Below are 72,089 nucleotides of genomic sequence, written 5' to 3'. Positions count from 1 at the left end.
TCATTGGCTGTGGCATTTCCAGGGTCCCCTATATGGCCCAGAACCCAGGAGGTCACCAGGTGAGTCACCCAGACACTACACTGAATCCAGACCTGCCTTAAAATACTACCTACAGAGTTACAGAGAGCAGTATATGCTTACAGTACTTAAATCTCACAAGATACATGGGGGAAATAAACATAAGGTGCCTTAAGATCTGAGAGCCCGGACACTGAGGTCTAGCTCCGAGGGCCTTCTGGCAGTTCTCTCACTGTGAGGTTACAAGGAACCAGGCAGAGGGCCTTCTTGGTAGTGGCACCTGCCCTGTGGAACACCCTCCCATTAGATGTCAAAGAAATAAACAACTATCTGACTTTTAGAAGACATATGAAGGCAACCCTGTTTAGGGAAGTTTTTAATGTTTGAAATTTTATTCTGTTTTTAAGTGTTCGGTTGGGAGCCGCACAGAGTGGCTGGGAAAACCCAGGCAGATGGGTGGGGTATAAATAATAAAATTATTATTATTATTAGTTGAGCAAGTGAGCCAAGGCAGAAAGGGGGAGTAAAAAAAAATAAAAAAGGCAACTCCAGCCCTCCATTTATAATGGCTTGCTTGTTTCCTGCAGAGAATGAGTACACAGGACATTATTATAGACATGATCTGATGCGCAAATTTAATAAAGTAAGTTGCCTGGCACCTTGAAGGCTTAAAGGTTGGATTACAACTGCCCTCTTGCTGTCATGTTTATCAGAGTGTAAAATGAGCATATCTGCAGCAATTTCCATATTTAATATTGATTGACCATGAAGCAGAAAGCCCATCGTGCAACTTCCTGGGAACCTCAACATCAGCAGGACTGAGTATGTAGTTCTGTAATCTCTTTCCCCATCAAAATAACCACCTTAGTTTTACCATAGGTAGATCTATGAGGGAAAAATGGAAATGTAAAACATTCCTGTCTGGTATTTACCAGTCTCTTGCTGCTGATACCCATCATCGGCAACCACAGTCTCTCTGCTATTCTGTGCTGCACAATTTAACATTTTCTTCTCTGCTGTACTGTGACTCAGTGCCACCCTCCTTGCCGCCTTAAATTCACCAGATACCATTGGCCAACCCAGTTTTCACACCACAAAAGATTTATCACAAAACTTTGCAGCAGCTATTCATATATATATATATTGTTTTCTGGGCCAGTGAAACACAGATGTGACATTTTGTGCAAATAGATAAATACAATTTGTGAACATTCCCAGTGTATACACCTTAACCATACCTGTTTTTATTTTGCTGGTAAGAGTTGTTATAAAAATGTTTTGCCCCCTGTAGAGCTTTGGAATGGTGTGGGGAGTATGGAATTAAATTAATTAAATTAGGCCTGCACATAAAACATTTTCCAGTCCATTACCAAGAATTGTATAATTCATAGGACTTCTAAAGGAGAAATATATATCACAGAGAAGATAAGAATTCCTATAGGATTCATTACAGTGATAGCTCTCCTTTATTGGTTTTAAATGCAACAGTTGTGTGAATGCCAACACATAATGCATCTCTGTTGTTAAAAATACTCTTGAGATTTTCTATGGATGGTAATAATTGTTCTGGGATAATTTGCTATGTATATGATAATATAAAGCAAGTCTCATCTATGCAGACTCATTCCCTGATAAACGGAGTCAAAATAGTTATATTTTATGCAGTTTTATGATGCTGTGTTTAATATTAATTTGAGATTTGAGATTCATAGCTTAGCAAATGTTTTGTGGCCTCTGGATGACCTAAGTATTTCATAAAATGATGTAACAAAAAGTCATAAATTTAATACCAATATAGTTCTGGAGAATTGTATACTCAGAAATTATTGTAATGAGCTGCTGCATAATGTTACGTTGCAATTTTGCAAACACTTGCACATTAAATTCCATCAAAACGAGGTTTATCTTGAAAGCAGAAGTGGCGTTCAAAAATATTTCAAAGTGTTCAAGCCAGATTGCAATGTCCAATCCCTCTTTCGTGATCACTCACACTTATGAGTAAACCTGTTACTTTTTAAAGAAATAGCTCAACAAAAGTTGTTATATAAATCCATGCATACCATCAGTCTGGTACTATTCAATCACAGCTGGAGAGAATTCTAAATGGACTTAGCAAGCAGAGCACTGAATTTGCATAAATAAGCTGGTCATATAGTTAAGTGTGGAAAACAAGTTTGCCATTTGTATGGGTCTACATTTGCTGAGATGTTGGGAATTTGTAAAAAAGGAACTGAGAATTTAAGACTGACTGGATAGATAAACATAACGGAGTGGAAACAGGAGATATTGGAGATATTGGAAGCATATCTTCCTTCAGAATTAAATGGAAATAAGGCTTCTATTTTGTTGTTGTTGTTTAGTCGTTTAGTCGTGTACGACTCTTCGTGACCCCATGGACCAGAGCATGCCCCACACTCCTGTCTTCCACTGCCTTCTGCAGTTTGGTCAAACTCATGTTGGTAGCTTCAAGAACACTGTCCAACCATCTCGTCCTCTGTCGTTCCCTTCTCCTTGTGCCCTCCATCTTTCCCAACTTCAGGGTCTTTTCCAGGGAGTCTTCTCTTCTCATGAGGTGGCCAAAGTATTGGAGTCTCAGCTTCAGGATCTGTCCTTCCAGTGAGCACTCAGGGCTGATTTCCTTAAGAATGGATAGGTTTGATCTTCTTGCAGTCCATGGGACTCTCAAGAGTCTCCTCCAGCACCATAATTCAAAAGCATCAATTCTTCGGTGATCAGCTCTCACTATTTTTTAGGTGCTGTTAATAAGCAGGAAGCAAAGTGATGAGGCCAGGAGTGGGAAATAGGGTAATTGTATCAGTACCTATAAAAAGTGAATCATTCAACATAAATGGGATAATTTGGAGGTCGTGTATGGTGAACTGGCAAACGGTAAAGCAATCTGACATCTCCCAGTTCGAACTAAATTGAACTGTAGAACTGCAGTCAACTCACCAAGTTTGACAGGTCATGTTCAGTCTTCAGCCAACTGATATAAGGGAGCAAGAAGGAAAGCTTTCTTACTTCCCCATAGGCCAAAATCAAAGGCTATAGGTTTGCAGAAGTCCTATTTGGATACAAGACTAAATCCACAACCATTTAAAAATACTTACTTCATAACTATTAAGAACGAATTATTTTTCAACAAATAGAAGGCTGAAGTGAAGGTTATCAAGTCTTATGGCTTTTGCCAAATCCTAGCATCAGTGCAGTGTTCAGAATCATAACTGTTGAGTCTCAGGATGACTTGCGTTCAGCTCCAGAGTTCAGACTTTTCAACCTCCATGAGAAAGGTAACTGCATTGTGCAAGCCCTGTACTGGTACCTGGGATGTAGTGGTAGACTGGATGAGAGTCAATAAAATGAGCTTGAATCTTGGGAGTTTAAAGGCCTTGTGGGTGGCCTGGGATATATGTCAATTGCTTGTTCTGGGCAAGGTTGCATTCCCTCTGGAGAAGTGCATCCTCAGTCTGGGGGATTCCTCCTTGATCCATCTAGAGGCCCAAGTGACCTCTGTAGTCAGGATTGCTTTTGACCACCTCCTGCTTGTGATCTTTCCTTAACCTCTACAGCCTCATCACAGCTAGTACAGAATGCAGTGACCAGACTGCTCATAGAAGTAGATTACTGGCAACTGCTGTGAGAACTATTCTGGTTGTGACTTGCTATCAATCCAGGTTCCAGGTACATGTATTCATTCACAAAACTGTAAAGAACTTGGGTCCAAAGGACTCCTTAAGGTCTGCCTGACTTCTTCTTCGCCACCTCAGCCACTGCTACCCTATGATGCCACAGCTCTGCTGGTTCCTTGTTCCCCTGAGGTTCAGCTGGCCTTCTCTAGGGATCAAGCCTTTAATGAGAGCCAATCAGAATAGGGTTGCCATATTAAAAGTGAAATGGCTCTTTCAATGTAGGCATAATTTATGCCACATTTCTTTGATCAAGAACTCCTATCTAGACACTGAGCAGACTCTGGCATGTTTTGCTTCAGCCAATAAAGCACTACTCCATTTTTTGACACTTTCATAATGCCAGATACCCACAACCCTTGGACTTGTGCTCTTACCAACAGCTCCCTACATTAGGGGTAGCAAACCTCACATCTAGGGGCCAAGTGAACACTCTGGATTTCTCTGCCTGGCCCTTGGGACTCACTGCAGCCCAACCCTCTCCCAATGTCACACTCCCTCAAGTGCTTTTGCCTGGCTGAAAGATTCTGACCATGCATTTTACTTGCCTGGATGGAGAGGTGTGTATGAACAAACCTCTAAATGGCATGGCTTGAATGTAGCCTACTGTATAAAGGCAAGAGTCAAGTCTGTCGTCCCACCCACTTTTTGCCTCTGGCCAGGCCAATCAATAGTATAAAGCCCCAGGAAGTTTGGTCTCAGACGTTCTCCACCCCTTCTCTACCGTTTTCCTCCTGAGTACAATCTATTGTTTCGCTCTTTCAGACCATATCATTTGCTGTGATTTGGGGAGGTTCTGGAATCATTTCCCCTGGTTATTGCGTTTCCAAGTGATGACAAATGTGAAGGTTTAGTGAGAGAAAAAACCCTTGATAAAAATAGTTAGAGAAAACAAGGACACCTTGAGAAAAAAGTCCATCATCTGGAGAGGTGGCTGTCTGAATGTTGTCAGGGCAGTTGTGATTGATTGTCCAAAGCCTATGTATACTGAGTTTAGCAGGTGCAGTTGACAGCCTACACAACCAGCTCAGCTCAGCATGGCTGAAAGACACTGCGGCTGACCAAAAAAACAACAGCAGCAAACCTCTCACAAGCTGACAACAGTTGTGTGAATAAAGCATTAGCGATAACACAATTGTTCATTTAAGGGATTTATACCCTTCAGCTGATTCTCAGGGCCGTTTACAAAAAAAAAAAAAAGTTTAAAAGATAATGAAGCAAATTTAAACAAACATTAAAATGTCGCAAAATAAAAGAGAAGCATAAAAGCAGCAGAGATAAATGCAAACACAAAGCAGAAGGAAAACCAGCCCACAGATGATCCTGGGAAAATAAAATTTCAAAGTATTAGCTTGGAATTAAAGCTTAATGTTTAGGATTCATTATTGTGCTTTGTTGTTAAGCTGCAGTAGTAATAGTGTTCTTTGGACACCATGCCTTGTACCAAACAGTGTCAGTCAACAGGCAATAAGACTTCTCTTAGCAGAACTAGAAGGGATTTTCATCTGGGAGCTGTCCACAGCAGATTTACATAGGCAGTGTGGATAGCTACAGATGACAATGGTCGCCAGGCCTATCCATTTTCATGTAAAAAATAATGTATTTTCTTATTCAGTACATTTATAAATTGCTAACTAGCCAAAGATCTTGAAGTAGTTTACAATATGGGAAACTGAAATACATTATACACATTCACAATAAATCTGTTATATATTTTGGAAAGTTGCTTGCCCATTATGCATAGGGGCACCTCTTAAGATATTGCAACCAAATTATGCATGATTGTTCCTGAGTTCAAGAAGCATGTTTTAATCTATGTTTCAATGAAAAGAATGCCATTTGGAATCATGTTGATGGACTGAACCTTACATAACTGCACTTATTTTAAGTACTGCTCTGATTTTTTGTGGGGGTTTTTCCCCAGAAATCCTGAGCAATGCCAGGTGCAAGATGGCTAGAATACTCTTGAGCACAATTTCAAATGATTTACATTAACAACAGCCAAGTTAAAGTATCCATGTAGAGATGGACTGAAAAAACAATCCACGGGGAGTCCAAAATCTACAACTTAAGAGTGGTGGCATAAAAAGTGCTTTAGCCCTCCTAATATGGTGGTCATCTTGACTAACCAAAACAGGTAACTTAGAGGAAATGTAAGGGTAGTTTTCCAGGGAATAAAATTACTTAGGGAACTGATTTGTTTGCCAACACTCTTGTATGCTGCAGTAACTACTTTATTATTATTATTATTATTATTATTATTATTATTATTATTATTATTTTGTATACTGCCCTATATCCAAAGGTCTCAGGGCAGTTCACAACATCAAAAAACAGTTTTTGCCCATAAGCTTTCCAATAAAGTTTCTATGTGTGTTTGCTTTCACAAAGGGCTACACTTTAAGAAGACAAAGTCAACTTTGTCTTTGCGTTTCTCCCACCCAGGGTGTTCATAGATTAACATTCTACTTGACACAAACATTCCCTGCAGTTCATCAATAACAAGGTCAAATGGGATAGGCTGATACATTGGGCAGTGATGCAAGTTAATTTTATGCCTTCCATCCAGCAGAGCAAATTGCCTTCCAACACTACTAGCATAAATTAATTGTACCCACAACAGATTTAATTTACACTTTACAACCTAAGGCCTGACCTTTATTCTGCATCCTCAATTTTTCTGGCCAATCTCTTTAAAGTTTAAGAGCTTGTTTAAAAATGGATTGGGGGTAAGAGGGGTGGGGTTAGTCTTAAATCTTATCATTAACCCATTTCTCTCTCTCGTTGCACTTCAGGAAAGGGATTTGGTGGGAGGAGAAGGTTTGCTTTTTATGTTACAAGTGTTCACAGAGAATCTGGAGGAAAAGGATGGCGGACCCTTTATGTTGAAGACTGCGCTACTTCAGGGATGCCCAAGATGGTGGCCTACAGATGTTGTTGAACTACAAGTGTTATACCCCACTTTCCTTACTGCACTCAAATGCTCTACCACTGAGCTGCCCACTTTCCTTACTGCAAGATGTCTGATCTTTTAAGGAAGCAGGTTTGTTTCTCAGGAGCTCCAAATCAGCTTTAATTTTTTCAGTCTGAATTTGACAGGATGCTATTGAATCCCACATGGAAATGGTCAAACAGTGACAGTCTGGAAGTGCCCTCTAAGATAGTTCTACTTCTGGAGGGCATTCTGGAATACAGTGGTGCCTCGCAAGACGAAATTAATCCCTTCCGTGAGGCTCTTCGTATAGCGGTATTTTCGTCTTGCGAAGCAAGCCCATTGACAGTTTAGCGGATTAGCGCTATTAGCGGTTTAGCAGCTTTTAGTGGATCCGCTGATAAGCAGCTTATCAGCGGATCCGCTGATAAGCAGCTTATCAGCGGATCAGCTGATAAGCGGCTTAGGGCTTAGGAAAAGGGGGGGGGAAACCCCGCAGGAACTTGCAAGACATTTTCGTCTTGCGAAGCAAGCTCATAGGGAAATTCGTTTTGCGAAGCGCCTCCAAAATGGAAAACCCTTTCGTCCAGCAGGTTTTCCATCTTGCGAGGCGTTCGTCTTGCGGGGCACCACTGTACACAGTCACCTCAACTCACATTCTGCAAATAATATCTTCCCCTATTTTTCGTTGTATTGTGTGATCAGTTGTGAACAGTGTACCAAGGGCATGACAGTTTGTTGGAGATCAATTGGTAGAGATCAACTAAGCAAACTTTCTTTTCAGCTAGCTCTTCACCAAAAAATGGTGACCCGCCTAAATCTATCCATCTGAATAGAGATTTGAACCCAGGTTGTCCGTGTCAAAATGTATCACCTTATCTGTGGTGCCACACTGAATTCAATTTTTGAAGTTAAATTGAACGAAAAGAAGGCCTTTGAAGTTTGTCAGACAGTCCTAGCTGCTTTGTGTTCCATATCATTTTTTGAGATAAAACGCTCTGAGGAGAAAATCCTATGTGAATTTAACAACTACAGCCATGTTACCACGCAACTATTGTAAGAAACAAGTGGGGATAAAAGAGATGGCAGGTAATTATAGCACAGTACCCGTTCCAGTGTCTGGCATAGAAAGTGCAGAACCAAATCTGTACTGATTCTTGTCCTACTTAATAATACCCAGAGTTGCTACTATGCTCTCCTCCACTTTAAATAACTTGTGAGTCTGTAGCATGGAATCAAGCATTCATTCCCCCCTCCTAAAGAACATTTGTAATTAGATTTGAAAGTTATTGAAAGAACTCAGCAGTGCTGAATCAGTTTCCAAACAGAGTACTAGAAAAGCTTAGGCTACTGTTCTACATACACTTACATAGGAGTAAGCCCACTGAACACCATGGGACTTCTTTCTGAATAAACATGTATATGATTGTGACAGCAATGAACCCATGTACCCAGAAAGTGAATCCTCTTCTTATGCTGAAATCCTATACAGTGGTACCTTGGGTTCTCAAACTTAATCCATCCGGAAGTCCATTCTGAAACCAAAGCGTTCCAAAACCAAGGCACACTTTCCCATAGAAAGTTATGCAAAATGGATTAATCCATTTCAGACTTTTAAAAACAACCCCCAAAACAGCAATTTAACATGAATTTTACTATCTAACGAGACCATTGATCCATAAAATGAAAGCAATAAACAATGTATTGCAGTCACACAATCAATCAATCAGTAGTTGAACTGGGTTCCACACAGTCACACAAAAAAACAAAAAAACAAAAAAACAAAAATGCAAAATAAATAGCAAAACCAGACAGATCTCAGTGTAACACTCAAAACAGAAGCATGGCACTCAAAATGGAAGCGTAACACTCAAAACGGAGCACATTCGGATTCCGAAAAAGGTTTGCAAACCGAAACATTTACCGTATTTTTCGCTCTATAACACTCACCCGACCATAACACGCACGTAGTTTTTAGAGGAGGAAAATCTGTAGGCATGCCACCCGTAGGCATTTCCTCCATAACACGCACAGACATTTCCCCTTACTTTCTAGGAGGAAATAAGTGAGTGTTGTGGTGCAAAAAATACAGTACTTCTGGGTTTGCAGTGTTTGGTTTCCAAGTTGTTTGAGTACCAAGGCGTTTGAGAACCAAGGTACCACTGTACACACTTCCTGGGAGTAAGCCTTAGTGAATTCATTAGGATGTACTTCTGAGTAGACATGAGTAGGATTGCACTGTCAAATACCTTTTTTCCTCCTTTAGCTGGAAAGCTGTTTTGATGGAAGCTTTACCACAATTTTATGATTAGTTTAGCTTGTGAAATTAAGTCAACTAAAAATATATTTCTGCCTTGGTTTTAAATTCTGCATCAGTGGGATGCAATTGCCTCCTGAATCCTTACTTCAAAGATCTTTCTTATGGGTACTGTTTCCGCTTGCCCAGACTTCATCGCCGAAATCTGCTTTACAAGTTGCAGCACTAATGCAGAGGCTACTAAAAGCTCTTTCCAGTTCATTTGGTGGCTGAAACCTCACCTAATTATGTACAAACTCCATGCCAAGGACACAAACATCTGATTTGATAGCTAGGCCAAGGGAATCCTAATGTGATAAGGCTGATCCATATGCAGAGGGTAGCATTCAAATACTGAGCAGAACAGCACAGAAATAATTTTTGTCAGGGTTTCCACATAGCCCTGTGTCTTTGCACTGGCTTTAAACCAAACACCAAGAATGAAAGTGACTTGGCCTCAGCAGCCATATAAAAGCACTTTCTTCATTAAGGGAAACAGGAAGACTTGCCCTCTCCTGACAATTTCCATAATCATCAAATATTCAGTTGACTCAATATGGGGCTTCTTCAGTTGGGCACCAGGTCACCCCCCCCCCTCAGAAAAACCCTGACAATAGCTTCACAATTATTTGCCAGTTACACAGAAACAATGTTTTGCATAATCTCTTCACTCATAAACACCTCACTCCCTTTTTTCAAAGGCATTATGAGAAATATATATCATTTGAATTCATAATATTCAAATCCGAAAAGTACTAAAGCAATTATCACTGGGGTTACAGATGAAGGTACTGTTGAATTTGGGCATCAGTGTCCTCCGTTTCATAAACCACCCCTCAAGTTACAGGACCACACACTTACTCAAATCTCATTACTATTACGATGGCCCACACAACCAGCATTCCCTATGCAATATCCCAATCTGCATGTTCTCTGTGGAGCAACACAAGCATAAAGGGTGTATTCAACTTCTATGAAATATAATCCTATTAGAGGAGCCAACTGAATTACAGGGGCTTTGAAGCATAAAAGCTGCTAGCTATGTAGAATTATGGCTTCTTGATTCTTAAATGAAAGAGAGCACAACACTGCTCCCTTTCTTAAAAGAGGTTCAGCTAAGTTTCCAGAACTCTGATATAATACAATCGGAATAATGTTGGACCTGGTACATTTGGGTCTAAATAGAAGGAAAAATAATAACTGAAATTTAGATAAGGAGATGGTGTGAAGAGTCTTTGCAGGATGAAGGTTAGACAAGCATTGTGCCATATGAACACCTTGTCTCCCACTTTTCTTTTAACTTGGGTGGGTGGGAATCTTCCCATCCACTTCAAGGAGCAGATAAACTGCCCTTAGCAGCCTGGCAGCTCTCCCTTCTAATTTAGGATAGAATAGCTCATAGTACCAAGAGCTGATGGATCCATGTGAGGCAGCCCCTTGTGGTAAACTAAGCTGCAGGTAGTAGCCTTCTCAGTGAACTACTATCAGGTTCTGGACTGACTCCACCCTGAGCAGAAAATTGTATCAAAGTTTTCCGATTCCAGTAGAGTACTGTTCAAACAACATGGCCTTCCTGAGCTCTGTCATGTCCCTGCCTCCTGGCTTCTCCTCTAATTCTGATTTGCACTTTGGTCTTAGCTTGTGACTCTTGCCTTGGTCCTTGGTCCTTGGTCCCTGGCTTGCCCTTTAGCCCTGACTAGTTCTTTGGCTCTGACGTCTGGCTTGTTCATTGCTCCTGGCTTTGTCCTTCAGTTCTGACTTGTTCAGGTTGAGACTTCTGACATGCTGCTTGTTTCTGACCCCTGATTTCCTCTTTAAGACCTGGATTGTTCTTAGTTGTGTCTCTCGGCTTGCTCCTTGATCCTGCCCATTGATTTGAACCTGGAGATGATGCTACATCATGGTTGAGGCTCAGTAGTAATGGCATGCTTTGTTGAAGGCCACACTTGCATTTATGGCTGAGGATCAACCCTAGGAAAACATCCGCTGCTCTGTAGAGAGTTTCAGCAAACATTTTGCTTTATAAGGACTTGAAGCAGTGTCTGGGGAATATTAATTTCTTCAGAATTTTATGAAGAACAATTTTTCTGCATTTCCCATTGGAACTTCGATTCTTCGGAATTTTTTGTTTTTTAATGACCACAGTTTTCCTGTAGAGTTGGCAGAAAGTAAATGGGTGCTCTGACTACTTTTTCTCTTTCTATTTGAAGATAAAAGGGTGGGTTTCACTGTTAGCTATATTCAAACATGGCTGCTAATGAGCACCATTGCTCAATACCATTCTTACTATAATGCCATCTTTATTTATTTATAACCTTTTCCTGAGCTAAAGCACAATAATAAATCCACTTTGTGACCAGCTCCATGTGTTTGGGCCTCTTATACGTTGACCAGCCAATGGTTGTCATGGCAGCAATGAAGAGATCGCCTGGAGGTGGAATCATTATCTTGCTGTGATCCAGGGTGGCAAATAAAGCTCAAATTAATTAGGCTGCTCACTGTCCAGGAGTCCTCCAATACAAAATGTTTTGTTATGGAAGACAAAAAATGGAAATATTTTTCCATTAGTACCATGGTACACTAAGCACATCGTTAATACATCCCTGGTTCATACATTCCACCGTTGCAAGCAGTAAAACTGCATGGTATGTGAGCAATAAAAGCTCTCTGTCCACTGCATACAAATCATAGAACTGTTGGAGGGGTCATCTTGTTCAACCCCCTGTAATGCAGGAATCTTTTGCCCAACGTGGGGCTCGAACCCACAAACCTGAGATTAAGAGACTCATGCTGTATCAACTGAGCCATCTCAGAAATAGCTGTAGCGGGGAGGGGGGCAGTTTCACCACTAAGTGTGGGCTTCCAGGGAGGTGGCAACATCGGCACACTCACATTAGTGGCACAGCACTGCTCACAAATTCAATGACCGTATGAGTAGAATTTCTGCAAGGGGTTTATGAATCAGAATCATCACATGCATTCTGCTCAAAGGAGCTTTTCACTGAAAAGATGTATCTGACCTAATGAAGACCATCTCAAAAGAATGGGAAGAGCATGCAGCTCTGTTGATTAATTAGAGCCTACATGGTAACATAATTTAGTAAAAGCTATGTCAGTAAGAAGGAGATGCATTAGATATGTTAACACTCAGCTCATCAAGTAACTTAATGGTGACTTTCCAACAAAGCATTCTATACATGTGTTTTTTTAAAAGGCATAAAGGGAAAGTGCCCATGAATTATTTATTCCGTGCAGCAGTCGCCAGCCCTAAAATAGCTTTTTGCCATTAACTAGTTCCGTGCCACAAGTTTAAAATTCCGGGCACGTCACCTGCGTCATTAGCAGTATATAGAGCTTTCCTCTATGAAAGACTATAAGAAGAGAAATTAGCTTTCATGTCCCTCCTATTGGTACAGAGAGATACACAATACCAAGGAACATTTCTTTCATAATGGTGAACATTTTGTTACAAGGAGTGGCGCTATTGACTGCAGCCGAGGAACAATGATCTCAGAATAAATAAAAGGTTTACCAGCAAAGCCAAATGAGATTATGCATCTGAGTTACAGTTCACAATTCTCCAAGAAAGGACTGATATGCTGCTTCTATGAAAAGAGTGAGGGTTTGGGTTGGTGGTTTTTTTAAAAAGGTAGAAAAGTCTACCTTGAATGTTAAAAATTCTTTGTGACCATGTTTCAGAAATCTCTGTTGGATAGCTTCAGCTACAACTACTAAATCTAACTGACCTACTTGAAATGTTTCATGAAGCTAAGAATGTCATCCTTAATCCATAATAATGCATGACCACAAGTGCTTAACAGGCTGTGGCCCTATTCAGCAATCCACTTGGGATAAAGAACATTGTCAGAAGCAGCCTGAAGGCAAGATGCTCTCCCCTTTCCATGTAGAGATGCTGACTAGACTGGCGGCTAAATCTCACTTCAACACTGGCCATGGTGAAGTGCGTCTACCACAACTGAGGGAAGTAGGCCAGCCCTCTAGAACCCAGAAAAGAGATTCTGGCTAAACATTAAGAAGAACAATTAAGTATAATTGTTTAAGTTTCCATGTTGTTGTTGTTGTTTAGTCTTTTAATCATGTCCAACTCTTTATGACCCCATAGACCACTGCCTCCTGCAGTTTGGTCAAACTCATGCTGGTAGCTTTGAGAACACTGTCCAGCCATCTCGTCCTCTGTCATCCCCTTCTCCTTCTGCCCTCAATCTTTCCCAACATCAGGGTCTTTTCCAGGGAGTCTTCTCTTCTCATGAGGTGGCCAAAGTATTGGAGCCTCAGCTTCGGGATCTGTCCTTCCAGTGAGCACTCAGGGCTGATTTCCTTAAGAATGGATAGGTTTGATCTTCTTGCAGTCCGTGGGACTCTCAAGAGTCTCCTCCAGCACCATAATTCAAAAGCATCAATTCTTTGGCAATCAGCCTTCTTTATGGTCCAGCTTTCACTTCCATACATCACTACTGGGAAAACCATAGCTTTTACTATACAGACCTTTGTTGGCAAGGTGATGTCTCTACTTTTTAAGATGCTGTCTTGGTTTGTCATTGCTTTTCTCCCAAGAAGCAGGAATCTTTTAATTTTGTGGCTGCTGTCCATGATCTACAGTGATCATGGAGCCCAAGAAAGTAAAATCTCTCACTGCCTCCATTTCTTCCCCTTCTATTTGCCTGGAGGTGATGGGACCAGTGGCCATGATCTTTGTTTTTTTTGATGTTCAGAAATTCAATTGAGCTATACTGATGCTCACTGCATACCTAACAGGTTAATGATTAGGTGTTAGTGTGCTATCTCATGTGCTTGAGAGTGAAAGAGATAGTGTTTCACTCTATACATATGTTAATCTGTGGGCATCCATTTTGTGTTAGTCTTTGTTCTCAAGCCAACAAAGGAGACCATAGCCATAAGCTGTAATGGAGGCTGTGGGAGAGCCAGAACTTGGTTTTCAGCTGTGGACAAAGTAATGTCATATTTCTAAGACGTTTCCCCTGTGTTTGGACAAGCACATGATATTCTGCAACTATTTGGCTGTAGCATTATTGTTTTGAAAGAAGTTCTGCTAGCAAAGCTCTGGAACCGTATTTTTGGACTGGACAATTTTCATTTCAAGAAGAGTCAGTTTTTATACATCCTATTGCTTCCATATGCACAATATTAATACAGTGGTACCTTGGTTCTCAAACACCTTGGTACTCAAACAACTTGGAACCCAAACAGGGCAAACCCAGAAGTGTTCCAGTTTGTGAACTTTTTTTGCAAACCGAACGTGCCCCGTTTTCAATGTTATGCTTCCAATTTTATTGCCACACTTCTGTTTTGAGTGTCACACTGAGGTCTGTCTGTTTTTGCTATTTATTTTGCGTTTTTGTTTTTGTGGCTCTTTTGTTTTTGTGACTGTGTGGAACCCAGCTCAGCTACTGATTGATTGATTGTGTGACTGCAATACATTGTTTATTGCTTTCATTTTATGGATCAACGCTCTCGTTAGTTAGTAAAATTCATGTTAAATTGCTGTTTTAGGGATTGTTTTTAAAAGTCTGGAACCGATTAATCCATTTTGCATTACTTTCTATGGGAAAGCGCACCTTGCTTTTGGAACGCTTTGGTTTCAGAATGGACTTCCGAAATGGATTAAGTTTGAGAACAAAGGTATCACTGTAAGCACAATAGAACTTTCTGTGCTAAGAGCTGTTTGGAAAGTACTACCTTGGAAGGTGAGAGACTCTCCTTCATTGGAGGTTGTTAATAGAAGTTGGATGGCCATCTATAATGGATATTTCAGCTGCAATTCCTACATTACCAAGCACTGGACCACATGACCCTTGAGGACCCTTCCAACTGTACAGTTCTATAATTTTCTTCTTGCAACTCTTGGAAGCTTGTCTAGAATCCTGCTGCACGTGGCTGTAAAATGGTTTCTAGTATCTACCTGCATGTCTAAAATGTTGTGAGTCCATGTCCCTGGGTGTACCATGAGTGTCAGAAAAACTTATTCAGCATGTCTGTTACTTACAAAGACACTACAAGCACTAGGGAAAACTTACACCTGGGTGCACCATAGATGGATCTAATGTAATGCAATCAATGGTATAGGCATACTAAATATATTTCCATCCCCTTCCCTTGAATTTCCCCATATGCAACCTCCATTGATTTTAGGAATTATGTAAACAACACAGGTGATGAGAAAAATACAATTTTGCACATGCATACATAATGTGTTACACTTGCACTGAAATATGATAAATTTAGCATGGAATAGAGCAATTTATTAATTACTGACTACACAGGTGTTTGCTACTGAGACATTTTCTTACAATCAAGCAGTATTTAGCTTGTGTTAAATAATAAACAAAGAATAAAATAATTGAAAAAACTACATGCATCTGAAATTGCTGGAAGGGTTGGTCAAGACAAGCAATGCATATTTGCAATCTATGTTTGCAGCTCTTTCTTAAATTGCCAATGGTCAAGGAGAATGTAGTACTTTTGTTTCCCAGACAAATGTTTCTTCCTTATATCAGCTGAGGACATACCGTATTTTTTGCTCCATAACACTCACTTTTTTCCTCCTAAAAAGTAAGGGGAAATGTCTGTGCATGTTATGGAGGGAATGCCTACGGGTGGCATGCCTACGGATTTTCCTCCTCTAAAAACTATGTGTGTGTTATGGTCGGGTGCGTGTTATAGAGCGAAAAATACGGTAGTATCAGAAAAGTCATTTACAAAGTTGGCAGAATCTTCCCAGGTAGCATTTATTTAACCCTTGGCAAGATTTTTTTCTAAACAAAAACTTTCCTAGCCTCTCTTTCATTCTGCAAATCAACCAGAAATCATTATAAAAAACTAACAGTTTCAAGTTTAGCACCGCTGAAACTCTGATTAAATGTTATATCAAATCTTAAGCCTGGGTAAACTTTGTTTTCACAGACTTATGAAATCTTGGCTGAGTCTAATTTGAAGCAAAGGAAATTGTGTCAGATAGTTACACAGAAGCTTTGTTGAGTGAATTTACTCATTTTACATATGCTTAGGATCTGGATTATTTTGCAGAGCTGAAATAGATGGACAGATGGTATGTTAAACTCTGAGCTGTGATAAGCTATGGGAAAATCGATCCAAACCCTTTATCTGCCAGGCTGGAGGGGTTTGGGATGGAGCAGAGGCATCCCTCTGCCCAGCACTGCCTGGATCTTGAGGACTCGCCCATCTTTGGTCATCCAATATATCTCGAACTTTGGTTTAATAGAATTTAAACGTTATTTTAATGTGATTGTCTACATTTTGCAAATTAAGTAGAATAATGCCCCCATCATCTTAATCTTGATTTTATTTTCTGGTACTCTCTGGCCACAACCACAACATACAGTTAAAGTACCTTCATACCCCTTTTACAGTCATGGAGAAATCTGGGGACTAAGGGTGCTCAGAATTGTAGCTCTGTTGATGTCAGCACCCTTGACAAGCTATAGTTTCCAGGACTCTGTTGGGGAAGCCATTGCTGTTAAAGTGCTAAGGTAAAAGGTAAAGGTAAATAACTCCTGGATAGTTAAGTTCAGTTAGAGGCGACCATGGGGTTGTGGCGCTCATCTCACTTTCAGGCCAAGGAAGCTGGTGTTTGTCCACAGACAGCTTTCCGGGTCATGTGGCCAGCATGACTAAACCACTTCTGGCACAACAAAACACTGTGGTGGAAACCAGAGCACACAGAAATGCTGTTTACCTTCCCGCCGGAGCAGTACCTATTTATCTACTTGCACTGGCGTGCTTTTGAACTGCTAGGTTAGCAGGAGCAGGGACAGACCAAGGGGCGCTCACCACGTCACAGGGATTTGAACTGCTGATCTTCTGATTGGCAAGCCCAAGAGGCTCAGTGGTTTGGATCACAGCGCCACCTGGGTCCCTTGTTAAAGTGGTATAAGAGTGCTTTAATGGTATAGTGTGAATGAGATATCTGCGTTCACTTTGATTGTATGAATGAACAATTGTGATACTCCAGCACAGCTGCAATCACTTAACTTGAGAGTAGGTCCCATGGATCTGAATAGGGTTTACTTCTGATTACAGTAAGCCTACTAAAACATATGCAGGGGAATCCCAAAATCCCCCCCATGCCCACACCCTTTCCTCCTCCTTTTATTTTATTTCTTTAAATTGCCAAGTGTATAAAGCTGAACGCACAATCTAAATGCACACAATTTGTGGGCTCACTGTATAATACTTACGATTGAACTGAGGCAAGCTGCGTACACACTAACCTGCTGTAGCACAAAAATGTAGTTTTCTTTGCTAGTCTGGAATATTCATGTTCATCCTTAACATGCTGCTTTCAGTCTAGATTGATTCTACATCCTGCTGTCCACAAGGATGGATCTGGTTACTTGATAGACATTGGAAAACCTTTGCCTTGATTAGATTATCCCTGCCTTTTCCTCCTTGCACATGCCATTTGGGCTCAAGTGGCGGTTAGGCATTGGGTAAGCCTTTGCTTGGATGGAGGGGAGGTTGTAGCCTCCGCCTGCCCCTCCTCATTAAGGGTATCCTGTTAAACGGATCCGGGGGAGTGTGGATCCTGTCCGTTGCCTGGACATGGGCTAGGGCCATGCCACGACCCTAACGGGGACCCCTTGGGATGCCACTATTTGATGTAAGTCATAGGACTCCCCCTACAGTGGTACCTCGGGTTACAGACGCTTCAGGTTACAGACGCTTCAGGTTACAGACACTTCAGCTTACAGACTCGACTAACCCAGAAATAGTACCTCGGGTTAAGAACTTTGCTTCAGGATGAGAACAGAAATCTCAAGGCGGCAGTGGGAGGCCCCATTAGCTAAAGTGGTTCCTCAGGTTAAGAACAGTTTCAGGTTAAGAACGGACCTCCAGAACAAATTAAGTTCTTAACCCGAGGTACCACTGTATTGGCTGTTTACCCTTAGACGGACTCCCTGCAAATGGACAGGAGTCCAGATATAGCCTGGCTGAACCCCAGTGCCTAAGCCAAACCGCTTAAATCTGTAACGAATAAAGTTGTGGCCTATTTGATCCCATAATCCTAAACACTCATGTCTGTGTTTATTAATCACTAGGGAACTGTGGGTCACGGGGGCCTTGGCACGCAGCTTGATACATATTTGAAAACCTTTGTCTCGAATAGGTTAACCATGCCTCTTCCTCCTTGCACATGTCAGAGGTGAGTAAAGAAAGTAATGGTTGTGCTGGAATAAGGGAATCTCCTGCAAAAAAAGGTAAGGTTGACATCTATGGTTCTGATTTGAAAGAGAGGTAGAACTGGGTGTCATCCGCATACTGATGAACACCCAGCCCAAACCCCCTGATGATCTCTCCCAGCGGTTGCATGTAGATGTTGAAAAGCATGGGGGAGAGGACGGAACCCTGAGGCACCCCACAAGTGAGAGCCCAGGGGTCTGAACACTTATTCCCCCCCCCCAACTTTCTGAACACAGCCCAGGAGGAAGGAGCGGAACCACTGTATAACAATGCCTCAGCTCTCAACCCCTCTAGACAGTCCAGAAGGATGTTATGGTTGATGGTATCAAAAGCTGCTGGGAGATCCAACAGAAGAAGGAAGCAGAAGCAGTTGTCACCTTTTTCCCTAGCCCGCCAGAGATCATCAACCAGTGCAATCAAGGCAGTTTCAGTCCCAGGATGAGGCCTGAATCCCGACTGGAAGGGATCCAAATCCAAGTCTACATTGATTCCAGAATAAAATGTTGTATGTACACAACCTGAAAGTCTGCCTTTTCTTAGGCCATCTGGTGAAACAGAAAGTATTTTGTACCTCCATATTTTATTGTGCTGGAATATATAAATATGACTTTTTTTTAAAAAAAACTGATATTTTAACTTTAAAAACCTATGTACTAAATCTCCTTTGCAAACTTTCCCCCTGACCACTAGTTTATTATTCTGAATTGTCATCCACAAAAGCACTCTGAAGAATATAATACATGACTTGGTTTCAATTACAGAGATTTAGTTTGCCAATATGTAAACTGAAAATAAAAATACTTTTCTATCCTGAAATTGGTGCTTGGATGTTGTGGTACAAGAGGCTGTAAGAATAAATCGATATGGTCCACCCATTTTTCAATGAAAAGCATAGGTTTGCTTTAAAAATGAGCCCATTTCCACAAGAAAATAGTCTCAATCTATCTTTCCACAGAGGAACTGCCTGACTTGGAAACATTTTCCAGTGTAATGAGCCCATTTTCAGATTCATAATAAAGTATACAGAACTCCTATTGATCAGGGCATGGAAGCAAATGAAGAGGCACACTGAATGGGTTTAAAGCAATCATATCGATTTCAACATTAAGTGGGTAGACTGGAGGAAAGTTACAGGTGTCATAGATCCTTATGGCACCTCAAGGTAAAAAACAAGAAGAGGCCACGACATTATCTCCCTAAACAACGAATCTGATGGTCTTTATATATATATTAATCGGGTTTTGCATTTTTTGATTTGGTCTCTCCCCAGGCCCAGTGAGAGAATATAAGTTGGCTCAGAAAAAGAAATAACGTTATAAACATTAAAACAATTCACATAAAATTTGTAGAATGCCTTAAACACTTAGGGTGCAATTCTGTGCCTGAGCAGCTGAGCTAAGATGCATCATCTTTGTCATCAGCATCAGCATCACTTTACACACTGCGCCTTTACACACACACACACACACACACACACACACACACACTAATGCTCAAAGTGGATTGCAATAATAAACGTTGGAAAATGACCATTGGTCCACCTGGCTCCATACTGTGTCTGTAGACGCAAATTTAGGGGAGCACAACTGGTTCAGACTCACTGGGCACAGAGCCTTGGGGGTGTGCAGAGGATGCCATAATTATGATTTCAAATGGAGCACGGAAGGCACGGAGGGGGACAAATTTTGGCATCGCACAAGGTGCGGCTGAAATTTGAGGCCCCCAAGGTCTGCCACAGGTCTGCCTTCAGGGTTTCAAACAGGGTTCTGCTCCAGCTCTACCTGGAAATATCAAAGATTGTACTTGGGGCCTTCTGCCCGAAGAGCAAATGCTCTGCCACTATGTCCCCACACCACAAAATCAACAATTGCGAGAACAATTTCACAATTCACAAGAGCAAAACAGCAACATGTGGCCAATGTAACAGCACACAAAAACCTAACATTCCAGTACAGTGGTACCTCAGGTTACATATGCTTCAGGTTACATACAGACTCCGCTAACCCAGAAATAGTACTTTGCTTCAGGATGAGAACAGAAATCACGCACCAGCAGGGCAGCGACAGCGGGAGGCCCCATTAGCTAAAGTGGTATCTCAGGTGAAGAACAGTTTCTGGTTAAGAACGGACCTCCAGAACAAATTAAGTTCTTAACCCGAGTTACCACTGTACTGTAAATGTAGCAACATTACTTCTCTGGTGGCAGCAGCAAAAACAAGACACTTTGTACAATTTTACCCTGATGTTGGGGACGCGGGTGGCGCTGTGGTCCAAACCACTGAACCTTGGGCTTGCCAATCAAAAGGTCAGTGGTTCGAATCCCCACGATGGGATGAGCTCCTGTTGCTCAGTCCCAGCTCCTGCCAACCTAGCAGTTCAAAAGCACGCCAAAAGTTGAAGTAGATTAATAGGTACCGCTCCAACAGGAAGGTAAACGGTGTTTCCGTGCGCTGCTCTGGTTTTGGTGTTCCATTGAGCCAGAAGTGGCTTAGTCATGCTGGCCACATGACCCGGAAAAACTGTCTGTGGAGCAGACAAACGCCAGCTCCCTCAGCCTCTAAGGCCAGCACCGCAACCCCAGAGTTGTTCGCGACTGGACTTAACTGTCAGGGGTCCCTTTACCTTTACCTTTTACTCTGGTGCTAGATTCTTAAGCTACTGCTCCAGCTGCAGAAATCTGTGCCCAGGAAAGAGGAACCCCCACAGGTGGAACTATTTCTGCTATCACCACTAACCGCTAGGTCTCACCATCCCACATCCTAAACCCTGGCAGGTCATGACTGTATCTAGTATCTGTATCTGTATCTAGTATCTGTATCTGTATTCATGGTCTGGGGTGTGGCAAGATATTTCCCACACAATGGGAGGACAGAAACCAAGCAAGGAATTTGTTCTCCCACTCCCATTACAGAAGGAAAGGATATGACTGAAGCTATCACAGATGAGCTAGAGGCAGACTTCACCAGCTATAAAATGATTCAATGGAAAAACTGGACTTTTTTCCCAGCCAGAACTCAGTTCTAAGAGAATGAGGGTGAGTTCATGGTGAGTTCTGGCACCTCTTTTTCGAGAAAAATAGCACCGTGCAAAACCAATCAATATTTAACAAATAGCAATGAATAGACCCTGTCAACCAATTAACCTAATATAGCTTGAGTAAACAGGGGGGAAACCCTGTTTGGCAGCCTTCCAAAAGATTTCAAATTCAGAGTGGTGTGTGTGTGTGTGTAGTTTATTTAGGAAGCAAAAGAAGAGATGAGGGGGGAAGGCCAAATATAGCAAAATGAAACTGTGTTTCTAGTGCCAACAGCAGAGGTGGATATATGTGGGCTGCTAACCTATAAAAGTAAGGGAAAGCTTATTTTTATACTGCCTTTCAACTCAACAGCCCCCAAAGTGGCATATAAGAATTCAAATACATACAAGATTTTAAAGTAATAAATGTAACACTTGAAACACTTAAAATACAGGTAACCCATATTTATTCCACACACAGGTATGGTGGTGGGCTTACCTGGCTTTGGGAAGGTGGTCTCAAGGCCAGAGCCCTCCTACCACCTTCCCAAAGCCTGGTCAGCAGCCCTCCACCTTCCAGGGGGGCAGCAGTTCCAGAGGTTCCTGGCTTTATGCATTTACGCATGGACCAAACCATGGACGCATGAATCAAACCATTGCGTAAGATGTGAGTTTCCTGTACTACTTCCCCCTCCACCAGAACTGGAGGGATTATAACTGAGACAACCAGGGTTGTTATTTTTCATGACAAGTACAGTGGTACCTCAGGTTACAAACACTTCAGGTTACAGACTCCGCTAACCCAGAAGTAGTACCTCAGGTTAAGAACTTTACCTCAGGGTGAGAACAGAAATTGCGCGCCAGCGGTGCGGCGGTAGCGGGAGACCCCATTAGCTAAAGTGGTGCTTCAGGTTAAGAACGGACTTCCGGAATGAATTAAGTTTGTAACCAGAGGTACCACTGTACTTACCAGCACCTCATTTTTTAATTCATGGCTTCCATTTTGTGCTGGCATCCATGGCACTTTTATTAGTATGTTTTCCAGCCTCCCCTCAAAAGCACTGGAGACAACCATCTCCTATGGGCAGCCCACGAAAGAAACATCACCATTGCCAACACCATCACTATAAATAACCGTGGTTTGATGTTCTAGTGTGGCAGCCACTCCCAAAAATGCTTTATGAACTTTCATATATTAGCATGTAAACAAACCATGGTTTGGCGTCATACCTGAATGTTGCCAGTCTCTGTCCTCAGTCACCATGGTCAAGGGTTGAGTTGTAATATACCCAAAGGCCTAGCCCTAGTATGCATTTTAAGTATCAGGACACAGATCTCGGGCTATATGGAATAATATTTACAAATGAGATTAATCAACCCTGTACAATGCAATACCATTATAGCATTGCTTTTTTGTGGCAAATGGAACAACAGCCCTCTCCCCAACTAGTCCGGTGATTTAATTTGCAGGAAAAGCACAAATTTTCTTATATATTTTCTACTTCTGCTAATAAAGTCATTCATTTGCAATATCAGTGAGATAAATGCTGCTTTTAAAAGGGTTGCTTCTAGCATGGCATTGGATAAATTTTATAGTTTAGCCTGTGAGGCCACAAATATCCCTAACTTTCAAATGTTTTCTTTAACCATGCAAACACATGATATTTTCAGATAATCAGATACCCACTGTTATCAACCCCAGAGCTAGTCGATCAGAAACCAGCAGTTCTGAGCTAATTTAAGTAGGATTTTGTTTTTGTTTTGACTACATTTCACATCTTTATTTCCTACTTATTGAGAAAATGATTCTCTCTGCTGGAATTTTAAAAATAGGATTTGTAGTGGTTTGATTCCTATATTTGGAGCCTGGATGAATAAAGGCCTTTTTGAATAGAAAGCTTAGTAGACAACAATTAGAAAAGAAACAATTTCCCCCCTTTTGAAGTATTTATCACTTGATAGACAGATCAACCATAGGAAGAAATAGATTTATGATAATGCCTAGTTAGGCAGGGATAAAAAGGACCATGAAAATTAATTTCCACACAAAAAAGCCCATATTATACAAAAACCCCACATAATTTAAATGCTAATTTTGCAGCAGACATCTTATGTATTTTGGGCAAGAAAAATTGGCAACACTTTCTTATCTAACACTATTTTGTCAAGTGAGATTAACAACACCTTTTAGTCTTGAAATGTTCTTACTGGCCCCGGCATCCTATATCCTATATTTTCCTAATAAATATAATGCACTTTTATATTTTATTTTCATTAATATATGCATTTTGTACACATTAAGGAACAGCGCCACAAAATTCAGAGAAATGCGGGCTTTGAAGTATACCTATGTTGCACTTCACATTTGTATTGGAAAGTGAGAATTAGGTAGCAACCCATTAAAATCCCACAAAACCAAACTTCTCTCCATCCCTAGGAATCAGTCCTGTCTCCAGTAATGCATTGTTTTTGTTTACAGAAACAGTCTATCCAAATTGGCCCATGCTATGTCCCTCAACAGTGTCTCCCTTTAGCAAGTTGAGTGACGCATTTGAATAAATGAAGTAAGTTTTTATAATGTATGCACTCTCGTGTATTTTCTTTCTTGGTCAAATATGCCCATACATTATTCCTTTATGAGTAGCCATAATATATCAAGTCAAACATCTAAGGATAAACTATTTTTTTAAAAAAAATAAACTGCCTTTACATTTTTACAATATTGTACTTTTAGTTTTTTTCAAAGTAAATTAGTCATTAACGCCCTCGGTGTAATATGTATCCGTTGTAACTGGTATGAATGAAAAATGTCTGAGATTGGGTATTTGCTGGTCTTGGAAACGTTATTCAAAACTGAGGTCATGAAAGGGCCTGTCTGGGTGCTATTCCTTAGCCAGCTCTAATGTAATTAATGGTTTTAATATTCTGTTGGGAGCCACCCAGAGTAGCTGGGGAAGCCCAGCCAAATGGGTGGGGTTTAAATAATAAATTGTTGTTGTTGTTGTTGTTGTTGTCGTTGTCGTTGTCTTTGACCAGTTTTGCCTTGTGGTGTTGAAATGCCAAACTTTTTGATGAAGCTAACACTGCCGGCTGCGTCTTCCTAGTCAAAGGATACTCTGTTCTAAACTGAAAATTCATTACTGGATTAATGTATCTTTGACCATGTGCTGATAGCCTGTGGTCAAGGAAACCAAGTGTGGAAGAAGGAAGCTTGATCAGCTGATTCCACAATAGCTTGCAGAAAGAGTTAGAAGAACATAGGCAGGAAACAACACCTTGGGGGCAAGGTGTGTGGGGGGGGAGGAGAGCTCTACATCTACCCAGAGCACCATGGCACATCTGATGAAACAGCTTCACTCTTTCCTTCTCCTTTCTGAACTCCTAGTCTGGCCATCTTCCAGTTGGAGCACCTGACTCCAGTAACTATAACTTTGCAGCCTGTGTATTAAATGTTTTGTGTACATTTTAAGAATAAGTGTCAGTATACCTTTTCAAGCATCTCTCATAGCTGGTTAAGAGGAGAAAGGGGCAGCGTTTTGGATCAGGAAAGTAGCTCAAAGAGAAAAGACCTTTTGACGAGCTCTTTCTATAAGTCCCAGAATATTACATTAAAAGTTTGGATGTGTTGGTTGTATCAATAAACAAAGCCTTCTTGTCTTATAAGAATCTTGTTTAAGGATCAGCTTCGTGTACAGAAGCTGATTGCCTCCAATGATACCACCACCACCTCATAAATCCTGTGTTTCAGATCTCCCTCCTATCATTTAGAGTTTCTCACCACACCTCAGAGATCCTCATGTTGTAAAAAATAAAGTTTATTTCTTTAATTAAACCCTTCCCTAGTCCCCCCGAAAAAAACCATTCTATTCTATATCAAATGATTCCAAATGAAACCATTCTATTTACATAATATCTAATTCTAAATGAAACCATACTATGTGTATAATTTTTCAGGAGCAGAGCTGGATAGATGGCATAGGAGAGACAATGGGAGGGGCTAAAACTGGTTGGGGTCAGACAGAAGGTGGGGTGGGTTGACTTCATTAAAAGCCCCCTTACCTTTCCCCCTTTAATTTGAACACTGCCACAAGTTAAGGACTTTAAAGTCCCCTTGATCAAATTCATTTTGAACCCAATGGGACTTAAAACTAATTACAGTGGTACCTTGGGTTAAGAACTTAATTCATTCTGGAGGTCCATTTTTAACCTGGCACTGTTCTTAACCTGAGGTACCACTTTAGCTAATGGGGCTTCCCACTGCCGCCACACAATTTCTGTTCTCATCCTGAAGCAAAGTTCTTAACCCGAGGTACTATTTCTGGGTTAGAGGAGTCTGTAACCTGAAGCGCATGTAACCTGAAGCATCTGTACCCCGAGGTACCACTGTATTTGTGGCTGGATAACACCCACATTACTATTTTCTATTGAATGTTATTTATAGTTACGTTATCTAAATTGCATTTTATAAAAACTAAATTTTATCTTAAAGTGTCATGAGAATTCTATTAATACCCAAAATAGATAAATAAACAGTAGTGGACTGGAAGTGCTTGCTTGACCTCCTTGCAGGTGAGTGGATGATGCACCTTAGTGAGAGGAGGAGTCCTCAAGCTGCTGCTGCTTTTCCACTCCTGCCTCTGCTTCCTCCAGATAAGCAGAAGAGACTCACCTGCTGGGAGGTCAGGCAAGTGCCTCTGCCCCCATCCACTGTACTGCTACTGTAATTAAACGTGCAAACCTGCTAAAGTTTCGCTGGTGAGCGGGGGGGGGGGGGGAGAGACAAATTCACACAACAGTACAATTCTGAACATGCAATAGATAGTTTCAGTTGTATACAAATGGAACATATTGCATAGACATAGGCCACTTGCTTTCTTTTTCAACAGCTCCTTCTGATAAGCACACCAGAGGTTATGGAACAGTTTGAGGGTTTCCAGTGGGAACTGCTAAAGAGGAAATTGCCCAATAAACCACAATGTGCAAACGCACCTGGTGCACATTTATCTCCAGCTTGTGCCTTTTTTTTGCAGCGACACGTTTTTACCTACACGCTTGTGGGGGTCACTTTCGATTCATTGCAACTGCGAGTACAAGTTAAAAGCAATTTCTAGGTTTGCCTGATGGCGGGGGAGCATATTTTCAGATATTTCCATGTTGCTTCGGCTCTTCAAATGCCTTATTTAGTACTCTGCTTTAAGCAGCTTTAAATAAGTGCAGCAAGTTTATCTAAAATCCCTAGTTTTAAAAGGCTGTCAGTGAAACACCATTTCTTTTTTTTTAAAAAAAGAAACAACCCGCTATAAAATCCCTGATTCTAGCTTACACAGTTAAAGTCTCTGTAGCATAAGAGAGAACAAGCACTAATTTTCCAAAGCAAAATAGCATTTGTAAAGGTGTTAAAAGTTCACTTCTAAAGTAGCAAGGATGTTGTTTGCCGGAATTTGCCTTAATAGCTTTTGCGGTCCCTGGTTGGAAAAAAGACCCCAGATCATTTGCTTTAGGAGATTATTTGTTTTTCAAGTGGAGAGCTGCGGAAGGGATTTAGTTTCCTGACAAAGCAAAAAGAAGTAAAGTAATTTCATTAACTATGTTAATTTAGATTCCCTTAGCAAAAAGCCCAAACTATATTTGTTACATTTTCAATTACAATTAATCTATTTTTGAAGTTTTAATTAAATGCCTGAATGACAACTTTTTTCCCTAAAAAGAATATATATATATATATATAGTATGGAACATGTGGGGACTTTTCTTTATTCCCTTCTAAAGAAAAACAATCTTCTGAAGTTTGGGAATCATGAAGCAGATACTATCACAGAAGCACATCCACACTGAGACACTTCAAGGCATAGACTTCCCCTTCTGTTCACATTTCCATACATATTCTTTTCCCCTGAATTTTCTGTCAAGTTCACCTATGTAACATGGGGAAGTTAACCACTGAAAGTGGTTGATGAACAAGCTTCCCATAATTTGGTCTTCTCAGTTGCGCATAGGGATGCCCTATTCCATTTCACAGTCAGGGAATTCTCTCTGGTGTGTTCAAATTCCAACAGAGCTCCTACATCAAGGAAATCTTATTTTATGACCTTTTGTTCATGAGCAGATCAGTTGAACTTTGACCACCTGTTCCTGCGCTACATTGTGTAGATGGCATAGGTATCTATGATAGGTTCTCACTCAAGATTTCAATTGTGTAGATGCATCATATATTTTGCCCAATGGTGGTTGCATGACGAAGTAAAATTCTGCATCTCTGCATGACTACAAACCATTGCTACATGTTTTCAGATGTTCTTAATGTTTTCAAATATTTTTTAGGTGTTTCAAAATGTTTTATATATGGGTGATTTTGTTTTTGTTTTTATATTAGTCTGCCACTTTGGTCTTTGTCCATGGAGTTTTCTTGGCAGGGATACTGGAGTGGCTTGCCGGTTCCTACTCCAGGTGGATCATGTTTGGTCAAAACTCTTCACTATGACCTCTCCATCTTGGGTGGCCCTGCACAGCAAGGCAGTGATTCATGAAGGAGCAGCCCTGAGTGCTCACTAGAAGGACAGATCCTGAAGCTGAAGCTCCAATACTTTGGCTACCTCATGAGAAGAGAAGACTCCTTGGAAAAGACCCTGATGTTGGGAAAGATTGAGGGCACAAGGAGAAGGTGATGACAGAGGATGAGATGGTTGGACAGTGTTCTCGAAGCTACCAGCATGAGTCTGACCAGACTGTGGGAGGCAGTGGAAGACAGGAGTGCCTGGTGTGCTCTGGTCCATGGGGTCACGAAGAGTTGGACATGACTAAACGACTAAACAACAAACACTTTGGTGTCTGACCCCCTGGGCTCTTTGGGGAAGAAATATGGGATAGACATTTTATTTATTTCTATAAATAAAATTTTATTTATTTCTATAGCAGCAGTGGCTAGAGCTAGTCATCTAACACGCAGACTTCCTGCAGCCTAAGTACCACACACAGCTCTTAGAGGCCTTTAGTGTAGCCTGCATGGGTACCCAAACCACATTCATCCCACTACAAAGTGCTCCTGATGGATTTTGCTCCCCCTTCAGTGGAAAAAAAATGTAGTTCTGATTGGGAGTATTATATGTGGAGAAAGGAAGGCCTTTCATTCTGATGAGAGTGAGAATGAGTGGATGAGTGAGAGAAAGTATGTGAAGGAATGAATGTGTGTGTGTGCAAATGCATCTGTGTAAATGACCTGGAATTTACTAGTCACTAGATTTGGGCTCCACCCCGGCATGTGGCCTACCTACCTCAAGGGCAAAAAAGGTTACCAATGCTCACCCTAGAAATGAGATATAAGACACACTGGTAAGGAAAATTTCAGCTTTATTCTATCATATGGTTGGATCTATACCTATTCTCAAAGTTACACAAAATGGAAAAGATGTACCATTATAAATTCATTAAGAAATATAATTTAATATTTAAACCACTGGGTTTAACAAAAATAGTAATAAAAGTTAAAAATGAAAATGTTACTTAGTTCCACCAAAGATGTCAATGCTTTAGATTTCTTAAAGTCTGAAAAGCAAAGGAACGATGCAAACTGAAATATTAGCAATCATAAGACACATAACCACAAATATTAATATTTTGCTTTTCATTTAAGTCTCATGGGGAGGAAATTCCCTTAGTTCAGAATCAAGCCATATTCCCCAGCCAGCGATATCCCAGAAGGCAATTATATATTCACTGCTATTCTTTCCAATAGAAATGTCTCCTGGGTGTTTGGTACTTGTAATGTATGCATTATCAACTAAATATATGGTGCATGGTTAAGAGAAACATCTATCATCAGCTCCTGGAGAGCTGCCTCAGAGGTGTCACCTGGATGGAGGAGCTAGTTCCTACTATGTGTAGGCTCCCAGGTCTCATCAAGAATAAAGTTTGTAGTGTGTTCATACATGAACCAAAGGAGGCAATACAGTACTATTCACTTTGTCCAGGAGTAGTGCCACAAGTCATAATACTTAGACATGTATTAAAATCCTGAATCATATTTAAAGAAGATTCCCTGAGGAAGCATCAGAAAAGACCATTGGTGACAATGAAGTCACCAAGAAGCTGTAAAAATATATTTTTTCAAAAAATGCTACTCCATAAAAATATGAGAACTAATTTTGGTTCAACCATTCACATGAGCAAAGTACTTATTTCGCCATCCTCTCATCTTGATATGATCTGGATTAGGAGAGGAGGTGAGAGAGTACATTAAATACAGTTACAAGCTTGGTGGATCAGGGGGATGCTGTGGATGTAGTGTATCTTGATTTCAGTAAGGCTTTTGACAAAGTCCCCATGATATTGTTGGGGAAAAGCTGGTAAAGTGTGGGCTGGGTGAGGTAAATGTTCGATGGATTTGTAGCTGGTTGACTGACAAAACCCAAAGAGTGCTACTTAATGGCTCCTCTGCATCCTGGGGTGGGGGATGAAAAAGGTATGCAGCAGGGTTCTGTCTTGGCCCCATTGTTGTTCAATGTCTTTATAAACAACATGGATGAAGAAATTGATGGAATGTTCATCAAATTTGCGGATGACAGCAAACAGGGAGGAGTAGCCAGTGCCACAGAAGACAGAACTAGGATTCATGATGACAGATTGGAGAACTGGGCCCAAACAACAAACATGAATTTCAATAGGGACAAATGTAAGATTCTGCACTTAGGCAGGAAGAACCAGCTGCACAAATGTAAGATGGATTGCCAGTCGTACATGTGAAAAGGATCTAGGTTCTTAGCAGACCACAAGCTTAACATGAGTCAACTGTGTGATGCAGCAGCAAAAAAGAATCTAATGCCAGTCTAAGTAGTTGCATCAACAAAAGTATAGCCTCCAGATCAACGGAACTAATAGTACCATTCAATTCTGCCTTGGCCAGTTCTGGGCACCACAATTTAAGAAGGATATTGACAAGCTGGAACATGTGCAGAGGTGGGTGACCAAGATAATAAAGGATGTGAAACCAAGCCTTATGAGGAATGGTTGAGGGAATTGGGTGTGTTTAGCCTGAAAAACAGACTGAGGGGAGATGTGATAGCCATCTCAAGGACGGTGCAACAGGCTAGGACTTGAACTAATAGATTCAAGTTACAAGAAATGAGATTCTGACTAAACATCAGGAAGAACTTTCTGATGGTAGGAGCTGTTTGACAGTCGATAGACTTTCACAAGAGGACTCTCCTTCCCTGGAGGTTTGTAAGCAGAGTTTGGATGTCCATCTGTCATGGATCCTTTAGTTGAGATTCCAGAACTGTGCGGGTTAGACTAAATGATTTTTGGGATCCCTTCCAACTCTATTATTCTATGAAGAATTGGTTTATAGAAAAATTACAGACAGTAAGGCATGCATCTGCTTTACAAAAAATAATGTTTCTCCCCTCTCTGCAGCAATTGATGGAAAAACCACTGTGATATGTAAAACTACCTGGATTTAAAAGGAAAAGCAATTACCCAAAAAAGGGATGGGAGGTAACTCTTTACTCAAGCTCTAGATTGATTTCTATAATCAGGATAAAGAGCCAATGAGTAATTGTATCATTGCTCCTGGGTCTTTAGGCCTAGCCTGAAAACATATTTTATTTTCTAAGCTGCTGTATTGATTTTATATTGATATTTCCATTATCCTTATAGTTTTTCTTAAGAATTCATTTGTTGATTCAGTTTCTTACTCAGGTGGAAACCTTAAAGATAAAATGAGTCAAATTAAAACACTTGCTGTGAATAATTGCAACTCAAAGGTTGTTAAGCTACTCCCCTTTTCAACTTTGCAAATTGGGCTGTCACTATTCTCCCCCCCCCCCGTGTGCGCAAGAGGTAGCCTTCTTAGCAGAGTGGCCACTTAAACATTGCCCCCACTCCAGGACAAACAGGAAACAGATCTGCATAAAAATCTCATATACAGGAGTTGTTCCACTTATGAGTAATTATGCATGAGTGAACATGCATGACTGTGTACAACAACAACAACAACAACAACCCTGCTCATCTGGCTGGGTTTCCCCAGCCACTCTGGGTGGCTTCTAGCACATATAAAAACATAGCAAAAGGAAATAAACGAATAATTCAATTTAATCTGGAAATGGCTGGAGAGAGCTGGAGAGTCCTCGTGGAAGCCTCGTGGAAGAGGACATCAGTGAGGCAGAGGAAGCCCCAAAGTGACTGGAGGTGGAGCAGGGCTTTGTTTATGCTGCTCACCCTCCATGCCTAACAGCTGGTGTGGGGGGTAGCACATCCTCTAGCCAGCCACAGAGCTTCAATTCTAGTTGTGGATATTTTTGGATACAGTATTTTTTGTATGGACACAAGAGAGTGGCAGAGAGGGCTTTTCAAGGGCGTTTAGACGGTGCTATCCACTTAACACTCGGCCCTGAGTTCTCACTGGAAGGACAGATCGTGAAGCTGAGGCTCCAATACTTTGGCCACCTCATGAGAAGAGAAGACTCCCTGGAAAAGATTCTGATGTTGGGAAAGATGGAGGGCACAAGGAGAAGGGGACGACAGAGGACGAGATGGTTGGACAGTGTTCTCAAAGCTACTAACATGAGTTTGACCAAACTGCGGGAGGCAGTGGAAGACAGAGTGCCTGGTGTTCTCTGGTCCACGGGGTCACGAAGAGTCAGACATAACTAAACGACTAAACAACAAATCCACTTACACAATTTTGCGCCTGGGGGTCTGGAACGTAACCACCGCATAACTGGAGGGGGGGAATGCCTTTAAGTATAAATGCAAATTTAGAAATCATTATTAGCATTTAAAACAAAGACAGTGCATAGGGTACACTAGGGTGAGTGTGACAGCAAAGTTTCATCCTCCACCTCTGAGTTTCACCCACTACACCCCAAAATTGACAGGGAGTATAGACTGCATATCTGCTTCCCACTCCTCCCCAAATCTGAACATAAATTTCTTGCCCGAGACCCTTCAGTTCATTATGGCCAAAGGGCCATGGAAGGCAAGAGAGAGACTGTGATATTTCTGTGCAAATCTCAAACATATAAAAGCACAGTGATTATTCAAGAGCTGGTCTTCAACAGATCTGAGGCAAATATTATTGTAAATTCAGAATGCAGGGCTTCTGATGTGCTGAGAGAGTTTACAAAACCATTTCCGTGGTTTGTGATTATTGCTGCTTCCATAATCCTATGGTGATAATGGTATTCTCAGTGGCTGAATGGCACGCATGCCTTTCCTTCCCTTTTGCGGGCTCCAGCATGAAGGCAGGCAGCATTTCTGTCACCTCGTTTGGCTTCATGACAACACCACCACATCATCATTCTGTTTTGCTTTTTTGATGGTTTTACTGTTGCCTTTTTGAAAGTGACAGGAGTTTTGCATGCTATATGTTGCCTATTTGCAGACTAGCTGCACTGCAGAAAGCGTGCTGGGGAGACCACACATTACAAGGAATGCAAAATAACTTCAGCTAGGTTTTAATAACAAAAACTCCTTTTACATTAATTATAATATATCAATAAGCATGACCCATCCACCAACCCAACCACCGGGGTACTGAGAGAGCTAGGTGCTGCTCTTTATATAGCTTAATTAACATAACTTAACAGCACCTGCTATACTGCTTTACAGCTGTAAAACTAGGTCACATTATTTGCTCTGGCCCTTAAAGAAATACACATCTTGTGGAACAATAACGAACCTTCAAATTTAAAGAGACCATTCAATGCCACCTTGTTGTATTTTTTATGTAAGGTGTGGTCTAGAAATATTTAAATAAACAAATTAATGTAGCACCATCAAGAAGCCAGTTAGAGTGAGGGTGCTTTTGGCCTTCATGGTATAGCCCACTGGGAGAAAAATGGTACCTGCCAGGCACCAGAAATCCCAAGAGTAACATTGCCGTTGGTTGTATGTTCACCACACACTTTTCTCCCCTTCTGAAGGCCAATTAGCTTCTTCATTGCACATTTTGCCTTTTCTGAAAAGGGTTCAGTCTTTTCCTGTGTAAATACAGTGGTGCCCCGCAAGACGAACGCCTCGCAAGACGGAAAACCCGCTAGATGAAAGGGTTTTCCGTTTTGGAGGCGCTTCGCAAAACGAATTTCCCTATGGGCTTGCTTCGCAAGATGAAAATGTCTTGCGAGTTCCTGCGGGTTTTTTCCCCTTTCCCCCCCTTTTTCCTAAGCCGCTAAGCCGCTTATCAGCTGATCCGCTGATAAGCGGCTTAACAGCTGATCGCTAAAAGCCGCTAAACCGCTAATAGCGCTAATCTGCTAAGCTGTCAATGGGCTTGCTTCGCAAGACGAAAAAACCGCTATACGAAGAGCCTCATGGAACGGATTAATTTCGTCTTGCGAGACACCACTGTATATCTGACAAAAAGCCCTTATGAACAGAGCGGATCATACCTCTGAGGAAACAAATGTAGAATTGTCCGGAAACAGAATCTTCATTGGTACCTAATGGCATTGCTGAAATTCACATATACGTCTTATGTTCTGTCAGTCTCCAGTCAGTTTTATGGTGCCCCAAAATGCCCACCTAATTATTATTCTCTCTGTATTACCTTTCCAGCACAATGCTGCCAATTCTATCAAAGTGGGGTGGCCAACTCACAAGAGACTGCGACCTACTCACAGAGTAGTCCCCTTTTTTTGAGGTTCAGTTGTTGAGTTGTTCAGCTTCTTTGGGGTAAGCCAATGATCTACCAGTGATCTACCGCAGACATCCAGTGATCTACCAGTGGATCACGATCTACCTGTTAGAAATGCCTGCTATCAAATAATCATAACTATTTAACCAGGCACTAGTTACAAAAGGAACTAAGTAAAGGAACAATTGATGGAAATAAAAACCTCACACAGAAAGAAAAAAGGAGAACTTCACTTGCGAATTGACAAACTACTATATGTGTCAATGCGAATTATTGTAGCTGTGGTACAAGGGATTTTATCAAGAATGGATTGTATTTGGTTGAGCAATAGTCTGGCAAAAACTGAGCAAAATTCTGGAGGCAGAATTAAAGGGAATCAGACCTTGAAGTACAGCACATGGGAAGCCACACAAAATTTACAATTGGCTATGTAACTGATTTGTATTTGAATTAGTACTGCTATTTTGTATTAATATAATATGGCACATATTGGATTTTTGTAATTGAAAATTAATAAAAATTATTTAACAAAAAAAAACTAATTACAAAATGGCTGCCATGGGGTGTGGCACAACACAAAATGGCCACTGTGGTATGTGGCATAGCACAAAAGTGTTGCCACATCAAAATGAGCAGCAGAAGATACAGGACCACAAAACAGTGTCCCCACCAGCACCCCATCAGCCCACCTATCAATGGGAAAAGGCATCTACATCTGCCACCATCACACTAGCTCACACAAAAAAACTCTCTTCACCTCTCCTCTGTTCAGAGTGGAAGAAAAGGGCTATCCAATCCTAGCAAATGTCCAGGAAGAGCAAGCAGTCTCTTGTGCATTATGTTTTTTGAGGAGTTAATTGCTGAGACCTTTTGCACATGCCATAGTAGTGATTGTGGCAACCCCTGTTCTAATGTATCATAATACTCATGTTTTGTATGTATGAAAAACGCTGTGTAAACAATAAGATTGAAAGAGAAAGTTGCATTGCTGTTTACCATAATAATGATCACAAGCAGCATGAAAATCTGAGAAAATGCATTTCATTTCCTCATATGGACTTATAATAGTGTCAGTACAAGACCATCACATAACAGCACCTTAACCGGGTCCGTGGAACTGCATACAATTAGTAATATACTGTGCATCAGTCTGACTTGTACACCAAATGCAAGTGGATCTTACTGAGACTGAAAATGGTTTCAGGCATTATTATCAGTCACAGTACGAAGACAAGAGCAATGTGTCAGGTACATGGATGAATTGGGCATTTTCTCTTCTTAAAGAGCCATATGTCAGTGTCTCTAAGTCAGAAGCAAAGGGATAGTGAAACATTTCTCATACTGTTTTTCTTTGATCTATTCCAGTCTTTGATATACAGAAAAAAATAAGTCACTGCACGCCTTCACAAGAGAAACCTTTCACTCTTGTTGCAAATAATGTGCAAAATACCCCTAGGCTCTGCCAGAAGGTGAAGTGATTCAAAAATTAAGAGAGGGTAAGGAGTGGGTAGATTGAACTGATAGTATGAAAAACCATACTAATTGCTAGGTTTTGGCTTAAGGTGGTAAAAAGTCTAGGATCAGTTTATATTTATACATTTTCCCATGTTACTTTTTATATCCAATTGCTCTTATAGGCATCCCCTTAAGCTTTTAAAGGTCTTATAGGTAAAGGTAAAGGTACCCCTGCCCGTACGGGCCAGTCTTGACAGACTCTGGGGTTGGTGCACCCATCTCACTCAAGAGGCCGGGGGCCAGCGCTGTCCGGAGACACTTCCGGGTCACGTGGCTAGCGTGACAAAGCTGCATCTGGCGAGCCAGCGCAGCACACGGAAACGCCGTTTACCTTCCCGCCAGTAAGCGGTCCCTATTTATCTACTTGCACCCGGGGGTGCTTTCGAACTGCTAGGTTGGCAGGCGCTGGGACCGAGCAGCGGGAGCGCACCCCACCGTGGGGATTCGAACCGCCGACCTTTCGATCGGCAAGCCCTAGGCACTGAGGCTTTTACCCACAGCGCCACCCGCGTCCCAAAGGTCTTATAGGCATCCCCTTAAGTTTTATTTTCAGAAATAAAACCACACTATCTATTACATTTCTGGTTTTCAAAACCCATAGAGGAAAAATAATAATCTATATTTCTTGTTTGTTAATGGCTTGATTTTCACCCCACGCCAAATTGTCTTATCACAGCACCCAGTCCATCGAGTTGGCTGGGACACTGAGATATCACCAACGGGTTGTTGTGAGTAACAGGCCTTTTTCTTTTTTAACTTAACAGAGACTACTCATAAATGATAAATCCATATTAAATTTATGGGGAGAGGATGCAGGCTGGCATTTTAATGCCAATGATGTTAGGTGGATTCTGCAGGAAACTTGTATGCATGAGACGTACAGATCCCACAATGAATTAGCATCTGGAAGCTCCCTGTTTCTTCAGGAAATAATATTGTCTTTTAAAGTTATATCCCAAATGTGAGGACCTGATAACAGTACTTTTAAATAATGAGATTTGTAGGCCATTGGAGTTTGGAAGATGCAATGTGGTTGCCACACGGGAAGCTGTAATCTAGCTGACAACACAAAGATAGCAATATAGTAAGCTAAAAGGTATCTGTTGACATTTGCATATATATTTGCTTAAACTTGTGCAAAACAAATCAAGGAATACAGGGGACATTTATATTGCTCTTAAGTTTGTGAGCCAATGGAGCAAGCAAATAACAATGGTAAAATTCAGAACAGAAACTCATTACTGTACATGCTGTACTATCATGGGAGATTATATATAAGCAGCATCTCTCTCTCTCTCTCTCTCTCTCTCTCTCTCTCTCTCTCTCTCTCTCTCTCTCTCTTTCTCTCTCTTTCTCTCTCTCTCTCTCCCTGACAAGGAAGAAGGGTAATACCTTTATTCCTTTAAAAATCACCCTTCCATCCATAGAAAGAGCTGCATTTAAAATACATCTTAAAAACCTGAGTGAATAAGAAAGCCTTCATCTAGCATTGAAAAGACAATAAATGTGTCCGGTGAGCAGTTTTTTAAGTGGAAGAGCAGCAGCAAAGGCTATTACTAGCTTCTCTGGGTTCCTTTTTGCACTTAAAGGAAAGCAGAGTCAGGCACATTTCCAGAATTTCTGAAGAGGCTGAGGAACTGGAAAATGAGGGAAAACGAAGAAAGTGAGGATTGTGCATTTGTTTGTAATGAGGGAGATAACAAGCCTGCATCACAATTTTCACATCACGGAGCATGATTGTTGACCTGTGTATGTATAGCTACAAATTATTATTATTATTATTTTGAGAAAATGAAGTTTTCAAGCAATATCTCTTTAATTTTAACTTAGAATATTAATTTACATTTTATTCTGTGGTTCTCCCTGCTCCAATTTCTAAATTATGAATTGGTTACTACTGATTTTTTTAAATATTTATGCATTTTTCTATATTTTAGGGGGGAAAGATATCATGCATTGTTATTTACACAACAAGTAATGAATGAACAATTATGTTTGCCATCTGCAGTCATCTTTTACACAATTAAAGTTGGCTGTTTAGTAAGAAGAGGTTGATTCTCTAATACTATAAATTGAAATGAAAAAAGAAAATATAAAAACCAAGGCCGTCTAACAATGATAGATATGTTCCTTTATTCAGTTAAAAGCTGTTTCACACTTGATTCAATAAAATGAAAAAACACCTGTACTGAGGCTCTGGTAAAAAGTAATTATATTTGAATGTAATCAATGAATTTGGGTATTAATCAGTAAAAAGTCACTCAATCAAGTACAAAAAGTATTGCAAGGAGTAACTCGCCAACACTAAAATCCACATCTTGCTGTTGAAAGGTCCAGAAAAATTGTCCTTATGTCATCCTCTTTTCCCGATCTCAGAATAATCCATATGATCAATTGGCCCTATTTTCAGAAGTAAAAAAACGCAAGAGATCTACAATTGTCTTGTATGTTTTGTGATGATTTCATAAAGCTCTGCTCAACAGGTCACTGTGGAACATGCAGAGCAAATGCAATATTATTTATCCCACCGCATCTCTTATCATCGCAGCATAATTAAAATTAAATACGTAGCCAATTATGTGTACTATGTTCAGTAGAGCGCCTTCACAGATAACTGTACAGGATGGTACATTTAGAGACTTCCTTGTTAAATCATATGCAGATGGATAGTAAAGGGCCCCCTGACCATTAGGTCCAGTCGTGACCGACTCTGGGGTTACAGCGCTCATCTCACTTTATTGGCCGAGGGAGCCGGCGTACAGCTTCTGGGTCATGTGGCCAGCATGACTAAGCCACTTCTGGCGAACCAGAGCAGCGCACGGAAACGCCGTTTACCTTCCCGCCACAACAGTACCTATTTATCTTCTTGCACTTTGATGTGCTTTCGAACAGCTAGGTTGGCAGGAGCAGGGACCAAGGAGCTCACCCCGTCGCAGGGAGTTGAACCACCGACCTTCTGATCGGCAAGTCCTAGGCTCTGTGGTTTAACCCACAGCGCCACCTGCGTCCCATGCAGAAGGATAGAATAACATAAATGAGGTATGTGCTAGAAGAGCAGTTCATAGGATGCTAGGCATCAACATCTTTCTTATTTATTTATTTATTTATTTATTTATTAGATTTCTTACCTGCTCATTCCCATAAAGACCCAGGGCACATCATAATATACAGTTATTAAAACAACAACAACAGCAAGTAAACCATTCAAAGTAGAAAAGTAAAGCATTAAAGCCTGGCGCCTCCTTTCCAAAGCCTGGGAAGCTTCTGTCTGGTTTAGGGACAGAGGCAGGATGCTCTGATGAGGCCAAGGACTCTTCTGCCACCATCCTAAAGTCTGTCCGGCTTTGGAAAGGAGGCAGCAGGGCTCTGGCATCTTGTTAAGACACCTGGCATGTCCTTCCCAAAGCCCGGGAAGCTTCTGCCCTGCTTAGGAGGGGAGGTACGATGTTCATACATGTGACATCTCCCCCAACACCCTTGCAAGTTGGCACCTCTGGCCCTCACTGTTCCCCTACAAAAAAAAATTCACCACACACCACTGATGGTGGTGCTTTTTATATTCTCTTCTCTGCCACCCCCCAAGGTCTATATCCAGAAACAGAGTCAGGCTTCAGTTTGGGCAGAACTATTCACTGACCAAACCTCTACAACTGGTTCTCAAACAGCTTAGTTCTTGAACAACTTGAAACCCGGAAGTAGGTATTCCGGTTTGCAAACTTTTTTCGGAAGCCAAAAGTGCTCCCTCACTGCTAATTAGAGGCTCCTGCTTCCATTCTGAGTCTGTTCTGGAAGAGGACCCTGACACCCCCCCCATCCAAACGATGGCTATCATCAATGCAGGTAAGAAAAAAAATATAACATTTTCAATTTTTAAAATGAACAATACAGTTTCCTTGATTTTACAGTACAGTACATTGTTTATTGCTTTTTAATCATCTGGAATGGATTTACCCATTTTGCATTACTTCCTATGGGAAAGCGTGCCTTGGTTTTGGAATGCTTTGATTTTGGAACGGACTTCTGGAACGGATTAAGTTTGAGAACCAAGGTACCACTGTATTGCTTAAACTGATACACAGAGGAATAGCACTCAATGCTCTTTTTCACCACCCTATCCAAAACAAAAGCATGTTACATAAGATGGCCTTTTATATTATACTGAAAATCTTAAATGCTAATCCCACACAGCTGGCTCTTCTTCCCCACCCACAAGAAAAGGAAAAGTCACATTTGCATACACTAATATGAATCAATATATGCAAATAAGTAATGCCTAGGGTCCTCCTGCTCCTGCCTGACATGCCCCAGCCAATTGCATCAATCCAAAGGAACATGGGTTCTGCTTTGTTTCAGATGCAAGCTATTTTGCTAGGTAGATTTATTTGAGATCACTTGTGTATAGATCTCCAGTTGGGAATGGCACTAGACAAGCAGGCTTTGCTACGCAACAGAGGCATCTATCACTGGCATTTGAGAAATGAGTCTGGAACTTGAAGGGGAGCTTTTAAAGAAGATGGTTTCTGAAGGCACCGTATTAATTGATCATTCAATTTGCTCATGCTCTGGAGAGATTTTCATTAACCACACACACACACACACACACACACACACACACACACACAAAATTTGGTACAAGGCTTGTGACATTTTAAGCAAAAATCAGTCCTTTAAAAAATGATAGCTCATTCGTCTTGCCATCACTTTATTGACTTTAGTGCTGGGTTTGTCTCAAATGATGTGATTGCACTCTTGGAAAGAATTGCAGCACATTGGTATTTCAAATATTTTGCAGCACAGACAACACCATATCCTGATTGTCAGTGAACTTCTTCATTGAAGACTTCTTACAAAGGTCAGTTCACATGACTTGGCCACCGTACTCCTTGCTCTGGTAACTTCCAGATTGGATTACTGCAACGTGCTTTGCATGTGGCTGCCCTTGAAGATGGCTTCCAAACCTGAAGTGGTCCATGATGCAGCAGCCAGATTGCTGGCTGGGGTTCCCTTTAGAACTCATATAACCCATTTTAAAACTGCTACATGGTTTGCCAGGTCATTTCCAGGCCCAATTCAAGGTGCTCACATTAGTGTATAAATGACTTTGGCTTCAGGTATGAGAGAAGGAGCCTCCATCCCTGCAGACCCTTGAGGGTGCTAAGATCAACAAAGAGGACCCTCTTGGTAGTCTCATCGCCCTCAGAAGTTTGAGGTGATACTGACCCAGGAAAGGGCCTTTTCTGTGGCAGCTCCTAGGTTGTGGAAATCCCTCCCCTCAGAGATGGAAAAGAAGACATGTTCAGTTCAATGGCCTTCTGTGATCCAGCTAATGTAGAGGAGGCATGCCTGTGTATGTTTAAGGCCACCAAAATATAAGATGGTGGAAGGGTGGAAACTAAGCTGCTTTATTGACAACAGACTCTGATGCACATTAGACAACCTCCAGAAATGTCTCTCTTTAACTGCCTCAGGGTTTAGTCTCTAGAACTCATGAGCTCTGTATAAAACATGGATTGGAACTACTCTAGATTCTGGTGAAGTAGAACACATAAAACATGGTCTGGATTCCCTTTCGTTACACACACCTCTTATTAGGTGAAGTTTCTAACCCACCCACCCACCAGCTTCTAACTGCGTGAGATTATGTGGACACTTAAGCAAAGTAGGATTTTTTAAATTTCCCATTCATAAACTGCACATGAGAAGGGAGCCGCCTTCTTTTTCTTGTGAACTATGTGTTGTCATATTGTTTGCATTCAACAATTGATTTCATTGACTTGGAAGTCTTTTATCATTTAAATAGATCACAACTGACAGGTTCAGTGCAAGCTAGCAGAATGGAAGGCATTGTGCACACTGGTGAAAATGTTGACATACAGGTGTAATAAAAAACCATCCTTTCCTGAGTTATTGGCTCAACCAAATCTGAGGTGGATGTCTTCTTTGGGTCTTAATGGCCTGACTATGGATGCCATATGTCCGGAATTTCCTGGACATATCCAGAATACTGTAGTCAGTAAAATGTCTAGGAAAATCCAGATGTATGGCAGCTGATGTGGGCAGTGCTGTTTTTGTTGATTTTCCATTAAAAAAATAGCTCAAAAACTGCACTTTTTTCTTTTGCAATGTTGCAAGAAAAGCTCAGCAACTTTGTTTCAGGTGTGGGCAATGAAGAGTTAAGACCAGTTGTATTACTTTTGTAATGCTTAGAACTGATGTGATACTTGGAGGTCACCAGCAGGAGGCAGCGGTCAGAGACACAAACTCCTAGCTCTCTTCTTGGTAGCAAGTATACCCATGCCCAGATACACAAGGCTCACTTTAGCTAGTTAAGAATGTTGAAGATCAGGCATATAAATTAATAAAGTTGTAGCTCATAGTCCAAGTTCAACCAATTTTCAGTTTCATATCCATTGCTGGGACTTGAGAGCAGCAAATTTCCCCAATAGCTTTAGGAGATCTCGTTTCACAAAATGTTCTGCATTGAATGTCCGCACAGAATAGGGAAGGGCAAAGAAAACATTGACAATTCTTCATAATAGTCCAAAGCTTCTGCAACTGCAATCCACGGATAAATGTTCAGGTGCTCCTTCAACAAAAATATTTGCTATCCAATTACTGTGGGGAAAAGAAAGGTTGTCAGTTAGGCTGACATTGAGAATTCTCACGGGACAGGCTGTGAACCTGGAAGAGGTCAGGATGTGTGGAAAGCTAAAGACAAGGATCTCAGGGTCAAAGGTTACTGAGAGGATAGCAGACTGAGAAAGAAATACCCGAAGGAGGTCCAAGTAAAAACAAAGGTTAGGGCAAAGGGCAAATGAGGCAGAGTTGAGGCAAAAGGGGTAATAAGAGGCAAGTTCTGATGAAGCCTCCCAGCACTTCACGTCAAACATGTTATGAGCAGAGAAAGACAGGAAGGCTGAGCAAGAGATAGGGAAACTAAACAAAATGGGAAATTTGACAGTGGCCTGAACATTAAGAACCCGAAGAAACTGGTGGTGCCATAGAATTGGTGGTGACAGAGAACTGAAGAAGGGAAAAACTAAGAAGGAAGAAGAATTAGGGCTGAGCAGTAATGTTTCGAGATCTGCTTGTGAGTCTGTACATGAGAACCTATACTTTACATACATGGTTACAGAATTATCACTTTGAGGATATTTACTGGAAACAATGGTATGTGCAGAGGTTAATTAATGGACATTATTGCTTTGGAAATGCAAATATTGCCTTGCTTACTTAGGGGTTTTTTGTTTTTGTTTTTAGTAAGAACCACACAATTATTATGATTAAAGTACCATATTGGCCTGAATATAAGCCTCACTACCCCACCCACCAATTCTGACCGTGAAATGTTAAAGTGCGGCTTAAATTTGCGACCTTACAAAAATTGACTTTTACGCTATCACTGCTGAAACAGACATATGGTAAAACAGAACAGGTGTGAGTGCCTGCAGAATTTTAAGGGAGTGCCTTATATTCAGGTATTCTTTTTTTATTCCCGCCCTCCTTGAATTTTAAAGGTGTGGCTTATATTCGGTTGCGGTTTATATTCAAGCCAATACGGTAAATGTAAGATGCTTTATAAATGAGAATTAATAATGAATTATAATTCTATATCTGTCAGCTTACCAAAACAAATAACTGCGCATGTGATCAGTACCCATGTTAGCAATTCAATGTGGGTGGATTATGCATGGAAGAAGCGACCTTTTATTCAACATCTGTGAATATGGATTTCTTCATCTCCATCATGTCCTGATCAGAAAAGTTCCTACAGCATCACCTTATTTCACATTACACTGCTCACATGAATACATTACCTACATGAGCAATTATTTGCAATAGTAGCGACCAAAATACACATTGCGTCTAGCTGTGTGATTCCTTTTCTTGATGGTTTCCCCCCCACCCCTGCCCCTGCCTCCTAATGCAAAGCAACCAGAGAGGCTTCAGGTTAAATAGTGAACTGAATTCGGGCTAGGGAGGGAAAGTGTTTTAAACTTTTCATTGACAGTCATTAGTCTATTCAAATAGCCTCCCCGAAATTCTTTTCTACCCTGTACAAGAAGAAAAAAAAAATTTGTATCTTTTCTTCCTTTCAGAGAAAAGTATGAGATGGTTAAAGTGGACTAGCATCTGGCAAATAAAGGGTTAAAAGTCTCTTTCTTCCCCCCCCCCTGCCCCTGCTGCTCTCCCCCACTTCCCCCTTCACTGGTTTTCCTCTGTCCATCTTTAAATTGACCCTCTGCATTATGGGAATAGAACTAGATGTATCATGAAGGCCAGCTCTGGGCTGATGGATATAACATCTGAACGGGTTCTCAATATCAGAAGTGCTTTATACAAAGTTCTGCGGCCCCCAGGGCCACTGAACCACATAGCTTGTTTGAAATGTATTACAGTGGTACCTCGGATTAAGAACTTAATCCGTTCTGGAGGTCCGTTCTTAACCTGAAACTGTTCTTAACCTGAGGCACCACTTTAGCTAATGGGGGCCTCCCACTGCCACTGCTGCACAATTTCGGTTCTCATCCTGAAACAAAGTTCTTAACCCGAGGTACTATTTCTGGGTCAGCAGAGTCTGTAACCTGAAGCGTCTCTAACCTGAGGTACCACTGTACTTTGTTATTTTGTTCATGTAATGTAACCAGTATTTAAAACTGTTCTGCAATAAAGCTTTGAAACTCTCGTTCACAGGGTGGAAAGCTCATGGGTCCAGATCAGGGATTCAGCGGAACAACTCTATCCATGGCACCTACCATCTCCTGGGAAGACGCAAGCTGCTGATCAGATAGAACTTGACCTTTTCACATGTTTTTCCTAGGGTTGCCATATTTCAAGAGGTAAGGAAATCAGCCCTGAGTTCTCACTGGAAGGACAGATCGTGAAGCTGAGGCTCCAGTACTTTGGCCACCTCATGAGAAGAGAAGACTCTCTGGAAAAGACCCTGATGTTGGGAAAGATGGAGGGCACAAGGAGAAGGGGACGACAGAGGACGAGATGGTTGGACAGTGTTCTTGAAGCTACAAACATGAGTCTGACCAAACTGCGGGAGGATGTGGAAGACAGGAGTGCCTGGCACGCTCTGGTCCATGGGGTCACGAAGAGTCGGACACGACTAAACAACAACAACAAAAATCATGTCAGGGAATCCGATCTCCGCACGGTAGGATGCCAGGAATAGACAAGGAAAGTTCCTACCAATGTCTTTTATTCAATATTCACAGAGAGAGGCTTAGAAATGCAGCCTCTTGGAGTAATGGCATTGCTCTGAGTAATCTCCACCCCCCCCCCAAACATCAACAGCATCACCCACCTTACGGTGGCTGCTTAGGGTCATTTGTGTCTCAGCCCTTTGCTCTCCTGCTTTCAATGCTCGCTGGGTTCTGGGAGAAGGGGGGTCTGGAATGCTTTCTAGTGATAACATGTCAGCCAACTGCTCGGGCTCTGCCTCTCCCATTATTTCCCAACATTGCCCCTCATTTACCTCTGAGCTGTGACCTCCCACAAACCGCTGTAGTAAATCTATACTGTCTTCCTCTTCTCTGGAAGGTTCAGGCTGGGGAGGCGGTCTCCACCATTCCTCCTTTGTCCAGTCCCTGACAGCTGCCCACACCAAATCCAACCCCAAATCCAGGACATTTGCTTTAAAATGTAAAATCTCTCTCCCCCCGCCCCCAGATAGACATTTAGGACCTCCAAAAGAGTACATGTCCTGGAATTCCCAGGTGCATGGTACATAGTTTACCTGCCCTGTCTACCTCAGCTTCCTACCTGATGCCCACTTCCTGATAGCCACAGATTGCTCTGGGGCATCTAATCTGCAGCTACCTGTGCCCAGATCATCTGATAACTGAGTCCCTCCAAATATGCTCAATTTGTCTCAGGCTTCACCCAAATCTGGTGCCCAGTCCCCTAAAGAACCACAAATTGGGGTATGCTTTTGAAAACTAAATAACCTTAAAATAACCATGCAGTTTTCCTTCCTTCTTCCTCTCCCAAATATTATCCACATTTTACTGTTAACCTAAGGATCGCTATCTGTTTTGTGAAATCTAGCCCCAAATGTGCAGCACAGACGCACATAAAAACAGTAAATAAAACTGAATAGCACATTAAAACACATAGCTGTTACTAATATGGAGATATGCTTTCCCATAAAACCTTTCATTTATTATTTTATCTACTAAGAACAAAAAAAGAATTCGTCATTGACCATTCATAAACATTAGACAATGTTCGGGAAAGAACAAGCTTGATAAAACCAATTAGTAAGAAAGGCTAACTCCCCCTCTAACACGCCAGTGTGACTGGAGCCCATTGATATTCATCCTGAGAACGATGCAGTCTATCCATGAAATAGAGTTCCATGGTATGGCATGTTAATTGATACATTATGCCTGCTGCACTAGTACAGGCTAAATCTCTGAAGATGCTGCCCTTGAAAGCACAACTGTACGACTTATTAATTGCTAGCTATGCTAGAAGTCAGCAGCCAAAGAATTAGCTTCTAAGGTGTGAAGCTTAGCTTTCCACCCCCACTGCGTATTTAGCCCTTGTTGTCTGCTTAGGTTTGCTAAGTCACAGCTAGGAGTGTTCTGTCATGTAAAGCACGGCTCTAGCAACCCAGTGCTCCTCTCCCCATGTTCCCCAACCCAAGGCCTTGTCCTCTTGCTCCTTTCCTGCATTGCCATTGCCAGCAAAACGTTGCACATCCCTTGGCACTAGGTGTATACCTTAGCTTTGCTCTGAGCAATAAGCACAGCACAATCGTGATGAATCAGAGGACACAACTGTGGTTTACAATAAAGCACAGCTGGGATAGCTCAGTTGGTAAAGCGTGAGACTCTTAATCCGGTCCTAAGAGATCTGCATTTCTGAGCACAATTCAAAGTGTTGATGATGACCTTTAAAGCCCTAAATGGCCTCAGTCCAGTATACCTGAAGGAGCGTCTCCACCCACATAGTTCAGCCCAAACACTGAGGTCCAGCTTCAAGGGCCTTCTGGCGGTTCCCTCACTGTGAAAAGTGAGGTTGCACGGAACCAAGCAGAGAGTAGTGGCACCTGCCTTGTGGAACGCCCTCCCAGCAGATGTCAAGGCAAGAAGCAACTATCTTACTTTTAAAAGACATCTGAAGGCGATCCTGTTTAGGGATGTTTTTAATGTTTGATGCTGTATTGTGTTTTTAATATTCGGTTGGAAGCCACCCAGAGTGGCTGGGGAAACCCAGCCAGATGGGCGGGGTATAAATTATTATTATTATTATTTATTAAATCTCCACGTCATAGGTTCAAGCCCCACGTTGGGCAAAAGATTACTGTATTGCAGGAGGTTGGACCCTTGTGGTTTCTTCCAATTCTACATTTCTATGATTCTAGGACACCTCACTATGACACCTCAGTATCAGGGCCAACCTGAGACATTTTGGTACCTGAGGCAAACCACAACATGCCCCTCACCACCAGGGAAGAAGGGGTGAGTGAAGAACTACCTCAGGAATAAAGTCGAAATTAAAATCTACATTGGGAACAAAGGTAGGACGAGACCAGCAGTGCCTCCTATTGGCCAAGTGGTTGCTGTAGAGGTGGCATGAAGTGGGAGGTATATCTGTCTTCCAAGGAGCACTCTGCAGCTATCACTGCCTCCATGGTGCAGCAGCGAGCACTGCGTTCCTTGGAGGCCAGATTGGCTGCCCCTGTGAAACATGCTGCCTCAGATGGTCACCTCACCTTTCCTCATGGGTGGGCCAGCTCTCCCCAGCACAGCAGTAATATAAAACTGTCCTAGTATAACAAACCTTTAAGAGATTAACGTTACCTATGAATAAGGATGCAAGTCTAATACGTAGTCATTGGAACTCCTTTGATATCCCTTGTGCAACTATCCGTCTCTATGTCCTTATTCAGGCATTAATTAACTCTAGCAAAGGAACACATTCTCTCAGTAATTGGATCAAGTCTAAATTTACTTTTCCTAGGAAACATCTCCGTTGTATCCCACAAGGGGCACCTCAGTCACCTTGACGCAAGTTCTGACTGAGTAGCCTATGAAATTTATAACTCTTCTATATTTCCATATTAGTGCTTCAAGCTGCAGGCCTCTTCTACTCAGTCTCAAATTTTGTGTCAATAAATACCACACTGCTGTGTACAGATTGAAACAGGACAGTACCTGCCCACAGGTTTAGAATCTTGACGTGACAACACAAAAGGAAAAAAATAGGTCAGGCAGGAAGAGGAAAACAATCACAACCAGGCACCAGTTCTTAATGCTACATAATTTGCTGTTATAATCACTGATTCAAATGGACTCAGTTCATGGAAAGGAGGGGTAAGACATCATATTTTTGTTGCACTGATGGAATGGGCCCTGCTCTCCCATGTCTGCTGTATGTGTGGAATGCCAGCCAAAAGGTGACAGCTGAGGGAGATGGAAAAGCCAAATGGCAGCTATTCTCCCAGCTGAGCCAATGGAATGAGGCCTGCCGTCCCATCTCTTCCATATCTGGTGCAGCCAGATTGGATTTCAGTTAAAAGATGACAGTTGAAGGACAGGCAAATGGTAGCTGATTTCTCAGCCATGCTGATGGAGTGAGGCCTGCTTTCCTGTCTCTCCTTCTGTTGCAGGCAGGTGGGATGGCTGCTGAGAGATATCAGCTGAGGGAGAGGAGGAGCCAAGTGGCATCTGTAGTTCAAATTACATTTGAAGAGCTTGATGGCTTACCTGAACATTTTGTCAAATCCCGAGATCCTGCCTTTTTGAAAGGCTGTGAAAATCTTCCTTTAAGAAATCACTCAGCAAGATTATGTAAGGTTAGAACTACATGTCATTAAGTATAATTGTATTTAATTCACACAGAAATGAATAATGTTATGCAGTGCTTTTTTTCTTTAAAAAAAAAAAGTTTAGGGGTACTCTCATTTTGACTCAAGAAAATCACCATTTCATAGTTCAAATCAGGAAAAATAAATACAGTAAATGGACAAAAGTACAAAGATTCACAAATGTTTAGGGGTATGCGCACCCCTGCGTGTCCCCAGAAAAAAGCACTGATGTTATGTGTATCAATAAAGGTTTAAAACAGAAAGTGGCTAAATGTGTATTGCTAACATTTGGGTTTTACCACATTAGGGGTTTTTTCAAGTGGACTCTGACCTCTTGCTGAGTTGATAATTAATGAATTGTTGTTTTCTGCTAGCCAACGGATGAGTGTTGTAACCTTAGATCAGGTTACAAAGGTATTCAGTTGCAAATTTGCCACCTTGAAAGTGTGGTGGCTGCTTGTCTTTCTTGGAACATGAAAGAGAACAAAAGCAGGTGATAACAACCTAAGGCAGGATAAAGCAGGCTGGAATGAGGGAGAGAGAGATGTTTGGATTTTGGGAGTTATCTTTTATTTCAAAGATGCTGAGCCTGTGCTGGACAGCACAGTACATTGCATGGATAATTGGGGTGCATCTTTGATGTTTTAATTCTGTTTTTAGAGAGTTCTGCATGTAAAAGTTTGAATAATATTTTTATGGGTCTGGACAATGCTTTCTTGCAAAAGGAGTCTTATGCTTCTAGTTGCTTTAAAACTGAGCAATATGAAGATCTGCAGTACATGTTACCAACCTTGTTTCCCTCATAAAGCTAAAGATGCTAAAAATGTTTGGACATTTGCAATGAGAAACAGGAGGCAAGAATGAGTGCTTAATTAACTCTTACTGCCATCCACTGCTGCTCAGCCATCACCAATCAACACAGTCCATGCTTTATCCTCTTTCTCTCCAGTCTCTGAGGCCAGAAATAAACCTCACTTAGGGGCAGGATACAAATGAAGGGGGTAAATTTTGATGAAGAATTAGTGAAATTAACAGGTATTGTAGCATTCCATTGAAGCCAATCTCCCATTACAGTGGTACCTCAGGTTACATACACTTCAGGTTACAGACTCCGCTAACCCAGAAATAGTACCTCGGGTTAAGAACTTTGCTTCAGGATGAGAACAGAAATCGTGCTCCGGCAGCGCAGTGGCAGCGGGAGGCCCCATTAGCTAAAGTGGTGCTTCAGGTTAAGAACAATTTCAGGTTAATTATGGACCTCCGGAACGAATTAAGTACTTAACCTGAGGTACCACTGTACTTTATCAGCTTTTGGTAATGCAGCTTTATTAAGAGAAATGAACCTAAGTTCTGGGTGGATTCTCATATTCAAAGGGAACACAAAGACAGTCTCCCAAAAGATCTGGGGTAAGCATATGGCACACACAAAAGTAAAGTCAAAATAATAAACAAAAGCCAGGGAGAAGTTGAGTTTTTTAATGAGACTGTGAGTTTGGTCAGCAGGCTGCTAGGCAAGGCAACTGTAGTGAAACAGTGCCTCTAGGAAAATACTTGTCAAAAATGCTGCTGATATAAATTGCCTGGAGGTGAATGCACAAAGGATCTATTTTAGCCCAGAAGCAAATACTGCAGTTCTATTGCCCTTGGAGACTCCTTATATTAGTTAATTACAAGGGAATGTTTCTCTCTACACATCCACCCAAGCACAAACATAGCCCATCTCAAGCTTATTAATTTTGAAAAATGGCTAGACTCTTCTGTAAATGTTACCTTTTGTGAGTGGCAGGATGCTAAGCCATAGCTGTCAACTTACAGATTTGAAAATAAGGGACCAGCAGCCTTGAAAATAAGGGACCAGCAGCCAAAATAAGGGACCTGCAGCCTCACCTGTTCCAGGCACTCCAGTCTTCCTGTCCTCCTGCAGTCTGGTCAAACTCATGCTGGTAGCTTCGAGAACACTGTCCAACCAACTTTGTAACCAGAGGTTCAACTGAATAGAATCTGAATCACATGCACCACAAGGCCTATGCAGCCTCAACTTAAGATGGCTCCCCGGCCTGGCTTTGCACTGCAAAGTTTGCAGCAGCACGTGCAACAAAATGGCATCCAGCATTCAAAAAACCCCTCAGCTTGCATTAACTAGCCACACACAAGGCATGCAAGCTCCACCCCCCAGTCATTCTTAGACTTCTTATTGGGTGAGCAACACAGCCAAGCAACACAGTTGGAGCCTCCCTCCTCCCTGGCCAGCAGGGAGGGAGGGAGAGGAGCTGCTTCCTTTGAAATTTAAGGGACATCATTTAAGGGACATTTAAGGGACATCCATCAATAAGGGACAGCAGTGGGACATGGCGCTGGAATAAGGGACTGTCCCTTCAAATAAGGGACACTTGACAGCTATGTGCTAAGCCCTTTACCCTGTTTTATGAAGCAGTATTCTTTGTGCCATTTTTAAGGGGGGGGGGGAACTCTCCAACAACTTAAATACCTCTAGCCATATTTCAGGAACTGCTTTATTAGTGTGTCAAATAATTCTGCTAGTTCCTTCTCCTCCTCACTGGTTTTTAAATGAAATTTTACAGCAATATTTTTCAAAGAAATAATGGATGATACCCAATGTCAGCAATACTCAGGGTAGACCCATTGAAATCAATGAATTTAAGTAGCTTAAGGCCAGTGGTTGCAATGGAAATACTTGGAGTATGATTTAGTTGGATATCACCCAATAAAACTGAACTAAATGAAGTGAATGAAAACTTAAATCCAGAAAACCTGAAAATCCCATATATATAGTGCATCCAAACAGGTACGGTAATCCTGTTTTGATTGAAGACAATCAGATAAGAATCGCAAGGAAATCAAGTCCTTCCAAAGATGTGTGTTGATTTGAGAAATGCTGAACTATAGAAGTATTGTTAATATAAGAAATAAACATAAATAAGTTATCAGTCCAATTGTGTTTGTCTATCAGATGCAGTGCTTTCCCCCTATATATATATAAAAGTTTAGGGGTACTCCCATTTTCCTACTCATATCGAAATATGGCCCCTCAATGAGGCCAATTCCCCCACATATGATAATATAACCCAGTACACTTACAAAAGGAGTGGATAATGTGTGACCCACCAGATGTTGTTGGAATACACCTCCAATCAGCCCCAGCCAACCTGGCTCATGTTCAGGGATTAGATGAGTTGTAGTCCAACAGTCTCTGGAGGATCGCAGGATTTTGCATCCCTGATTTACAACCTTCCCAGAATGGAGAATTTGTATATATGAGAAGAAATTCTAAACTGCACAAACTAGTTTGACTGAATTTTCCTGCAGTTCCGCATCTCATGGATATACTCAACTAACTTTTACTCAGACTAGGCCCATTGAAATTAATGGCCATGGTTAACAGGTCAATTAATTTCACTGGGTCTTTTCTGAGTAAAAGTTGAGTGCAATCTTCAGTGTTAACATTTCATAGGTCTCTTCTGAGCTCCAGCAGCAGTTGGAAATAGAAGGAAACTGACTATATTTGAAGTGAATCTCAATACTTTCTTAATTTATGTGTCTGGGGGCAATAGCCAAAGTACTCCAGAAGCATTTCTCAGTCCCCAGTGTCACTACCATATTTACGTCAAAATGTGTCACTTACTATCTATGTACTTAGAGTTATTCTTATTCCATACGGTCAAAATGGGAGCATTTTCAGGACATAAGCATTTGTATTAGTTGGGTGCATAACTTCTCTTCTGGACTGCTTTTTTCAATCAGCCTTAGCAAACACAGTGAATTCCAGCTGTGACTTTGAGGTCACTAGGCTGACAAATTGCCATCCTAACCTATCTGAAATGCCAATGAGCATCACACCAACTAACTGGCTAAACGGCAAAGGAACAGATTTATTTCCTAACATAATTAGCAACTTCCACGCATTTTTTTCCTACACCTACACAAATTCACCATGCAACCCATTTGGTTTCAGGATAAAAAAATCACATCTGGACACATGAGCAATACACACACACACACAAACCTACATCATGGGAGAAAAATGGCCCTTAAAAAAAAAGTGGAAATTTCACACTAAATGAAAAGCAAGAAACCCAACAAGCACAACAGGAAAATAACAACATACTATTGTGGGATGCCATGGCAATAAGTGTTGTTGGATGAGTGCTAGCAGCAACCCTTAAAAAACTAGGAACAATAGATCACTAAGAAGTTTGGGTAAACCAGAGATTATACAGTACAGGGTAGCCTTGGAAATGGAGTGAACATGAGGACTTGATAAACTATTGGGTTATGAAAATATGCAGGCCAAATATCACAGGAACCCTGAACAAAAGGGAAACACTATTTATTTATTACACTTAAATCTTGCCTCTCCTCCAAGGAGCTCAAGACAGCATGCATGGCCCACCCTGTCCAGCATTTCTTCTACAATCAGGATTGGGCCATTGTAACTTCCCACAAGGCTCCAGAGCAATCTTGAAATAAATGTGAAAAAATGAAATGGTGGCCACCTAGACTCTGGTGCTGAATTCGTTTTAAAAAAGGGAGGGGGGAAATGCCAAGACAGATATTGCTGCCGAGTCCTGCAGGTGTCCTGGCAGCTGCCAAGGATAAGCTGGCCTGAGGTAACTTTAGGTCTTTCTTTCCAGATCCCAATAGGAGAAAGGCAGTGCTAGAGCATCAGGTTTGCATGCAGAGGGTCCCAGATTCAATCCCTGGCATCTCTAGGTAAGGCTAGAAGAGAGTCTTGTTTGAAATGCTGAAGAACCACAACCAGTCAGAGAATACTGAGCTAGATAGACCAAGAGTCTGACTCAATAGAAAGCAGCTTCCGGTGTTTGTCAGTAGTATTTCTGCTCAATGCGCACCTACATTTTACCTTTTCCCCAAGGTCCTTTTGTGTTTTGTCCTGGAATTATTATCATTACTCCACATTCATCTTAGAGGATCCCTCTTTCATTAATCATCCCTATTTCATTTTTCAGTAGTAGAAATTTATCATTTATTTCCCATTGCTCTTTGGTCCTAGAACAGAAAAATCTTCAGCAGACAGCATTATGAGTGTCAAGAAGCTGTGTGGGTTGAAGTGATGTAGATTTCTAGATTCCATGTATCCTGGATGCAATGGCACATAGCTGAGCTGAACCCTTCGACACTGAAAATAGCCACCCAAATGTTATTGTGTCATGCATTGTATTCTTCCTTCTTGTATATCATGTTAGAAAATAAAGTGGTATAAGCAAAGAAGAAGAATAGTTGCAGTTATACATGCATGTACATTTTAAGAAAACCCAGAAGGAAGGCTAGTTATTCTCTTGATAGCTTTTCATTTGTTAAAGAGGCACATAAACATTATCTGAGCTTGCAGTATTCTTGTTGTCAGCAGAATATTTAAGCATAAGGAGCCCCACAACAGACTTTATTTTATTTTATCCATTTTGATTTATAAGCTGGTTTATCCCTAGAGCCTAGGAGCAGCCAACAACATTTTAAAAAAGCAGATTAATAATGCAAAAGCTAATCATTGTTATGCTAAAGTGACCTTGAACCAATATACCTTCATGGAACTGCTCTAGACCAGCCTTGAGTCTCTTCTGAAAAGAGTTCCACAGCTGAGAAGAAAGTGAGACTGCTTAAGAGACCACTGAAACTGGTGCATGGATTCTGTTACCAAAAGAGACCTTTATTAAAACCCTTGGTTGTGATTAGTTCACATGATCTGAACATTCTTGATTTGTATTACTACTGAAAGAGACACGGACCTCTTGCTCTGGTGTTCATGGCAGATCCCACCTTGCTTTACTTTGAAGAAACATTTGCGGTATCCCAAGTCTTCACACCTTGAACATAAGCTGCTTAGAAATCTATCTGCACTGGAGAATCCTGATAAGGCTGGACTCCCAGTTGTGAAGAGGTTTCTAAGTACCTTAAACAGAAAGCACTTAGAAGTCTTCTTCAGACCTTCATGGTAAACATACAAGGGATCATCCTGGGACATTGAGAACAGTACCTACACATGTCCCCTTGTGCCTACCAGCGGAGAAAGTTTTTCATGTTCAAGCAAATGCATGAATACAGATAACAAGAGCCCATAAAATGAAGGCTTTCAGTGAGCTGTGTGATGAGGAAAGCCCAGAATGAGAGAGGGATAGTTCAGACTGGTGTTAAGGGGTAGGGGGAGAATAGGAGCTGAAATGGAAAAGTTGGTTCCACTCACCATTGGATGCAACCTCCAACCAACTTCCCCCATCGGTCAATGGCCTTTCATTGGAAACATTCCTTGATGCTGCTTCAATTTTTAACAATTTACAGCTGAGTCTGTGGACAGTAAGAGTGATAGCACAATACAGTAAACATAAAACACAACAATATGGCAGTGTTTATGGTTTGTGCCATTATAACTGTAATTACTCCATTCGGAGTAAGAAAAAACTACCGGTAAGTCATATTCTTCCAGCAGAACTTGGACAGATTCAGGCTGTATGTTCATCATAATGAGATAGAAAATCAATGCGACAAAGGACATACCAACAAGACCACTGGTTAAGGGAGAGTGCTCCATATAAAGTTGTATTATTTCCTTGATAAACTGATCCATTTTGCCCATTGACCAGTGGTTACTAATCCCTATTATCAAGATTGTTGGGATAAAATTGTTGGTATTAATAGAAATGCTATTATAATAGTGCGTGTTTCTTTTCATATTGTGTTGTGCTTTTATGTGGATTTTACATCTCTGTGAAATATAACATGGAGACTGGGAATGCAACTGGTTGCAAACCAAAGTGAGAGCTAGAGAAACCTATGAGTGATTTGGAATATAGTATTCATGTGATGTGTATAATGGAGAGCCAATACAGATGTTGCTGCAGCTGGCTAACCCCTGCAACTATTTACACGAGTGGCCTACTCACGTGAGCAGTGTGACATCTGAAGTGAAGACTCATCGAAGATTGCAGCTGCTACTTGCATGATGAGAACTATGGAGTCCCCCCCCCACCTGTTCTTGGAAGTAGCTGCTGTGAGACTGACACATGGGAAAAACAAATGTGAAATCATTGCAGATGTAATGGCTTCGCCGACTCTAACTGTGAATCAGAGAGTGTGAAGCATGCCTTTTAGTATTAGCCTACCCCAAATGAATTCTCAATAACGGCACTCTCTGATACCTCAGAGAACCAAACAACATCAGGGTGGGGCAGATGAGGGAAAAGAGATCTGTCGAGCCATAATTGCATACCAATTTAAAAAACCAACATACCCTCAATAATATTATCCAATGCTGCTCTGAAACTAATTTTTCCCCACAGCGATTCTTGCAATTTTATTCTAGCATCCATTTCTAGTGTTTAGAAACCCACTTCTTATCACCAAACTAAGGGTATCATCCAGTCATGGTTAAGTACTTGTTAAGTGCCATTGATTGCAATGGTGTGGAGATCGAAACATATGCTTAATGCAATTTTAACAAGTGCTTATCTTGTACATTTCAACTGTGCCTAATTACCAACACAGTTTCCTATTTGATGGTACCTGCATTGATAAAACTCTTACATTTATTTTGTCTCTGGTTGATTTCTTGTGGGTTTTTTTTAAAAAAAGTTCATCCAAATTATTGTTTCCAAATTACTACTACTACTACTTACATCTATATTTCCTTCCCTCCAAGGAGCTCAAGGTACCATGCAGTGTTTTCCTCGCCTGCACTTTATCCTCACAACAACTTCATGAGTTAGTGACTAGCCCAATGTTATCCCTCTCAGCTTCATGACTGAGAAGTGATTTCAACCTGGTTTTCCCACTCTTAGTCCAACGCTCTAATCGCCACACAACGAAATTATTATCTCTCCACAAAAACTAAGAATCTTCTCATTTACAATTATCAAAATGATGTAGTTTTTTAATATAGAGAGCACATCTTCATTTGGAATAAGTGGGAATAACTCTATTTATATTGAAATGATTGATGTGAACCTAAAGGGGAATCATTTATTGGTTCCTTTTTGTACCATATTTAACAATGGGGGGGGGAGCCTCCTTTTTATAGTTTGAACAAATTACTGGAAGCCTTCCAAACTTGCCCAAGAGAATGTGTGGTAATATACTCTATATGTAAATTAAGTACAAAACATGTTGGCAAGAAATGGCTTGGGAGGAGCTATTTCTTGCCACACGGAGGAAATTCTATGGAAGCACTATTATGATTTATTATGCATGCAATGTCAAAATTATGCTAGATGTTTTATGACCAGGTAGGAAGGCAATTGTCAGCAAATCATACTATCAAGGTAGGCAGAGAAAGTAATGTGATTTTACTGCTGCATTTGTCCATGAACTTGTGAATATTCATGAAATACTAAAGGAGTGTTTTCAATCTTAAATCCAGGCCAATATCGAGGTCCTCTTGGCTCACTAAGGTGTTCATAAAATGTTCATGGATGTTTTGCTTATTTTATTCTTCTTTTATGTATAGTCCATCTTTCAGTTACTAGGGGATCCAAAAACCTAAGAAGCCCTCCTCTCATGGCTCTAAAATTAATTTTACTGGTACGCAGAATACTTTGCAGTGTATAGTTGATGTGAACGGGGCTGTCTCAGCAATTCCATCAGAAGCTAAACCTAGAAATGAAAAAGATTGTGAAAACCAAACTTTACAGAAAAATGTGTGAAATATTGGTGAATTTCTCTGTCTAAAAATATACATGTACTTCCCCAATCCAATCTAAGAGTCAGGAATTCGTGCACACAGCTATGAAAAGAAGCTGGAATCATGCTGATCAGCTTTGGAATTGTGAGAGATTTTGCCCTTCTTTTTCCCCTGCTAAACACCTAATCAGATCATCTTTTACAGGCTAGGAGTGTTGCATGCACTGTTAGATCACGGTCCATGCCCTTAAAAAGTCAAGAAGACAATCTACGTTGCACTCTAAATATTGTTGTCAGGGAACTGCCATCGGAAGAGCAGGTGGTGGAAGGGCTCAAGGAGGTTAGGAGAGACTTAACCGCAGAGGAGGGAACCAGCAGGAGGAGAGAAGGAGCTCCGAGGGAAAGGGAGTCGGAGGGATGGCTCTGGGACACTTCTAGCGAAAACAGTGAGGAGGTTTCAGGACCTCCTATAGGGACACCCACACCTCGCCGGAAACTGTCACGCCGAGAGTCCAGAAGACGCGTTTCCGTTAAGGAGCTTTTATGTTGGAAGAGATTCCGCAAACGCCCACTGTTGGATTCTGCCAGCGATTGAGGGAGCCATGCTTAAGGGGCTCCGCTACAGACAGAGCTTTGCTAATCTGGGCAAACTCTGAGGGACTAAGCTTTTACGCACAAGCAGCTCATCATCCCATCACAATTGTTGACTATTGTTTTTTTAAAAAAACATTTTTATTGGTTTCTTTAGACAGACATTCATCATATCACATTGTAACAACTTTATTTTCCTGTAAATTAAACATACATTTCTAAAACACAGTTCAAGAAAAACAACAACAGAATACATACATACATGCATTTGACTTCCCTCCCCTTCTTACTCAGGTCCTAAATTTTACTTATTTAACTGCCCCATCTAACACATCCATTTATTTAGTAACCTATTTCCATTATATTTTAATATTTTTTTTCATTACAAGTTATTCTAAACTGGTCAAAAAAAATTAATTCTCCATGATAAGCTTTCAAATATTGTTTGAATATATTCAAATCATTTTTAAATTTTGCAATTTCAAACAACACAAACATTGTTGACTATTTTTAAGAGTCCAGAGAACAAGCCTCTATACTGGTCTTAATAAAATATCTTGATAAAATAATAAAGTATCTTGTGTATCTTGATCGGCCAGAATTTTCTGACCTTAGTTTTTATGGAATCTTTTGAGTACTTTTCTAAGCATGTTTTGGAATGCAATTTAGATAGGCTGTTTTATCAATGAAACATGGTTGTTTGCTTCTGAAATGAAAGCTAGAGATGTATAAAATTAGGCATAGTGTGGAAAATTGGATAGGGAACAATTTTTCTCCCTTTCTAGATATCAGGGACACCCACTGAAGCTAAATGTTGGGAGGTAGACACAGACAGGAAACCACCACACTTAAGCATTAATTCCAAAGCATAGAAGAATTCTCTCTAATATTTTCAGGATGGGTGAACCTCCTTTTATCCCACCTCACTTACAAAATTCAAGCTGAAAGAACTTTTCTCTGTTGCTTCCTTTAAATGGATTTTGTCCCCAAAGTGGTAATTTTGAATCTACCGTATTTTTCACCCTATAGGGCACACTGGTCCATAGGGCGCACTTAGGGGGTGTTTTTTGGGGGGAAACAAAGGAAAAAAAATATTTTTCCCCCCAGGCACTCGGCTGGAGCGGGGGAAGCCCGAGCTTCCCCTGACCCCAGCTCCCAGAACAGGCTGCTATCCGCAAGCCTTGGGAGCCTGGCGGGAACTCCCGCAGGCTCCCCAGGCTTGCCAATAGCTTCCTGAAGCCTGGAGAGCGAGAGGGGTCAGTGTGCACTGACCCCTCTCGCTCTCCAGGCTTCAGCGAAAGCCTGCATTCGCCCCATAGGATGCACACACATTTCCCCTTCATTTTTGGAGGGGGGAAAGTGCGTCCTATAGGGTGAAAAATACGGTAATTGGGAATTGTGTATCTGGCAGTAGAGTTAACAATGTGTATTTGCCCCACTATTCAGAATTCAGATATATATGTCTACAGAATTCTTTATCTATATACAGTGGTACCTCGGGTTAAGTACTTAATTCGTTCCGGAGGTCTGTTCTTAACCTGAAACTGTTCTTAACCTCAAGCACCAATTTAGCTAATGGGGCCTCCTCCTGCTGCTGCACCTTCGGAGCATGATTTCTGTTCTCATCCTGAAGCAAAGTTCTTAACCCGAGGTACTATTTCTGGGTTAGCGGAGTCTGTAACCTGAAGCGTATGTAACCTGAAGCATATGTAACCCAAGGTACCACTGTATTTCTATATCTGTCCTTCAAAGAAGCAGAAGTTGTGTGTTTGGGCTAGAAATCTCCACACTTTCAAAGAACAAATCTCTAAGCTCACATTTGTTGAAGTGAGAAGATGATATACTCCACTTGACATAGCTCTAGCCAGGGATGAGGAACCAATGCCATGCACATTCCCTTGTTGAAGGTCAATGGCCAATGGCCAGTGATGATGGGAGCTGTAGTCCAACGATATCTAGGAAGTCAGAGATTCTCCATCTCTGATGCTGCTTAAAAACAGTTAAAAGGCCTAAGCTGTTCAATGCAATTCAGATCTAATTAGAACAATTAGTCAGAGACATTGCAAAAGAGCTATTGAACTAATTTAATGGCTAGTGCTTTACATTCTTTTGGATATTACAGATGTTACACAATCTCTATAGCAAAAAAATCTTCAGGCTTTTCAGAACACCAGCTTTCTTCCGGTGTTTTCAATCTATACACAGTCACATACATATGAAGCTATAAAAATGAAGCATGTTACTTCTTTGCAGTGTGTCCGACAATCAAGTCAATACATGCACACTTTTCTAAGTTTGGAGGCACAAGACTTCCCTAAGCTCCTGGAAGCAGGAAAGGTTTAGAATTTAACCAAGCCCCATGAATCCCCAGGAGCATCAGGGATTCAACTGCAGAGAATGACCAGGTCATTAAACAAACATAGGCTGGAATAGCCAGGCCAGCCTGATAATGGCCCATTAACAGAGACTCTCTGTGCTGGACAGCAAATGGGTGTAGCCCTGCCTTGAGCTCTGGGTAGTTAGCAGAAGACAATACCAGAGCCTCTGGGAGGGAATTTCAGGATTGCAGTTTGCATGATGTAAGCTGGAGGGGAAATAGTTGCAGTTTTCAAGCGGCTTCAAGCTGGTGAAGGCAGGGGGTTTAGAGCCAATGGGGACTGAGAGTTTGAATCAGAGGCTGTCGGAATAGGAAAAATGGAAACTGCTTGGAGCATAATGCTTTTAACTCCTCCGTCATAGGCTCAGGTTGTAGATATGTGTGAATAAACCATATAACATAGGGACACCACAGTCTCCACTGTGCCTCCTTTCCAAAGAAAACATGAACCCTGGGTAAGTGCTTGGAATTCCTGGAATCTCGCACTGCTTGGAAATTGGGGTGGTGTGTAACAGTATCATTGAGATATGGCTTCATGCTTGCCTTCTAATATGAAAAAGTCAAGAGAGCCAGGGTGGAGAAACTTTGGATGTCCCAAAACATCTGGAGGGCCAAGTTTGGCCATGCCTGTACTAAATGGTTTAGTCCAGCCTTTCTCAACCTGTGGATCCCCAGATGTTGTTGGAACTACAAGTCCCATCACCCCTAGCTAGCAAGGCCAGAGCTCAGGGATGATGGGAGTTGTAGTCCAACAACATCTGGGGACCCACAGGTTGAGAACCGCTGGTTTAGGCCTTGTGATTTTACTAAGGCATGTTTGAGACAAACACAAATATGTGTTTTACTCTTGGAGAAGAAATAACACTTCCTGCCCTGTAATTTCATTTTGACCACATTTCATTTTGACCCCATGGATCTCCTTTCCAACATTATCATGAATGGGGGGGGGGACATTATTGCCTGTGAAATATTCATGCTTTCTCTCTAATAAGGACCACTAAGAAAATAAAAATGCCCTTTGTTGGCCTGGCAACATTAACTCCACAGTACGAGAATCCCTTGCATATGGTCGCAGTGCCAGGAGACAGACAATGCCATTGACAGGGAGAGGAAATGCCATGGTCTACCTGTAGCAGCAAAACTGTCTCTCTCCCCTCTTCTTGTGTCATGTCCTTGGTTCCTCCCTCTTTGTTTTCCTTTTTTTAATTTTACTGTTTTCTTTTTTGAGATGCATAATGATGTATAATGGTTTTTGTTACATACCGCTATATAATATTTATAAATTTAGTTAAATAATAATAATTGAAAATTATAAAATGTGAGCCCTCTGACCTTTTATATGCAGCTGAATTCTCATGCTGGAAATGAGAATATCTGAAATGTGAGGGTATTCCTAGAATGCACCTCTTTACCTTTAAAATGTAGTTGAAAACAGCCGTTTCCTCAGAAATTCCAGAAAGAATGTTAACTCTCTAATCAGCAAGTCTTTGCATTTTCCAGTGCAGTGTTTGCTATAAATCATTTTCATTTTAAAGCTGTATTCTTCCAAATCATCACAGGAATTCATTTATAAGAGGAAGGAATATAAAAAATAATCAGTCTCCTAGCTCTGTAGTCTAATGTGTTCAATAAGTCAAAAGTCCTTGTGTTAATCTGGGAAAGCAGCAAAAGATAGATTTCAGTTAAAGTTTTACAGTGGAGTAATTTTTCTAGCAGACTATCTGCAAAGTGACTTTGGTATATGGAGTCATGCATGTCTCATTTGTGAAGGCAACTGGGGACAATATTGGAAAAAGGAATGCTCTGCTGAGTAATTATTTGAAGTGGTCCCATCCGACTCAGACCTATACTTCATGTCAAAATCCTTGGACAGGTTGGCTATAGATTTCTGCCAGTGACACAGGACTGGTGGAACACAGGATTGCTGGAGCAATTGTACCCCAGTTAAAATTATGTGCACCATTCCAATGAAACCATTAGAGTGTACACAGATACATGTTAGCTGGAGAAGCTTCCAATATAGCAGATAGTACAAATCTTGCAAAGATTCACTCTGCTCTTATTTTCTGTGGTTAACATCTGTCACAGCTCCCATCCAAATGCAAGCTGTGCCCTCTAGCTATGAGACTGGTGTAAGTCTCAGATTTATGAAGGCTTTTTTTGTAGTCGAGGGAAAGTAACTTTGCATTTGCTCTTTGTTATACAGTCAAGGGCTATAGTTGAGTGCGTTCACATGCATGCAAAAGGTCCTAAATTCAATCCAGGTAGGGTTAGGAAATACTCCTCTCTGTGAACATGGAGCACTGATAGCAGGCAAAATAGACATGTGAGACTCCTAGCAGCTTTGCAGTTTGACATGTTCTTGTCAAAACCTGGCTCAAAGGAATTAAGCCCTGCCTATTCTAAACCACTGAGCCTCTTGGGCTTGCTGATCAGAAGGTCGGCGGTTCGAATCCCTGCTATGGGGTGAGCTCCCGTTGCTTGGTCCTACCAACCTAGCAGTTCGAAAGCATGTCAAAGTGCAAGTAGATAAATATGTATCGCTCTGGCGGGAAGGTAAACGGCGTTTCCGTGCGCTGCTCTGGTTCGCCAGAAGCGGCTTAGTCATGACCTGGAAAAACTGTCTGCGGACAAATGCCGGCTCCCTCGGCCTGTAAAGTGAGATGAGCGCCGCAACCCCAGAGCCGTCTGCGACTGGACTTAACTGTCAGGGGTCCTTTACCTTTTTTTATTCTATACCAAAGAGTCTCATGTAGATGGTCAGTTTAAAATAAAGTGATGGAGACAACCCTTAAAATAAGAGAATTTTGAAAATACATCTGCAAATATCTCTATGGAGTTTCAGGAAAATCACACTCCTTAACTTCTTCCATCCCAAACCACACTTCCTACTGCTTTCCCAAAGTGTGATCCTCCACTAGGAGATGATAAACTGCTCAGTCCTTATCTTTATCAACAGACCAGATTAATGGAAGCAGAATAAAGGATGGAATGTGCTCTACATCCTGAGGTTCCCAGGTTTAGTCCCTGCATCTCCAGTTAGCATGACAAAGTAGCAGGCAGTGTCTTAACCTTAAACATTTATTTTTATTTTTTGCCTAGGGAAATTATATTGAAAGTTGGCACATACTGTCTGATCTGTAGTTAGAATTTGAATTTTGTGTGCTTGTTTAGATAGACATAAAGCTTGGCTAGTTTGGGAATCAAACTTCTGTAAAAAAGATATTATATGCTTTGTTATTTGCTTCATTTGAAGTTGAGAAGTATTTACTTAGAAAAGTGTCACTTGCAGTTAATGTCAACATCTATTGCCAAGCAGTCACATACAAGCGTAAGAGTGCAGAATAATTTATATGTCAGACAATGACCAATGGTTTCACAGTTTTGTTCTCCAGAGTTTCTATAGGTGGCAAAAGACTGAGGACACCTCTGTCAACTAATAGTTCAGTCCTTGCACCAAGAGAGCCCCTGGAAATATAAGTGAGTCATTCACACAATAAATGAATTGGGATTCTGCCTTTACAAATTGCTTGCTTCAGATCTGTGTGTCTTCTGAAATTCATTATACGTTCGTTTGCATTTAAAAAATGCTGTCTTGTGGCATTCTGCTTGGATACCTTTAACAAGCTCAAAGAAACACACAAAACAGCCATCAGTCTGATCTTCTTAATGATTTCAAGTTTACTGAAACAAATACAGATTTATTGTTTTCCGACCAATGTCTTTGTTCTGTGGTGAGTAATCCAATCTGAACTTTCGGTTATAAGATTTTCTGTTCATTTTCAATGCGCAAGGCATAAAAAAGGGTTCTGGTTTTCGCAGTATTGAAGCAAACTAGAGCTAGCTACACACACACACACACAGGCCCATGAGGAACTAACAGCTAAGATTTAAGTAAAATAATAAACCCAAACTTTCCACTTGAAAAATCAAACATACCATGTTTCGGCGTGCCACGTTGCAAAAGCTTTTGCATTTCTCATGTGCTCTACACCACTTTTGCTCACACCATGATGAAAATGTGATCTATTGCCTTGAGGAATTTCATACATTAAATATAAATTGAATCAGATCATTGGTCCATCAAACTCATTATTGTCTACACAGCCTGGCAGTGGCTCTACCATGTGCTACGATGCTTCCCCTGAGAAGGTCAACTGAAATACACTATCAGATTCATAAGGGGGTGAGGATGAGGGCATGCTTACTGTTGTCCTTCTTGAGTAGGCGCTCTCTCCACCCCCACCCCCAAACTTAGGTGAAGAAGGTTTCGCTGCTTGCGCATGTGCAGATGCTCAAAATGACATCATGTGCATGTGCAGAAGTGCCAAAACTTCTAGATGCGAATGGGGCTCCGGAACGGATCCCGTTCGCATCTAGAGGTACCACTGTATAGCAATAATTATAGTAACAAAATTCATTATTTTGTTTAGAAAACCATCAGTTTAGAAAACCATCAGAAAAACAAAAAAAAATTGTTAGAAAACCATCAGTCAAGGTTGAAGGAAGACTTAGGCTGTGATAGCCAAAAAAATAATAATGAAATTTTGTTTAAAATGATGTTATACTGGAAAATATGTGTAAAAACTAATAAAAATTTATTATTATTTTTAAAAAGAAACTATTTGGAAATATGTGCCGCCCAAACCCATATTTGCTTATTTGTTTGCAGGAAACTAAAGTGTTACTGTGGGATATTTACAATGCAGACAAATTCATGTTTTGCTAGATAGGCACATGCTGGGAGCTGAAGCTCACAGAGTTTTCCTATAAGTTTGCTAGGAAGAACTCTTTGAAACACTCCCACTCTGCCCTGACAGGAGGAGGGCGGAGCCACATATATTCTCCTTACCTGAATGGACACTTCCTCTTTGCTCTTTTGCCTCTCTTACCTCTTCATCTTATCACCAAGCCAGAAATGTGAGAAAAATTTGCATGTCTGAGCGCCACTGCTCAGGCACCATCTTAAGCTAGACTTAGGCATGCTCTTGTAACTGAATTACTATTTTAAGCCTGCCTGAACAAAGCGGCTGCATCTGTTATTTTTCAACAAGTATTCTGAGTGAGTAAGTGTTTATTTATACCTTTTACAAGATTGTTTGTGAGATTCTTGTTTTAAGGGGGAGAGAAGGGGGAAATAGGAGAATCCATTTTGCCTTAAAGCATCCTGGATTACTTAAACTAAAAGGCTAAACTAGCCTAGCTAAGCTTCCTTTTAAGCTGCAAAGGGATGCACTCTGATAAACTCACAAATGTAAGGAAGAATAAGATCTAATAAATATATCCACTCCTAGCATCTATACATATCCCTGCAGTAACTTCATCAGATGGCATTTTCCAAGCCTATTATAGAGCTTGACCTTTCTTTTTATCCAAGGCTTCAGACCCACAAAACCTGGTTTAGCAGCTCACCAGAGCAGGCATTTAAGAAGACTAACTTCTCAAAGGCAGAAGCAGCATTACGCTCTTGAAAATGAGCCTCTAAATCAAAATCCTTTTCAGTGATATACGTACTAAAAGTAAGAATGTACTTATGTTCCATACTTTCAAGCAGAGCAGGAGAGGTAAGCAAACCACATGCTTCAGTGCTCTGGGGGATAAAAAATTTAATAAAAATATTTTTATACCGAGAGGATTGAACCCTTTGACAACGTGAAGTCTGTCATTCTCTCGGGAAGCAAAAAAGCAAATCAGGTTTATATAAGTTTTATGTGCTGTAACAGGGATAGCAATTTTGGCCCTGCAAATAATTTTACAGAACAAATATCTTCAAGAGTTTCAGGCGATGCTTGAGGGATATCCTGCTCCCCTATGATAAGAAAAGAACAGGGAAACCTCTAGGGCAACCTGCACAGCAAAACGATGACTCTAACATACAATACAAGTGAGAAGATTTTTCATCAGTGTTCTTTAATGAAACAAAATGGAACACGTTAGTGTTGTGTTAAAACCAAATCCCCGAAGGTTTCTAGCAAAAGAGATTCAAGCACTGCTATTTTTCTAGGAAAAGAGGTGCCATAACCTACCATGAACGCCTCACCTGTTCTCTTAGGCAATGGCACCCACCTGAGAGGTGCTGGAACTGGATTCTGATGAGTTCTGGTTGAAAAAAAGCCCTGGATTCAAGGCACATGGCAGGAAGCTGAGTAGTGATGTCAGTAACAGGGATGCAGTAATTTAGATGTATTTTCTGAATTGCCTATTCCTCTTTTCTCTGGTCTTAAAATATTCCAGAAGGAAGGACAATACTTCCTTCTCATGTTCACCTCAGCTTTAACAATGTCTGTCATTTAGGATTCATGTGCATGCATTATATTCCTGGTCCTCATTCCCCGCTTCCTCTTTTACATGCAGCCCAAGCATATATAATATGTAATTTGATCATCTTTTCCATGTTTTGGGTTCCCTCACACTTCTCCCCAGCAAACTTACATGGCCATTCATTTTCATTTTTATTAATGATAATTCATAGGTTGTTTTAGTACTTGGGACATGGTTTGTTTTATGTATACATATTGTGAACTAGATTAGCAATCTGTCGACGGCACATGAGAAAGTGACATATTATGTTTAGACTTAATGTCCACATATTTGCTTAAGCGGCAGTTGGAATGGTGAGATTCTAAAGTGTTTATATGAGCTACAAATATTGTACAATATGTTATATGCACTATGTTATTGTATCTCCATCTTGTATATAGCGGAATACACATGGCATTTTCAGCCATATACAATATGGAGATACAATAGACTGTAGTCTTTGCAGACCCAGGATTCATCTCTAAACCCCAACTTGCTACATGGGACCCACTTTTAATATTTTACTACTTACGCCCATCTTACTTCTCTCCTGCCCCCTGCCAACCACACCACAGTTTCTCCTTATCTTCTCCATGTCGTCTTCTATCAATTTGCTACAGCCTTCTCTTTGAAAATAAAGAGAAATGGTGATTGTTGTGACTCTGGTAAGACTTATCTTGGGTTAAGCCCGAGAACCCAACTTTGGTTCCTAGACTAAGACTGATTAACAATGGCTTTGTTCACACATAACACTGTAGCTTAGTGTGAATGTGAGAGCTCCCAGGGAGAAGATTGTAGCTGCTTTGTTTTGTGTTTTGTTTATTTATCCGTGTTTGGTTTTATTTGCACTTTTTGCCACTTTATTTGCTATTTGTCACTTTGTTGGCTTTTTTGTTGTTGCTGAGAAATCGTACTTTTTAGGCCAAAGGAGCAGACTATATCTATCTATATCTATATCATCTATATCTCCACACAACCTTGGACTCATGCCTTATGTATGTAGGCAGAACATAAGTAGGCAGAAAATGAAATTGATCTGTTTTTCACTGAAAACTTCACTAGAGGTGTTACTCTAAATTTGTATTCCTTGACATGGAAAATTAAGCTTGGTGGTCCATTTTCTCTCTGAAAATACAAGGCAATCTAGAGGACCCCCTGATTTCTACACTGGAACAGATATTATTCCAGAGAGATACAATCCTTTCCCACTCACCAACCGGTCTTCAGCATCTCTCTCTCTCTCTCTCTCTCCCCCCCCCCCCCAGGTTTGAGTCTTCCTCACTGCCACCTTGTCCTGGTAAGTTTGTGGAAGGGAAGTGCCAGAAAAATGGATATATTTTGGCTTAGTCTGTACCAAGGCTATCCCCAAATGGATTCACAGGATCAGTCCATGAAATTAAGGGTCCAGCCCTCATCTACCCACATTTTATCTGCTTTAAAAGTTAAAGGTAAAGGACCCCTAACAGTTAAGTCCAGTCACAAACGACTCTGGGGTTGCGGTGCTCATCTCTGCGGTGCTTTACTGGCTGAGGGAGCCAACGTTTGTCCACAGGCAGTTTTTCCAGGTCATGTGGCCAGCATGACTAAGTCGCTTCTGGCGAACCAGAGCAGGGCATGGAAATGCCGTTTACCTTCCCACCGAAGCGGTACCTATTTATCTACTTACACTTTGACGTGCTTTTGAGTGGTACCTATTTATCTGCTTGCACTTTGACGTGCTTTCAGACTGCTAGATTGGCAGGAGCTGGGACCAAACAAGGGGAGCTCACCCCGTCGCGGGGATTTGAACCGCCGACCTTCTGATTGGCAAGCCCAAGGCAACTATTTAAAATGCTTTTCAAGATATTCCACCAGATTTCCAAAATTGTGGACTAACCTAATGGGGCTCTTTTCTAAAGTTCCTCATGCAGTGTAAGTTACAGGAAAGGAAGGAGGTCAACTTGACTCTGCACACACCTCCTGCCATTTGCTTCAGGATTCCCTTCAGCCACTGCCCACTGCCATCAAACTTCCCTCATGCCGTCTAATTCAGTTCCTGCCTCCCTAGGTGAGGCTGCATTGCTTGCTGTTTCACAGCATTCCTTCCTCATTCTATCTGCTTGCTTTCGGAGGAAAGGCAAGGGCTATAGCTCAGGAGGCAGGGCATCTGTTTTGTAGGCACAAGGCCTCTGGTTCAATCCCCATCACTTCCAAGTAATAATAATAATAATAATAATAATAATAATAATAATAATAATAATTTATTTATACCCCACCCTTCCCGGTTCAGAAAACTGGGCTCAGGGCAGCTAACAATAAATTTAAAACACTTAATTGATGAAAAACAAAACAAACAAACAAAAACAGCTTAAAATACAGTATAAAACGTGAATAACAATAAATTCAGAATTCAAAAATCAATTTAGGGGGAAAATCCATCCAATAAACATTAGATGATCACCAGGGCTAGCTGGCTAAATTAGTCCCATTTGGGCCAGCGAGGAGACCAGGTGGGAATTAGCTATGGGATCCCAGAGCAGGTAATCTTCATAAAAGGGGGAAGGGGAGGGAAGGAAAGGGAACAAAAGATCAGGCCAGGTTCAAATTGAAAGCCAGGCAGAATAGAGGAAAATTGTTCACATATTAAAAAAAGAACAATTGGACATCATCTGCCTGCAAGAAACACATGTGACCAGGCTCCACAGAAAAGTGTTAATAAACAAAAGACTTGGCCAGGAATTTACATCTTCGGACAGAGTAAAGAAGAGAGGTGTGGTGATATATGCAAAAGAGAGCCTGTCACCTAAATTTTTATTTAAAGACGAACATGGAAGAATTTTGGCAATTGAGATACAACATCAAGGAGAGAAGCTTTTGATATTAGGAATCTATGCACCAAATGAGGGGAAATTGGAATTTTACAAGAAGTTGCACGAGACTATGCTGGATTATCTGGACTATAACAACATCATCATGATGGGAGACATGAACGGGGTCGTATCAACTAACATGGATAAGTCACAAAGCGAAAATGTCACAAAAGATGGCAGACTACCAAAGACTTTCTTTGAAATGACAGACAATATGGACCTGATTGACATTTGGAGAACAAAGAACCCCTTGGGAAGAGAGGGAACATTTTTCTCTGAAGCCCAACTGACCTGGACAAGAATCGACCAAATATGGATATCTAGATGTCTGGCACCTAAGGCTAGAAAGGTGGAAATCTGCCCAAAGACCTGCTCCGACCATAATGCAGTAAAGATGGACATGACACTACTACCAACCGGCTCCTTTAGATGGAAGATGAATGACAATTTGTTTAGAGATCAGGAGATCACTAAGAAGGCCCAAAAAGTTTTGAAAGACTATTTTGAGATAAATTTGAACACTACGGTGGAAAAAAGGATTATCTGGGACGCAAGTAAGGCTGTGATGAGGGGGTTCCTGATACAACAGAATGCTGTAAAGAAAAGGACACAAAATGAGCGGAAAGACAAAATTTTGGAGAAAATTAAAGAATTAGAGAAGAAGTTAAGATCAAATCCGAAGTCACAGCCGACTCTGAGAGAAATTAAACTCCATCAAGCACAATACTCTAAATTGATAAACCAGGAAATAGAGTGGAAGATTAAACTAATGAAACAAAAAACTTTTGAATCGGCGAATAAATGTGGAAAACTGCTAGCTTGGCAGTTGAAGAGGAGACAAAAATTAAATACAGTTACAAATTTAGAGATTGAGGGAAGAAACATTCAGAACCCTGTAGACATTAGAAAGTGCTTCCAGAGATATTTCAAAAAATTATACACTCAAGGGCCGCAAGACGAGGTTGAGATTAAACAATTTTTGGAAAAAAATGGACTATCAAAATTGTCACAAGAAAATAGATCAATCCTGAATTGTAAAATAACACGACAAGAGATTGAACAAGCCATTCAGAACATGCAACTGGGCAAATCTCCAGGGCCAGATGGGCTGACCTCCAAGTACTATAAGACATTAAAAGACTATTTGATACAACCACTGATGGAGGTTAGCAATGAAATTATGGAGGGGAAGAGGGCGCCGGAATCGTGGAAGGAAGCCTTTATCACATTGATACCAAAATCGGAAGCTGAAAAGACACAACTTAAGAACTATCGTCCCATCTCTCTTTTAAATGTGGATTACAAAATATTTGCAGACATTTTGGCAAGTAGATTTAAAAAAGTTTTAAATGAAGTAATCCACAAGGACCAGGCAGGCTTTCTCCCAGGTAGACACTTGTTTGCTAATACAAGGAACATTATCGACATTTTGGAACTTTTGCAAACAGACATAAATACAAAAGCAGTGTTAATTTTTATAGATGCGGAGAAGGCCTTTGACAATATTTCCTGGAAATTTATGAAGGGAAATCTAAAATAAATGGGAGTGGGACGGGGTTTTGAGAATGGGATTGATGCAATATACTCAGAACAAAAGGCTAAATTGATAGTTAACAATGTGGTTACAGAAGAGTTTAAAATTGAAAAAGGAACACGACAAGGCTGCCCTATTTCCCCTTTGCTATTTATTTCGGTCCTGGAGGTGCTCTTGAATATGATTAGAGGGGACCGGTTGGTGGAAGGAATTCAGGTCGGAGCGAAACAATATAAACTTAAAGCTTTTGCAGATGACCTAGTTTTGACCCTGCAGGAGCCAGAATCTAGTACGAAAAGAGTACTACAATTGATACAGGACTTTGGTCGGGTGGCGGGATTTAAATTAAACAAACAGAAAACCAAGGTGTTGGAAAAAAACTTGACAGATACAGAGTCAGAACGGTTTCAGAGAGAGACAGAATTAAATGTGGTTAAAAAAGTAAAGTACCTAGGGGTAAATATAACAGCAAAAAATCTGAGTCTATTTAAGGATAACTATGAAAAATGTTGGTCAGAAATTAAGAGAGACCTAGACAGTTGGACAAAATTGAAACTTTCTTTGTTAGGCCAAATTGCTGCTATTAAGATGAATGTATTGCCAAAAATGTTGTTTTTGTTTCAAACACTACAGATTGTGGACAAGACGGAGTGCTTCCGGAAGTGGCAGAGAGATATTTCTAAGTTTGTCTGGCAGGGCAAAAAGCCCAGAATTAAGTTTAAGATATTAACTGATGCGAAAGAAAGAGGGGGCTTTGCCCTGCCAGACTTAAAGTTGTACTACGAGGCCGCAGCTTTTTGCTGGCTAAAAGATTGGCTACTTCTTGAAGACACTGATGTACTGGATTTGGAAGGTTTTAATAATGCTTTTGGTTGAAATGCATACTTATGGTACGACAAAGTTAAGATCAATAAGGCCTTTAAGAACCATATTGTCAGAAAAGCAGTGTTTAATGTCTGGACAAAATATAAAGACTTATTGGAAAACAAAACTCCAAGGTGGCTATCACCTCTGGAAGCTAAGGCCCGAAAAAGACCCAATATGGAGGCCAAATGGCCAAAATATTGGGAAATATTAGAAAAAGATGGAGACAATTGGAAATTGCAGAGTTTGGAGAAAATGAAGGATAAAGTGCGAGACTGGTTACATTACGCTCAGATTAAAGAAGTCTTTAAAAACGACAAAAAGTTAGGGTTCCAGGTGGAGAAATTGAAATTGGAAACAGAATTGTTAGAACCTAAGACTAAGGTAATTTCAAGAATGTATAACTTGGTGTTAAAATGGAACACACAAGACGAAATGGTTAAATCGGCTATGATAAAATGGGCACAGGATATTGGCTATAACATCATGTTTGAGGATTGGGAAAGGTTGTGGACCACTGGGTTGAACTTCACTGCATGTAATGCTTTGAAGGAAAATGTAATGAAAATGATATATAGATGGTACATGACCCCAGTTAAACTTGCCAAAATATACCATTTGTCTGATAACAAATGTTGGAAATGTAAAGGAAATGAAGGAACATTCTTTCACCTCTGGTGGACCTGCCCTAGAGTGAAGGCCTTCTGGGAAATGATATATAATGAGTTGAAAAAGGTATTTAAGTATACTTTCCCCAAGAAACCAGAGGC

Source organism: Podarcis erhardii (assembly GCF_964252035.2).
Source record: "Podarcis erhardii genome assembly, chromosome: 10".
Lineage (NCBI taxonomy): Eukaryota > Metazoa > Chordata > Lepidosauria > Squamata > Lacertidae > Podarcis > Podarcis erhardii.
This window is presented reverse-complemented; position numbering follows the sequence as displayed.